Source organism: Psammomys obesus, unplaced genomic scaffold (assembly GCF_907164565.1).
Source record: "Psammomys obesus unplaced genomic scaffold, mPsaObe1.curated_primary_1811, whole genome shotgun sequence".
In the NCBI taxonomy this organism is placed as follows: domain Eukaryota; kingdom Metazoa; phylum Chordata; class Mammalia; order Rodentia; family Muridae; genus Psammomys; species Psammomys obesus.
The window spans coordinates 24464716-24536614 of NW_026596039.1; the positions used below are offsets into that span (position 1 = coordinate 24464716).

General features: G+C 43.0%; 2 protein-coding genes across 4 annotated transcripts in view; both read left to right on the plus strand.

Annotated features, from left to right (window-relative positions):
• The window catches only part of Peg3 (paternally expressed 3), a 26106-nt gene extending 3702 nt beyond the window's left edge, over window positions 1-22404 (plus strand). Inside the window, exons 1-9 of one of the 3 annotated variants that reach the window (XM_055621909.1) lie at window positions 1255-1416; window positions 2386-2516; window positions 7819-7945; window positions 8468-8557; window positions 9159-9242; window positions 10173-10276; window positions 13470-13572; window positions 14574-14666; window positions 14773-22404. In XM_055621909.1, the coding sequence (XP_055477884.1) occupies window positions 7930-7945; window positions 8468-8557; window positions 9159-9242; window positions 10173-10276; window positions 13470-13572; window positions 14574-14666; window positions 14773-18863 (4581 nt within the window). In that variant the 5' untranslated portion in view covers window positions 1255-1416; window positions 2386-2516; window positions 7819-7929 and the 3' untranslated portion in view covers window positions 18864-22404. Of the gene's footprint in view, window positions 1-1254; window positions 1417-1827; window positions 1863-2385; window positions 2517-7818; window positions 7946-8467; window positions 8558-9158; window positions 9243-10172; window positions 10277-13469; window positions 13573-14573; window positions 14667-14772 lie in introns of those variants that run through there. The other 2 variants (XM_055621908.1, XM_055621907.1) reach the window with 2 other exon arrangements.
• Window positions 22405-33814: 11410 nt separating this feature from the next.
• Window positions 33815-47604, plus strand: LOC129687496 (zinc finger protein 723-like). The gene is made up of 6 exons (XM_055621921.1): window positions 33815-34402; window positions 36140-36333; window positions 37126-37217; window positions 41745-41871; window positions 42431-42562; window positions 45908-47604. The coding sequence occupies exons 2-6, from the start codon at window positions 36282-36284 to the stop codon at window positions 47236-47238; spliced, it is 1734 nt and encodes a 577-aa protein (XP_055477896.1). The 5' UTR covers window positions 33815-34402; window positions 36140-36281; the 3' UTR covers window positions 47239-47604.
• Window positions 47605-71899: the final 24295 nt, after the last annotated feature.

A 71899-nucleotide genomic window follows, 5' to 3' on the forward strand; every position in this document is an offset into this window, starting at 1 on the left:
ACATACATACCTGTCTGGTGGGTCATGACTTTGCTAGAATTTCCCCTTTAGCCTTACTCCATCCTTTCCAGTCTCTTATCTTTTCCTTTGACACTTCAGGCTTCTTGTTTGCCTTTTATTGAATGACTGAAGAAACAGGAGAAATCTATTCACCTTCCACCTACCTTCTGTATATGTTGTGTCATTTACTAGGAATATCATCTCAACTAGGAAAGAAATTATTTTCATGTATTATGGGGGAATTAAAAATGTGTAAAATATGATTGTACAGTTTGTTGCCTTGAAAGTACATATTTGCATGGAGAGTCTAACTTAAGGTGGGAGAGGACAGACGGTGCCTCCCTGAGATTCTGGGGAACTGTAAAGCTGATCTCCGAAGAATTATAAATGGTATGTTTCATGGGGATAATAGATTGATCAGAGGGGTCAAATATGTTCCTGAGGGATGCAGAAAGAGGAGCTGAAATCCCAGGATGTCTAGAACAAGAGAAGAGACAAATGACAACTGACTGAGGTGAGAAAAGGTAAGTTGAGGGCTTCATACTGTGTGCAAGGCCTTAAAATCAATGGTAAGTATTTGGGCTTAACTAGAAATACAATGGGAAGCCATTGAAGTGTTTGAACCACAACGATGACATGACGATCACATGTACATTTATAGAAATCATCTGGTTGCAACCTACAGAGGGCAGGGTAGGCACACTTGGCGTTTGGGTGAGAGGTGGCTTGGCTTGGAGTCCCAGCACTGGAAGACGCAAAGGGGGCATTGCCAAGAAGGGAGACCTCACAGAACTTGCTCCCTTTTTTACTAGTTTGCTGACTGATTCAGACCAGACATGATGAATCACATGATGAGGAGAAGTGAGCAGAATATCCAAAGGTTGTCCATTTGTTCAATCCATCTGCAAGTGTTGATACTCAGCCTATTTGGGACAGAATCATGCCAGACTCTGGCACTCCAGAAGTGAGTGGTATAATCCCTATTGAATGAGAACTCCATTTACCTGGAAAGTAAGGAACTGTGCTTAGCAAAAATAGCTGGCTATGCTTGTGGGGGAGCGCTGCCTGGGGAGGGGCTAACATGGCAGAGAGGGCCCCTGGAAGCTGGTTTGGTGCTTTCCTGACCCACGTGAATGCCCCAGGATTCCAATTTGGTGTTCAAGCCTAGGAAGAGCTAGAGGTCTTCCTTTTCTGCAGGATTCATGTATTCAGACCCACGTTTTACAAAGTTCAGGGATTTCACTTAGAACTATACTGACATGGGAACTGAAACAAAATGCTCCTATTCCTTCAGAAATTTATGGTGGGAGAGGATTGTAGAAGGGACCCAAATACTGGAAAGTGTGTGATCAGCAAATTCTTCTCCCTGTAGGCAAACCTACATGGGAAATGAAAGCATAATGAGGAGGTTGATGGGTGAGTATGAAATCAGAACCAAAAGGTATAGAAGAACCTTGATAGCACTGGCCTTTAAGACAGCCTAGTGCAACCACCTGGTCATAGTGATGCTGTTGCTATGGCAATCAGAAGACTAGACTCCTACCTTTTGCCCCTGTTCTCCACCATCTCCATTCAGGCTAGTTCTGATTAGAGAAGATCTATTGCCTGTAGATGGTTGGATTAGCCATGCATTTTAGCTTACATTCCCATGCTCCTATCCCCTAAAATAAATACGACCAGCTGGTCATTCAAATAAGGTCAAACATGTCATGCTGGTCTAGAAGACATTTTGTTTCTCTGAAGTAGCCTTGTCTTAGTGCTGATCATGAAACTGAACTCTTAGCTATTATTTCCTCTCTCTCTGAACTTTTGGGGAAATCCCTCAAGAATGGACAACAATAAGGAGATTTGGCTGGAGTGTGGTAAGTGCTAAGCTTATACCAAGTAGAAGAAGCCAGGATGGTGTAGAAATGACCTGAAAGAGCCATTAGACCAGAGGGTAGGGCCTTGGCCTTAGTGTTAGGGGTAGAGGTCATTCATTCCTTGCTCACATTCCCATGTAGGATTACTAATCCCCTAAAATGTCCCCTTGTCTCATATATATGCACACTTAAGCTTAGGGAGGTAAGACCAGAATCTAGTTGTTAGAGACCCAGTTGCAATGCCTATGTCCTAAGGAGCCATACACTTAAGTTGTCCCACAATAAAGACAACTACCTTTGTCATAATCATCCCAGGTGACCCATCAGCATATGTGAGTTTGAGACCCCACTATTAGAAGAAATCAGGCTACAGTATGTCTCAGAGTCAGATTTCTGGTGAAAGGACAGAGACTGATGACCCTGTCAGTGTTAGAGCACTTAAACTGAGAGGTGAGGTTAGGCCTGGGACTGGGACGGCACTGGACTCCATGAACGTACTGAAGTAGAGAATGCCGGTCTGCAGAAAGAGGCAGGAGACTGGAACAAACAAGAAGAGAGGAGAAACTGCACACCATGCTGTCCCTGAGAGATGACAAGAGTAACCTCCTCGGTTCCTGACTTTAAAGTTCTCAATTCCAGCCCCCTTTAAATGAGGTAGGTAGAATGAGTTAGTGGGCTTAATGTAGGTGCGCTATGATGAGGGCACAAAGTAAGTAAGTAGAAGTGGGGTAGGAGGATATGGGGTGGAGTTTCTTTCTCCTTTGATGGGGATGGGGGAGCCCCGAGACAAAAGACTGGGAAGTCACATGATTTCTCTCTTATCACACATAGTCCCAGATCCTTTTAGCCCCTGATATGTGTCCCTGCTCATCAGAATGCTCACCCATGGTTTGTCTGAGGGGGAAAAAAATCCCACCTACTATTTTGAGTAAAAGATACCTAATGAACTCAATCTTTATTATACATTATGCTAATTTGCCTGCCCACTCTCCTCTTCTAATTTTAGAATGAGAAAGAAGTTAAGTATTATAAAATATTCAAAGATTGGCACCAACACTGCCACACTGACTATAGCGGCAATGTCATCCTCTAACAGGCAGTATCACTGATCTATGGTTTCATATATTCCAACTCATAAGTGGAATTTTATTCTCCATGCAGAAGACTATTTCATGTCTTTATGAACAGACTCTTCAAAAGTAGAAAGATAGCTAGACATCCTCTCTAGTATCCCTCTCTGCCCAGGATGGGAAGGGCATGTTCATTACTAGCCTACATCATTTGGCCCCTCTCTTTAGCTTCCCTTCATCTAGCTCAGAGTCAGGGTAATATCTGTGAGCCTCCCAGGTGCCCTTGGCCAATGTCCAACTCATGCTAAGGTTCCTGCATGAAGAGAAAGATGAGGGGGAGTGTGTAAGCCAGGGAGAGACAATAAATAAAAGAAATGTTTTGCATGGGGCCAGAATTCAATCTTGGTTTGTAAAGAGGGTGAAGTAATAGTTTGGTGGGCAGAGGTGGGATTCAGTACCTGGTAGCCAGCCCCCTTGAGCACACACTGGGGAAGCAAATGCAAATAACAGCAGGGTGCCAGGGGCAGGCTTCAAGAGATAAAAGTGAGTGAGAAAGGAGGTCTTGTCAGGAGATCCCAAGCAGAGCAGTGGGAGGGTTGATAAAGCAGACTAAACTATGTGGAAAACAACAACATTAGATTTATTTGTATGTTTTAAAATAGTTTTTTTCTATTGTGAACTTTATTATTAAAAAGTTGGAAATTTAAAAAATTCACACAGCTAATAAGCAGACACAAAGTTTAATTGTGAACTTAAGATAACACCCTAAATAGAAGTTAGGAGACGTTTCTTTTTGATTAATCTGGGTTTTGGTTGGTTGGCCGATTTTGTTGTTTTGTTTGTTTGTTTGTTTGTTTGTTTTTGTTCATTTCAGGAGTAGTAGACATGAATGTATTTGAACATTTTCTTTCAGCTTACTTTAAATATAGTTCCATACATTTAAGTACACACACAGTGTAGTTTTCATGTGAGATCAGGTCATTCATCAGACATTTCAAACTCAAACTCCTCATCTATGATTTTGTTTCCTGGTCAGCACTATAATTTTCATAGATGAGTATATTTTTAGTAAGAAAGACACATGTATGGACTTAAAAGGGTTTAGGAGGGGTTGGGGTATGGCTTAGCAGGTAGAGCACTTGTCATGCAAGCCAGAGGACATAGGTTCAGATCCCTAACACCCATGTAAAAGCTGGGTATAGTCTGTACATGGAACCATAGTGAGAGACTAAGAGGGGGGTCCTTGGGAAGGGTGGGTCTCTAGGGCTCAGTGGTCAAAACAAAATGGCCAGTAAAGTGGAGAGTAATAGAGGACTACACACAAAGTCAACCTCTGGCCTTCATAAACACAGGCATGAATATGTATGGACACAATACACACACATACATGCACATGTAATAATAATATAAAAAATTAAAATAAAAAGGTTTAGTAATAATGATAAATTTAACCAGTAAGTATGGCTTGCTGTTTCCACACTATTTTGTAGTACACAAATATATTACATTTGTAATTGGGAAATAAAGCTGTGACATTCCTTAATGTCACATATGACTCACTGATTAGGTTACAACATACTAAAAGTGTTTGTTCTCACTTCCAGTGCTTCATGAACTCAGGATGCATGCTCTCTTCTGAGTATACTGACTTAGCTCAGTCAGGTCACCCTGTGTTTCACTGGGCTTTAGTGGCTCAGTCTTCAGGGGGGTATAATTGAAGTACATCATTTCTTTAAGGAGATTTGACTCAGCACTGGTTTTTCCTAGTGCAAAAAGGCTGTCTAACCTTACAAATAAATGCTTGGGTTAACAGCTCAACTATAAAGTGATGGCTGTCCACTCTTTCTTTCTGTTGAAATTAACCTTTCATTTAGTCCAAAGAAAACTTTGCATTTAAATAACCCAACATTTTTTTTTCTGATTTAAAAGTTCTTTCTGTTTCAGAAATTAAGCCCCCATATGGTTATGTACTGCCACATAAGTGCATATATGGACTTCCTTATGCTCCTTATTTTGAACAGAACATGTTATTTTCATATTTCAGGGTCACATTACAGGCAAACAGGCCCCTGCCTTTTCTATATCTGCTTTTTCAGGCCTCTGCTGTTACCTCTGGCCATTTAATTTCTAGAAGTTGTCTTTGTGACTTTGTCAAAGTTCCTCACAAGAAAGGCTAGTGTACACAGTTCTTGTGTGTGTGCCCATGTGTGTGCTGTGTGTGCATGTATACATGCACGCGTGTGTGTGTGTATGTGTGTGAGAAATAGGGAATATATGTGACTGTGTGTTTTATATATCTCTTAATTTATTTAGGATATGTCTTATGCCTCTACATACATCTTAAAATATTTATTTAGACTTACAGGTAGTTTGTAAAGCATATTGGTGAGAACTTACTTATTTTGCTGTTAATGGGATTTTTCTATTGCTATATTTACCAGTAAGTTTTTTTCAGGTCAAAATAATACAATGTAATATACTATGTTAGATCCAGAGTAGCATTTACATCTTTCTTTTCCTTTACTTGCATTAGTCAGGGCCTCCGAGATAGTGTGGAATGCTGTTTGTGGCAGAGGGAACACCTTTCTCCCACATGTGGAGGAATACCTTTGGTATCTAATAATCTGTTTCCTTGTGTTTATTTAAGATGGAGCTTTATTATGTGCAGAAATCTCCTAGTCTTGGTTCTTGCTAAGACGTTGTAAAAAAAGGCAGTGGGAGTTTGCAAACTCTTTGAAACATGGCGTGGTACATATGGGCTCTCCCTCTCCCCTTTTATTTATTATGCATAAAGTTCACCCTAGAAGACGCCATCCTTAGATTGATAGGATGACCTTTCATGGACATAGATTTTTTTAGATTTTGCTAGACTGTGTTTATTAAATATTTTTGCATTTATGAGCAGGAAAGATTTGCTCTAAAAATAAAGCAATGAAAAAGACAAATGAGTCCATTCCCTAGAGACCAGTGGTAGGGTATACAAATGGGTACTTCAGTATTCTGTTGTGTCCAGTCATCTTCAGGTATCTCTGATCTGGTACCTTTTTTAAAGAAGAATATCTTTTATTTATTCCTTTGAAATTTCATACATGTATACAATTAATTTTTATCTTATCAATTCCTCTATTTTCTCCTTTCAATTACTCCTGGGACCCACAAACTCAGGCATTTGTATTGGTGGCCTTTCTGAGCTATTCTGGGACAGACTTCTTTCTCCATCTTAATATTTCATTTGATGCTATTAAGCATTGTAATGTTTCTATATTTTAGTGTATCAGAGATCATCTTATACCCATTTACTCGAGAGTCACTTAGTTCTTTGAAAGACAACATGATAATTCACTGTTGGATACAGTATATCTTGTCTATTACCAAGATCATTTGAATGATGATGTTCTTGGCCATATGCTGTTGAATATCTCAGGGGTTTCATAGAAGTGGAGCTGATAGGACTGAATATACACACCTCAAATTTTGATGAAATCAGCTGTTCTGCAAGCAGCAATAAGTGTTCATTACTTTGCAAGCACAAGAACAGGAATGCTGTACAACTTTGGATTATTTTGTTTCCAAGCCCCTCCCCTCTTTTTTTTTTTTTTTTTGCTAACAAATGCATTTTTTCCTGTCATCATAGGAAAGAGTACTTCTGAAGTGGGCTTTGATTGTTTTCCTTTCTTTCTCTTAAAAAATCATTTGTTTTGGGCTTGGGAGATGGCTCAATCATTAAAGTGTTGGCCTTGCAAGCATGAGGACTGAGTTTGATCCCCAGAACCCATAGTACAAATTAAATTCAGCTGTGAAGCTAGGCTTGGTGATGGTGACACATACCTTTAGTTTCAGCACTTGGGAGGCAGGCATATCTCTATGAGTTCAAGGCTAAGTGGTTTACATACTGAGTTACACACCCTGTTTCACACACACACACACACACACACACACAAACACACACAGTTGTGTTGATTGATATTTGTAATTCAAGTGTTGGTAAGGTGAAGATAGATGCATTAGTCTAAGTGGTGAGTTCCAGGCCAGTGAGAGACTATCTCAAAAGCAAAGAAAGGTTGACACCCTAGGAGCAGCACTTGAGGTTACCCTCTGCTGTGTACACGTGTGTGCATCCATGTGTACTCCTGCACATAACACACCCGTGCATGTCATGCACCACACACATACACATAAACATAAATCTTTTGTTCCTCCTTGCTCGTTTATCAAATGCTAGTCTATTGGCCTTGCCAGATAATCTTGAGCTTATTAAACAAAGATCACATTTGTTTTCCAGAGTCATGAATTTTCTAAGAAAAGCAAATCATTTTTTGGCACAGAAGTTAGAACGCTTCTCGCGATGAGCTATGTTGATCTCTTTGGAATTACTGATAATATTTACACATTAGCCACATAAGTGGCTTTCATTCACTAAATTCAATGTGCCACATGTATGTCACTATCTGGCTTTGTGTCAGATAGTGAGAACTAAATAACAGAAAAAACAAATCATTTGAGTTACCAATTTACTGCTGTGAGATAAGCAAATAAGCCCATTATTTAAGAATAATCGTGATGCATATAGCTCCTCTCAATATCCAGGACTGTGAGTGCGCTTACAGTCTGTCACATGCTTTCTGTTCACTTGTATGTTTGTTCCTCTCAATAAGAACTTTTAATTTGAGAAATTCTCACTCCATATCACTTGTCTACCACCATACCTGAGACATTCTATGGGAGCTAGAGAGTGACATGATTAAAGAGCTAGATGCCATCCTGGGAGGCGACCCCACTGGTCTGAATTCTTTCATCAGAGGTTTTGAGCCTTACAATAAGCGGAATGTGCTAGGTCTCAGAAAACCCTGCTCAGACTCTGAAAATTCTGCCTTGATTGGTTACAGGCAGACCCTCACAGCAAGAGGAGATCAGCTGACCATCCTTGAACTGCTCAAGCCCTTGGGTGTGAGCAAAACAAACTTGAAAAACTCACCATTCCACTGGAAAATTACAAGATGTACCACCAGGAAGGTGAGCTACTACAGAAGGTAGTATTAGTGGCTTAGACAGTTGGTAGTCTTGGTCCTGCCAATGACTGTTCTGGTCAGGCTATTCTCTCTCATGGGGCAACAAAATAGGCCCCACCTGGACATATCCCACTAGATTTGACACATATGTCTCCATATGTGTGTGGCCAAATGACTCTTGGACAACAAACTGTCCCCAGCTAAGACTAACCAGTGAGCCAGCAGAGGAAAAGTGGGCCATCCTCTGGGAGAAAGTCCATTAGGGAGAGAACCTTTCATTACCATCATGGTATGGTAGCTTGGGAAATGGCCTGTTGGCTGCTTTCGGGTAGTGGTATAGTAGAGATGGTTACAGACATGTTCCCCACCCAGGCTTAATGAACAGGAGTAGATAGATGCCACAACATGAGGGCTGAGATGAAGCATGAAGGACCTGATCACTGAAACTGCTACGGAGAGGGTGGCTGTGTGTGAGAACATAGGCCAGCTACCAAAAGTATTAAGTTACTGCTTGGTGTCTTCTCAGACGACACCAGCAGTGACATGACCAGTGACGACGACATGAGCCGAACTGGGAGAGAAACCCCACCACCTCGATCATCCCATTCTTTCAGCAGTGAGTACCCTACCCCACCAGATGCCATGTCATAAAAAGGCATAGGGGCATGTAATCTCCATGAAGATTACAGCCTGAGAAAGTTCAGCATCACTCAGAGACCCAAAGAGAGCAGATTAACAGAGGCATTTTCATATGAGAACAGGCACCTATAACTGAATAACATGCAGGTGTTTTTAAACAATAAAATATTTACACTATTTAACATCTACTTCAGGCTGTGCTAGCAGAATTGTTCACAGAGTGGACGCGTGTTCTGCTTTCTCAGGTTCTTTACAATAGAATGTTGTACAATTTAAAGTCACCTGGCCTATGCTAGACATAGAAGGTCTATAGTCCTTTTCCCAAATTTGGAGTTGACCACTTCGTAGCTGAGAAAACAGTTGGGATGTCTGAAGTAAAGCTAGCTTACAGACTTAGCTTTGATCCTTGCTATGAAGCAAGCCCCACTTAGGGAAAAGCTTCTAGGGTAGCTACTGAGCCTGGAAGTCTATAACCTTCCATTTTGCATCTATCTCATCAAGGGAGGCATGTGTGCACACATAAAGGAAACACAAAAATGTCAAAGCACTTCTGTTCAATAAAAAACATACCTGCCTAGGTGACCGAGACCAGGAGCGCCGGGGTAGAAGCAGAGATGTGGAGCCTCGAGACCGCTGGTCATACACCAGGAATCCCAGAAACAGTAAGTTGTCTGCTTGCCTGAGGCTCAGGACAGAGCCTGAGCGCAGAGGCCTCAGAAGGCCCTGGTGCTCAATCTCGGTTGTATTTCTGTTGCTGAAAGTGTTTGGTCCCAGGCTCTAGCTTCTGAACTTCCTCTCAGCAGAGCCATTTCATGCCACAAGCCTATTTCAGCCTATGCGGTTGTTAAGTCAATATTTCTTTTTCTAAGCAGACATATTTCATTTAAAGAAAACTATAGATATATATTTATACATATACATACATATTTGTATATATGCCCATGGCTGCTACAAAACTTTAAAAAACAATGAAGTACTACAGACAGAGGTATGATCATGAGAAACAAACACATTTTTATTATGATGACATTGCCTGTCATGGTTTCATGCAAGTATGGGGAGACACTGCATCAAAGTGCCCCACATCAGTCTTTTTAGTGACTAAAAGAGAATTAGAGTAGAACCAGTAAGAACCATGCCAATGCATTATTGGCACTCAGACCACCAGAGCCCATCTCTTGTTCTTCCTGGACTTGGGAGAGACTGTATTTATAGGATGCAGGGCATCCTATAATTGTAATGAGGAAAAGATTCTCAAGTCTATCATATTTACCAATAGATTATTTGGCGACCCTCTAGGCTTTATCTCTGATATCAGATGAGGGAACCAAAAAGGTCAGTGACCGAGAATCAGAATACACGCATCACGCTTGGACCCTCACAACTTATGGCATGACTCTGACTCTAAGATTAGGAAAGATGGATGAGGCAGGGACCTTGGGATGTTTCAAGGCTATTCTACAGAAAGCAGAGAAAACAGACACATTTTTAAACATTCATACGCTAGGTAACTTCTGACGTTGGCAGGGATACCTGAGCCCCACCATGTTGAACTAGATCTTGCAGCCCCTGACAGTTTTCTTCCATTGTAGGGCTGCCTCAACGGGATCTTTCTCTTCCTGTGATGTCAAGACCACATTTTGGACTGGAAAGAGATGATGACAGACATTCCATGGATTATGAGTCTCGCTCTCAGGTATGCTCAGGTTTCCTCTCTTTCTAGAAAAATCTATCTTCATTTCACAACAAAGATACCCTTTTCTCCCCTGACAATATGTTCATCTGTCCCTAGATGTCTACTTGTGACTGAGATCCCTCAGTCACTCTAAAGACAAGGCAAAGACCATCTCCACAGGGAATAAGTGGCCAAGGTCACTGTTGCCTGTTTTTTGTTTTTAATTGATCCACACAACAAAGGAGTGCTTGCTCCTCAGTGTGTGTGTCACTTGCTAGGGTAAGTGGCAGAGGGATTCTATACATCTTACTGCCCTCCCCCGCCGAAGTCACCAGCAGAATAGTTGTGACCCTAAAAGGCTTACTGGGCAGGGAGAACAAAGGCTCTGGAGCTGATGAGAATGGGGTACAAACTTGGCTTTGCCACCTACTGCTGTGTGGGATTGGTCACCTCAACTAAGCCGAACCTCAGTTTCCTCATCAGTAAAAATGGATGTGGTGATTGTCTCCCGGTGCCATTGTAAGGAGTCAGTGAGAATCACACACCCATGTGTGTGTTGAGTTCCTATATTGCATTATCTGGCACATGGCAGGCACACTGCATGGGGCAATATGTATTAGGGTGTTGGGTAAAGGGGAAGAGGATGTGGGATCTGAGCTGGCTCTTAACAGAGGAGAGCCTTAGCATCAATAGGCCTGAGGAAAGAGGATGGAACCCTCATTTCCTTTGAAATTAAGCATCTAAGCCCTGGGAAACACAGCTGTGGCCAAGACCGACAGGATCCCTGCTCTGAGATGCTGTTGCCAGTGGCACAAGTAAATATTCATATAAACACTACGTATGTTTGATGAATTTTCTGAATGCTCTCAAAGAAACAGAACAGCACAGTCTTGATTTCAATCAAGAAGCTGGGAGGAATGGGCCAGGCATGAGGTTGAAGGGGGTGGAATCCCAGCCTTTAGGAAGAGCATAGGCAAATGCTTTCTGATCAGAACTAAAGCCAGGCATCAAGCAAACCAAAGAAGAGCCAAGCAGATGGCTAAGGGACGCAGGGCTAGATTACTAGTGTCTGATAGTTGAACTTCATCTAGCCTTGCTGCTCAAATTCTCATCCACGACAATGTGCAAAGGATTGCTGACCAAGAACCATGCTTGCATAATGCAAAAACTCTAGACGACACTGATTCACACTCACTCTGAGTAAAAACAGAGGTGCTAGATGGTACAAATCACATTTTGAGGATGTGCAGAGCAGAACGTTCTCTTGCAGTCTCTTTAATCACATGGAAATCCCTTAATAGTTCATGTGTATAGCTCACATTGTGAAAACCTAGACTGTGCCATGTTATCATGACTCTCAGTCCTCTTCCATTCAAACTTGTTTGTAGCTTATATACATTTAGCTATCACAGTTGATGGCAAACATAAAGGCTGTAACTGCTTTAAAGCTACTTAAATTATTTTTATACAAAAGCGCCACTTTGTTTCATAGACGCAATGTCATTCACATTTTAATTTATGCAAATTAGACATAAATACTTAAAAAAATACATCTGCCATTTCCCTTGGGCGCTGTGTACCCCAGGGACAGTGACCCTTTTGCTTCTCAGGCTCCCAAACTCTTGACTCCTTTGCTCTCTGGCAACTTCATGCTGTGAGCTCTGGTTTCCTATGTTATCTTAGGCACGTGGATGTACCCTCTTGCTCTGTCTTTCATTGTAAGTAAATGTCAACCCTCCCACCCCAAACCTGGGTAGCACACAGCATGTACCTCCAGGGAGCTTCCCATATGGAAAGAGGAGGGACAACCAACAAAAAGGATGCATTTAGCATTCTTGGGTGTTAGCTCTACAAAGGTTGCAATGCTTCCTGCCTTTTTTTAGAGTTCATCTTTTGTCCTAATTTTCAGCCCTAAGTGAGAAAGATTTTCCTTCCTGAAGCTCTGCTTCTTTTCTTTGCTCTAATTTTTATTGTTGCTTGCTTCTCATTGTTTGCTGTTTAATGACTAGCTATGGGCAGTTGCATAGATGAAGCTTTTCTTCTTCAACCCTGATGCTTGTTCTTTAAATATTTTTGGCTGCTTCCCATGTTTCTATTTAAATTCAAGCCTCCTTTCAGTAACAGAACAATAATAAATTTAATATCAAAACATGAATGCTTCCTTTGCACTATTTTTCTTTCTATTTAAACAATAATCACACTGCGGAATCTTAACCCGCAGTGTTGCAATATTGTGAGTTCTCACCATTTTACAATGAAGAATCCGAGGCTCTGAAAGATTTCCATATCTGTCACACAGCTCATGAATGCTGTGGTCTGCTTCGGACCCTAAAGTTCTCTCCAGCTCCAAAGCCTATAAACTCTCACAGCACCTTCTCCATACTCAGTTCCCTTCAGGCTTCAGTACCCTCACCTTGGGTATTGCAGTTCACCAAGACGGTGAAACTCTAGTACTGTCTTCTGGTAACAAACAAAGGCCCTTTAAGCTCCTGCAAAGAAGACAGTCCTGAGTATTACAGGGGATTTTTTTATTTCTTTTTGAAAAAAATATCAAGGCAAAAGGTAGCTCTAAGTTGAGAGTTTCGGATGTGTTGACTTATTTGGAAACCATACACAATGGAAACTCTACACTGTAGCCATGCTATGCAATAGAGAGACAGGAAGGGAGCTTAAAACCATGTAGTCTGACCAGATGTTTGTAGAGAACATTTTCTTTCTGTTCCCATGAGTATACTATGCATGCTGATTATTTAGCCTGCATGGGCTTTCCCACCAGCCTGCTCCATACATAACTGTAGCTTCACCTACCACTTCAGGCACCATGGGAGGCCCTCTGTAAAACCTTTGCTCACTGTTCAGGACCACCCTGAACTGTCCCTCCAAGAAACCCATGTAGCATTTATTATCTGTATCCCAATTTACTGTTTACTGTTCTCTAATTGTTTCATGAGTCTTTTCTCTCCAACCAAATTATAAGCTGCATGAGGGCAAGGAATATGTGTCATGCGTCTTTGGGATCTGCCTCAGAGTGTAGCACAAGGTAGGTACGATGTAGGCCCCTAGTAACACTTGCCTTGGATCGCTCAGAACCCCAAATACCGTGAGCACTTCCTATATAACTTCATAATCGTAGCTCCCATGCCGCCAACATAATTCTCTCTTTGAATATCCATGGGGACAGATTCCATTGAGAGGCCTGTGTTTGATGTTTTAGGATGCTGAGTCATACCAGAATGTTGTGGAACTCAAAGAGGACAGGAAGCCTCAGAATCCAATTCAGGACAATCTGGAGAACTACAGAAAGCTGCTCTCACTGGGTGGGTACCTAACTCCCTGGCCACTTTCAATCCCATTAGCAGAGCCTTTTGTTACTGTGCTTCTCTCAAGATCTTTGAGTCCACGCTAGCATATTTGGGCCTCTAGGATAACAAGAAGGCTTTGGTGAACTTGCTCCTCTGTTGAGAAATGAATCTGTCTACTTTTGATTGAAGAATATATTTTATGAACTAGGGCTGAGCAGGAAGATGGCTTTTGTCACAGTTTTTCTATATGATCTCACATCTACATGTGGATCCCTCCAGAATCATGCAGTGAGAGTAGGCAGTTGCTGCAAAAGCACATAAAACCAAGGGGTCTATGGTGCTAGACAGTATGTAGAGAAAGACTACTGAGACTACTGAGAAGCAGGGAGAGGAGCATAATGGCACATGCCCCAAAACTTCAGCACTGTATGCTGAAACAGGAGGATCACCAGTTGAGGCAGTTGGGGCCACCTACATAGTGAGCCTTTCTGAGAAAGAATGGAGTCTCTCAAAGAAGTGATCAGGAGGTAAAAACTAAAAGAAGGTACTCTGAATTCATGCATATATGGAGTCTTCATACCATTTTCTAAGTGTGCTTACACTAAGGGAGTCAAAATGTCGCTTTCACCAGGTCAGAAAATGAATAGGAAGGAAACAAAAGACATCCTCCCCTTGAGGGGGGAGCAGCCTTACCAGGCCATGGTAGAGGACAATGCAGCCAATTTTGATGAGAACTGATAGACTAAGATCAGAAAGGAGGGGAGGACCTCCCCTATCAGTAGACTTGGGGAGTGGCATGCATGCAGAAAGGGGAGGGAGGGTGGGATCGGGAGGGGAGGAGGGAGGGGCTTATGGGGGGATACAAAATGAATAAAGTGTAATTAATAAAAAATTTAAAAAAGTATTTGAATATGAGACAGTCGATACTTAACTGTGGCGGGGGGGGGGGATCAATTTATGGTGATGGGCCTCAGTCTTCAGGTTAAATTTGAATGCCATTTTGTGTTTGTAACCAGGAGTACAGCTTGCTGAAGATGACCGACACTCTCACATGACACAAGGCCACTCATCAAGGTCCAAGAGAAGTGCCTACCCAAGCACAAGTCGAGGTGAGTGACAAGTGATCTCACATGGAGAAACTTCAACATTTCACACTTTCAAACACCACAGCACTGAGAGGCTAGGGAAGAATTACATATGGGGGTTTCTTTCCAGGTCTGAAACCCATGCCTGAAGCAAAAAAGCCAGCTCACCGCCGTGGAATCTGTGAAGATGAATCTTCTCATGGAGTGATAATGGAAAAATTCATCAAGGACGTGTCTCGAAACTCCAAATCCGGAAGAGGGAGGGAACTGACTGAGCGTCCTCCTCCGAGGTTCCCCAGGCCCAGTGACAACTGGAAGGATGGTTCATCAAACAAAAGAGAGTCAGTGATCCAGGAGAGGGGTTATGAAGGGAGCATGTTCAGGGGAGGCTTCAGGTTCAATGCAGACTTGGTTTCCAGAAGCAGAGGTCTAGAAAGGAAGAGGCGTTACCATTTTGATTCTGATGAGAAGGGTTCAGGTCATGAGCATAAGAGCTGTGTGAGGAAGAAGCCTTTTGAGTGTGGTAGTGAGATGAGACAGGCGATGAGCATGGGCAACCTGAGCTGCCCTCCCTTCTCTGAGTCACAGTCAATCGATTTTGCGGCAGATCCGTATGTGTGTGATGAGTGCGGGAGGTCGTTCAGTGTCATCTCTGAGTTTGTGGAGCACCAGATTATGCACACTAGGGAGAACCTCTATGAGTATGGAGAGTCCTTTATTCACAGCGTGGCTGTCAATGAGGTGCACAAAGGTCAGGGTGGGGGAAAACGCTTTGAGTGTAAGGAATGTGGAGAAACCTTCAGTAGGAGCGCCGCCCTGGCTGAGCATCGCCAAATCCATGCTAGAGAGTATCTTGCAGAATGTAAAGATCAGGAGGACGAGGAGACCGTCATGCCCAGTCCTACCTTTAGTGAGCTGCAGAAGATGTACGGCAAAGACAAGTTCTATGAGTGCAAGGTATGCAAGGAGACCTTTCTGCACAGTTCTGCCCTAATCGAGCACCAAAAAACCCATGGTAGAGGCAACCCCGGAGATGACAGAGATGAGCGCGAGCGCATGCGTGCACGTGCATGGGAGCAGCGGGAGCGTGAACGCGAGCGTGAGCTTGGAGAACCCTTTCTGACCTGCCCAAACTTCAATGAGTTTCGGAAGATGTATAGGAGAGATAAAATCTATGAGTGTAAGGTATGCGGAGAGAGCTTCCTTCATCTCTCATCCCTGAGGGAACATCAGAAAATCCACACTAGAGGAAATCCATTTGAAAACAAGAGCAGGATGTGCGAGGAGACCTTTGTCCCTAGCCAGGCCCTCAAAAGGCGACAGAAAACTTACCGGGAGAAGCTGTTCGACTTCAACAATGCCAGAGATGCTTTGATGGAAAGCTCAGACCCCGGTGAGCATCAGAAAAATCGTTCTTGGAAGCATTTCTTTGATGGCAGAGGATATGAAAAACCCTTTGCCGAATCTCAGAAGAGTCATACTATAACAAGACCACCTGAAAACAAAGAAGATGACAAGCCGTTCACCATTAGCACCAATCCTAATGACAAGCTGAAATTTCCCACAGTGGAAAGTGGCTGCCAGGAGAAATCCTGTGAGAGCTCTGTTATTCACATCTTGGGCCCTGCAGAAGCTCAGAAGAGTCATGGTGTACTGGGGTTCACTAAACCAAAACCAGTGGCCGAGTCTAGCACCCAGAGCTCAGGCAGTATTGGCCACCCCAAAGTCCACTCTGGAGGGAATAGCTATGAAGGAAAGGAATACAAGGGATCCAACATCCACAGCTTGCCTGCTCCTCGACCTCTGAAACGTCACAGAGCAAATGACCAGTATGATGAGGAAGGAGAATCCTCCATTTACATCTCAGATCTTAACAATAAGCGAAGGAAGATTCCTACCAGAGAAGACACTTATGAAGGAAACAGCAGCAACAACCACAAGGATTTCATCACACCAAGTCTATTGAGTGCTGAGCCTGCAAGTCTTTCTGGAGAGTCTCGTGATCCTAATCAAGATGTCACATTTTCAGTTCCCAGCTCAAGTGTTCGTGAACACCAGAAAGCTCGTGCCAAAAAGAAATACATTGAGTCCAAGAGCAATGAAGCTTCTGTTATCCACTCCCTACCTTTTGGTGACCTGCAAGCAATTCGCCGCCGTAGAGCAAAGTTCTTTGAGTGCCAGGAATGTGGGGAGATCTTTGCTCATAGATCTGACCTCATTGAGCACCAGAAGATTCACGACAGAGAAAGGCCTTCTGGAAGCCGACATTATGAGCAATCTGTCATCCGCAGCTTTGCCCCTAGTGACCCTCAGACCAGTTATGCCCAAGAACGTTTTGTTCAAGAACAAGTACGCAAATTCAGAGCATTTGGACAACGCTCTGCGACCAGCAACAACCTCAGTGTCCAGAAAATCTATGCCCAAGAGAAGTTTTATGCCGAGGAGCCCCATGATAAAGAAACTCATGGTCAAAAGATTCATGACAAAGAGCCATATGGTAAGGAGCCTCATGGTGATGAGCCCCAGGACAAGGAACCTGTTGATCAGGAGATGCACAGTGAAGAGCCCCGTGGTGATGAGCCTCATGGTCAGGAGCCTCATGGTGATGAGCCCCATGACAAGGACCCTCTTGATCAGGAAATGCACAGCGAAGAGCCCCAAGGTGAAGAGTCTCATGGTGATGAGCCCCCTGGCCAGGAGAAAGCTGAAGATACTACCATTCAGGCGTCAGGTTCCGATGAGCATCAGAAAGATGATGCTAGTGACACTATATATGAATGCCAGCACTGTGGGCTGGGCTTTGCTGATCTCACAGACCTCACAAGCCACCAGGATGTCCACAGCAGAAAGTCTCTGGTTGACAGTCGCGAATACGCACATTCTGAAGTTCATGTCCACTCCGTCAGTGAATTTGAGAAAAAATACTCTGGAGAGAAGCTGTATGAATGTCCAAAATGTGGGGAATCTTTTATTCACAGCTCATTGCTTTTTGAGCACCAGAGAGTCCACGAACAAGACCAGCTGTATGCTGTAAAGGCCTGTGATGATGGCTTCATCACTCTCTTGCCTGTGAGGCCCCGGAGAAATTGTGCTGCAGAAAGGGATCCTGCTGTCGCTGGCTCAGCCATTCGATGCCGTCAGTGTGGACAAGGCTTCATTCACAGTTCTGCCCTAAATGAGCACATGAGACAACACAGGGATGATGAAATACTGGAGCAGAGTGAGTTGGCAGAAGAGATTTTCATTCAAGGCCTAGCCCTCACTGAGTATCAGGGAAGTGAAACCGAAGAGAAGCTTTTTGAGTGCACAATCTGTGGGGAATGCTTCTTCACTGCCAAACAGCTGGGAGACCACCACACCAAAGTTCACAAGGATGAGCCCTATGAGTATGGGCCATCCTACACCCATGCCTCCTTCCTCACTGAGCCCCTCAGGAAACACATCCCACTGTACGAATGCAAAGATTGCGGGCAGCCCTTCCTAGATGACACCGTCATCACTGAGCGTATGGTGTTTCATCCTGAGCGAGAAGGAGGGTCTGAAATAGTAGCTGCCACTGCCCAAGAGGTCGAAGCCAATGTCCTCATTCCACAAGAAGTACTGCGAATCCAGGGGTCAAATGCAGAAGCTGCTGAGCCTGAAGTAGAGGCCGCCGAGCCTGAAGTGGAGGCTGCAGAGCCAGAGGTGGAGGCTGCGGAGCCTAATGGAGAAGCTGAAGGGCCAGATGGAGAAGCTGCTGAGCCAGATGGAGAGGCTGAGCAGCCCAATGGAGAAGCTGAACAGCCAAACGGTGATGCTGATGAGCCTGATGGAGCCGGGATCGAAGACCCAGAAGAGAGAGCCGATGAGCCAGAGGAAGAAGAGGTTGAAGAGCCAGAGGGAGATGCAGATGAGCCCGATGGTGCAGACATCGAAGACCCAGAAGAGGAAGGAGAAGATCAAGAGATTGAGGTTGAAGAACCGTACTACAACTGCCACGAGTGCGCAGAAACCTTCACTTCCAGCGCAGCGTTTGGAGAGCACCTGAAGAGCCACGCCAGTGTGATCATCTTTGAGCCTGCCAATGCTCCCGGAGAGTGCTCTGGCTACATCGAACAGGCCAGCACCAGTGCAGGTGGTGCCGAACAGGCTGATGACAAGTACTTCAAATGTGATGTGTGTGGGCAGCTCTTCAACGACCGCCTCTCCCTTGCCAGACATCAGAATTCTCACACTGGCTGAAGAAAAACAGAAAGAAACCAAATCTTACTCCCAGAACCAGACCCTTAAATCAAAGAGAGAGCCTACACCAACCCATAATGTCAATAAGAAATTCAACTTTCTATATACATCCTGGACTTCACATCGGATAACTGTGAATGAAAAGGGACAAAGAGATTGAATACAGAGATTCTTTCAGTCTTAGCTCTTCTCTACTGAGCATCAGTATACACTTGGGAAAGCTAGAGTTCACACCTTCCCTTTCATCCGAGTAGCTAGATTGAGGGAAAACCTGGTGACTATTCAAGACCACAGAGGTTGCCCCAATCGACTGTACATGATCCCCTTTCATACCCTATACATAAGATTCCTGCCGTGTATATAAATGAGCAAATCACAGTGAATCAGTGATACTTATATTTGGATTTAGTGTGCTATAGAATTTAAAGTTTACTCACAGAGCTACCTAGCCTGGTGCTCTGATTTTTTTTTCCTGAGGAGGAAGAGAGCAACAATTTAGCATATATTTGTAAGTGTTGTCCATCCTGCGGAAGCTTTACTGTGCATCCCTTGATCGCCATTAGTACCCTTTCCAGTAATGGAATGTTTTGTCCCCTACCTCTTAGATAGTCCTGTGAAGGTGTGAGTGTGAAAGATCTTTGAATCCTGGCTGTGTGAAAACAGACATCATTTTAGCTTCCATAGCCATTTGATGTGCACCCAACCCCCTTGAGACTGACTGTATAAACCTTTATAATATATGGATTTGTCTTTGTGACCCAAATCAACCCATCCCCATATTTTATGTACCTTATAGTGGTTTTCATGCAAAAAAAAAATGTTACATTTGAGGTGTTTTTTTAAAGTTTCGGTTTTTGTTTTCTAGCCAATTTGTGTATTCAATAGTGAATTCATGAAACCTGAAGCTTTCCCCTGTAAATCTTAGTGTCTTTGCCTTTAAAGAGTGGGTGGCGACCATCACTAGATCACAGTAGTGCCTAATGAAGGTTGGGAACCACAGGAGAGGCTCTTACATTGTAAATAAGGAAGCAGACTGACACCCTTTCATTAACTCTGCTGTGTGCTTCCTGCCTTAAGTGACAAGTGGCAGTGTCTGTCACCTGTGTGGTATTGTCTGTGCTTGCCACAAGTCACTGTGCTCCCTGGGTGCCCAGGAGCTATTATCCTTAGATCTCTGTATCTCCAAACTTAACTCCTCTGTTCTTTATGTGTCTGTCAACCCCAAGTCTAATTTGCATTAAAAAAAAAAAAAAGCAAAAACACACATTAAAAAAAAAAAAGCTTTCTTTATAGTTAATCCTAGCTTAACATGGACTCAGGTTCCCCAGCAGCCTTAATTTGTTTTTTGTTACCATTGTTCTTTCTCATTGAGCCCTCCTAAGTGTTTCTGAGCTTTCCATTTAATGTCCTGTCTGTCTTGATGTCATCAATTGTCCTCTTGATCACAAAATGACTTCCCAGCTTGAGATTTCCTGCGTCCTATATATGGACTGCCTGCGCTCCTTTTCTTCCCCTTCCCTCGCATAATGGCTATATAAAGACAATTTTTTGGCCTTCAGTTGGCTGGGGAAAAAAAAATTTAAAAATTTAAAAAATAAAAAAAAATAAGCAGATCTGTAGCTGAAAGATCAAAAGATACGTACAGATCATCTTCTAAAGCGAAGAGAGATACCTGCTGACTCTGACTCTTAATTTTCTAGATCTGTAGTCTGGAGCTCATGGGGGAGTGTGTCAAAGCCTTGCTGAATGCCAAAGTCTTCGGAGGTTGGAGAGCTAAGAGTAAGAAACAGAAATGCGTGAGCCAAAGCAGGGAGTTCCAAGATGACAGCAGATCTAGGAAGGAAATAAGACAGACTATAAAACACCAGCAGCAGGAATTGGAAGGTCAGGGTGGTAAAAACAAATTTTATGAGTGTCCTGTGTAGTTGGAAGAAAGGCCTTTCTGATGGCATGGTGTAAGTGAAGGTCAGCTGCATAGAGAGGCCCCAGGTTGGAACTGACACCAAGGAAATGGGGGGGGCAATAATGCATTGGGGGAAGCACCCTTGAAATGGAAGTCAGTGTCATAGTCATCTGGCTAAAATTGGGGATTGACAGTATACCCTATGAGACCCTTTACAGAAAGGAACTTGTCAAAAATTCAGTGTCCATTCTAACCATCACAGAGTGAGGAGAAGATTAGGATCAGTTGACATGCCAGAGTATAGACAACTAAGTCAGGGTGCCCCCGGATGCCTATGCAGTTGTGTAGAGGTGATACTCACAAAGTGTTGTGAAGCAGATATTCACAGAATATGAAGTGGAGGAAGCAGGACACAAAATTATATTTATACTACAATTACAACTGTTTTAAAATGTATGCTTATAATCAAAAGCTATTGTGTTGTCGTAGTTATAGTTGAGCATTATTTTCTTAAATTTTTAGAATATTCTTTATAGTAGTTTACTCAAAAGTTAAGGATCATATTTCCATCATGAACATAATTGAATTCATTATGAAGAACTTGGAAAATAACAGAAAAGTGGAGGAAAGATAATCCATGTCCCCACCATCCAAAGATAGATATACTCTTTAATATCTTGTTTATTCTTGTTGCTGTGCACAGGTTTATATATTATAACTGTGTCAAAACGTGTATTCAAGATAGTTGTTCTAGTATTCCTGTAAAATTACAGTAAAATACTTTGATCTGAAGTTTTCCCTAAGCTCCTTGTAATAGTCACCTGATAATAAAGTTTGGTATGTTATGTCACCATTATAAGCATACTATCTATGTACCCAGTGAAAATTGGAAAATACAGTAAAATTGAAAAGAAAAATCTGCCCACATTCCCCACATTCAACAACTGTTAAATCTTCATCTGTGCCCTCCATCTTGTGTCATCGCACAAACTTGTGATTGAAACAGTGTTAAATAGTCTAAAGCAAAAAAGAAATGTGGGAAACAATTAAAAATAGTGTTTGGGGGGGGTCATGATTAAATATTTTGTTCCAAATTTCTTGAATAATCTTCTGGTGTTTGGGTAACAAACTTTAAGTAATGTACTCTGCATCACAAATATAAGATATACTCAAAGAAAACTGGGAAACTGTGGTGAAGTAGAAAAAAATTGTATTTCCAACAAACTCGTGGTAACACCTGGATCTGTGCACCACATGTGTGATTATTAGGGTGTCCATGATAGTGTCAACAGCAGGAAGAAGTGTGGAGAAGTGTGGAATGGAATCGTGGGGTAGCTGTGGTGAGATTCCAGTGAAGTGTGTTTTCTCAGTTTCTTTGAGGGTCTTTAATCATAGCGTTCTAGTAGGCTGCCCTTTTGCTTATATTTCCATTATATATGCAGTATGTGCCCATTCTAGTAACCTTGAAGATGTGGAAACGTAGAGAGAAACTCACCCATATTTTCATCACCCAAAGACTGTGTTAACACCTATATTTTCTTTGTCTTGTTTCTGTGCACAGGCTTTTGGTTTGTTAATATGGTTGTAGTTGTTCTATCTTGTAATAGTGTCAACAATAAAAAATAAAGTTAAAAATCAGATACTTTTCAGTCTCATCTTTTGTGTGTTTGTTGTTGGTGACTTTGTAGGGACTTGTTGCTGTTAGTAAAGTTCTAACTTCAAAATGGCCTCTTGGCCCACAAAGTGTGAGTTACAGATCTACTCTTAAAATTAAAAAAGAGTGTACACATGTGGATGGGTATCTGTGTGTGAGCATCAGCTGACACGCTCGTGTCCCAGTGTGGGATTAAAGGTCAAACAACAGCCTCAGGTGTCAGCCCCGACCTTCTGTTTGACAAAGGTCTCTTTTTGTTCACCACTATGCACCCCAGAATGGATGGCTGAAAGGTTCTAGAGATTCTCTTGTCCCAGGTTCCAAGATTGCTGTAAGAGTTCTGAGATTGCAGATGCATGCAACAGCTGTGGGCTTTATGCAGGTTTTGGAGATATAAATTTTAATGATTTTGTTATAAGTGCTTTGCCCATGAAGCCATCTCTTCACTTTGTCTTAGATATATTTTTAAGGATTGTATATTTCAACAATTACTTTTCAGGGGTCTGTGGATTCTACTTGAGTCTGTGTCTTTAACTGCACCTCTAAGACCTAATCATATACAATATTAAATCATAACCACTCAGTAATGGTTTTAGATTTTATTATAATCACTAATAAATTTTGGTTAGATGCTGGGGTATTTTTAATTGGAAATATGAAGTTCTATATAATAAGGGTTAATGAATCCTTAACATAAGAATAGTAATATTAGGGTTTAACATCACAAGGAGGCGTTTATTCCTAACTTTTGCAGAAGATTAAAAAATGTTTATTTAAATTCATTATACTTTATCCTTGATTCACCATCAGGAACATAACAGTTCAGATGGTTATTCTAATTAATATCTGGGAGGTTGTGTGTGTGTGTGTGTGTGTGTGTGTGTGTGTGTGTGTGTGTGTATGGGGGCACACATGGATGTCAAACCTTAACATTGGGTATGTCATTCCTCCGGCACAAATGTTTTCTTTTGTTTTGTTTTGTTTTTTAAAAAGGGTCTCTCATTTGTCTGGACCTCCCTGAGTTAGCCAGGCAGGCTGGCAGTGGTCCTCAGGATTCTTTTTGCTCCCCCAACCAACAACAGCCAGCTTTTTGGATTGCAAGTGTGTGCCAACACACCTGGGCTTTTATTTATTTTTTTTTTTGAATTTTATTTTTTTCTTATCAGTTACATTTTATTAACTCTGTATCCCAGCCGTGTTCCGATCCCTCATTCCCTCCCAGTCCCTCCCTCCCTCATCTCCACCGTGCCCCTTTCCAAGTCCACTGATAGAGGGGACCTCCTCCCCATTCATCTGATCCTGTTTTATCAGGTATCTTCAGGACTGGCTGCAAAGCTCTCCTCTGTGGCCTAACAGGACTGCTCCTCCCTTGGGGGGTGGGGAGGTCAAAGAGCCAGTCATTGAGTTCCTGTTAGAAATAGTCCTTGTTCCCCTCACTATGGGAAACCAATTGGTTACTGAGCTACCACAGGTTACATCCGAGCAGAGGTTCTAGGTTATATCCATACATGGTCCTTGGTTGAATGTCAGTCTCAGAAAAGACCCTGTGCCCAGATATATTTGGTCCTTGTGGAGCTCCTATCCTTTCCCCATCAGACTAACTCCCCTTCTTTCTTATGATTCCCTGTACTCTGCCAAAGGTTTGGTCATGAGTCTTTGCTTTGAAAACACTGCTAGTTAGAGTCTTTCAAATGTGCTCAGTAGACTCCTGTCATACGTTCAATGCACATCCCATCTGTCTTTCTAAACGAGGATTGATCATCTTACCCCATGTCCGCTCTCTTGATTATCTTTTTTAGGTGTATAGATTTCATTATGTTTATCACATCTTATAGGTCTATATAAGTGAGTATATACCGTGTTTGTCTTTCTCCTTTTGGGATATTTCACTCAGGATGATCTTTTCTAGATCCCACCATTTGCCTACAAATATCATGATTTCCTCCTTTTTGATTGCTGAGTAGTATTCCATTGTGTAAAAATACCACAATTTCTGTACCCATTCCTCCGTTGATGGACATCTGGGTTGTTTCCAGGTTCTGGCTATTGCAAATAAAGCTGCTATAAACATGGTTGAGCAAATATCCCTTTTGTGTACTTGAGCAAACTTTGGGTATATACCTAGCAGTGGTATAGCTGGGCTTTTGGATGAGTTCTGGGTATTAAACCCAGTGCCTGGGGGGCTGGAGAGATGGCTCAGCAGTTAAGAACACTGGCTGCTCTTCCAGAGGATATTTGTTCAATTCCCAGCATACACATGGCAGCTCACAACTGTCTATAACTCAAGTTCCAGTGGATCTGAGTCTCTCACACAGATAGTCATATAGACAAAACACAAAATGTACATAAAAATAAAAATAAATTATTGTGATTAGTTAAAAAAGATAAAAAAAAAACAGTGCCTCATGTTTGAATGGCAAGTACTATGCCAACTGGTCCATCCCCCACAGCCCTTTAAGAGATGATTATTAACCATGATTGTAGCTTCATAACTGAATAGGAAAAAAAAAGCAGCATAAAGGGGAAGGACAAGACTGCTTCTAGGCATAGCAGAGGAGAAAGATTATTATAGATATTTGGGCAAGCATAGCCAGAGGCAGGGACATCTGGAAGAGTCCAGAGTAGACATGACCCTGAGCCATGTGAGGAGAAGGGGAGGGGAAGAGAGAGGGAAGTGAGGAGGACCAAAGAGAGTATACAAAAAGGACAAGGTAACCAAAATGGTTGGATTATATAAAAAAAGGGAAACTCTGATGAAGGGAAGATCAGCCCCTGGGCTGGAGAAGTTTAGGGTAGAGGGCAAGGCATGCCAGCTGGGAGGGCCCTGTAATAGGTAGGGACTGAGGGATGCTGGGAGAATGTGGTGGCCAGCATCCACTTTGATATGTTAAATAGACACCTCAACCATTGGCCCCCGAGTTTGAAACCTAAGCATGACCAGACATTTTAAGCCTGGTAGCTAACTGGATCCCTGTTGGTGACCACAGTGGAAACACCACATGAAATCCATGGTGCTGCATCTCTGATTCCATAACTCAAAGGTGATGGCCAAATCACTTCATGTTTTCTGCTTACCCTCCACAGCCCATGATTAGGCTTTGCTCTTAAGATAGAAGAGTGTAAATAAAGATAGAAGAGTGTAAATATCTCTAAATTCTGGTCACTCTGGCCAAGAGAAACAAACTTTCCCAGAATTACTGAATGTTGAATGAAAAACCAATACTAATCCAAGTGTGGGGATGTTGTAAAGCAGAGAACAATTACAATCTGTTATCAGCAATGGCAAGCAAACCAGTTTCCTCCCCTGGAAGGCAAGAAAGAAGCCAAGACTGGTACTCTACCTAGCTCCAGTCAGACATCTGGTGGCATGATGGCTGGTCACATTAAAGTCACTTTTACTACAGAGAGGGCAATGTTGCACCCTTAGTCGAGCAGAGACTTCTACATCTAGATTTACCCCCCCCACATGCCAACCTCATATATTCATGAACTTATGGTACACCTCATATACCATTCACATTTCATGTAGTAGTTAACTATAGTTATAATAATAAGGCATAGGGTGACTCACAACTCCTAAATCCAGTTCTAGGGAATTCAACATCCTCTTATGGTCTCCACAGGCTCCTGTACATGTGGTGCATATGAATAAACTCAGACACACATACACATAAAAACAAAACAAAACAGAAACTTTAAACCATAGCTCTTCCTCACTGGGCATGGTACTGTGCACCTTTAATTTCAGCACTCAAGAGGCAGGTGGATCTCTGAGGCGAGCCAGAGCTACATAGAGAGACCCTGTCTCAAAACAACAACAAATCTTTTCAAAGACACACAAATGCTTCTTGTTCATGACTCTAGGATAAGCTAACGATGGGTTAGGTGATACTGCTTATGTTGATTGACCAGGCCTGCTCTTATGTCTGGTGCTGACTGGCTGTGAGCTAACCTAAGCGTTTCCATCTTAGTTCCCCCTCCTGTTGCTGCGATAAAATAGTCTGACCAAAACAACTTAAGAGAGAAAGAGTTTATTTTATATTGAAATTCAAGCTATCATGGGAAAAGAGGGTGGAGAGTTCAAGCAGCAGGAGCCTGAGGCAGCTGGTCATTTCACATCCACAAATTTGGATGCAGAGAGTGATGGCTGCATTCTGTTCCTCAGTTCACTTTCTCCTTTTTATACAGTCCAAGATGGCCTGAACTGAGACTGGTCCCACCCACAGTTAAGATGGGTCTTCCCACATCTAACATAATCAAGACAATCTCCCCCCACCCCCAGATGGGTGGCCCATCTCACAACTGATTCTACATCCTGACAAGTTGACAACACCAACCATTACACTGAGGGTGGGAGGTTATTATTTCTATTACTATTTATTGTGGATATGTGTGCCCCTGTGGAGGTCAGAGGACAATCTGTAGAAGTCAGTTCTCTCCTTCCACAGTTGTGGGTCCTGGGATTGACTCCATGCCTTAGTTATGGTTTCCATTGCTGTGAAGGAACGCCATGACTTCAGCAACTCTTATAAAGGCAAACATTTAATTGAGGTTGGGTTACAGTTTCAGAGGTTTAGTCCACTGTCATCATGGTAGGAAGCATGGCAGTGTGCAGGCAGACATGGAGCTGAAGAAAGGCACTGAGAGTTTATCTGGATCAGCAGGCAGCAGGAAGAGACAGTGAGCCACTAGGCCTGGCTTGAGCTTATGAGACCTCAAAGCCTGGCCTCAGTGACACTGTTCCTCCAACAAGGCCATCCCTACTCCAGCATGACCACACCTCCTAATAGTTTCACTCCCTATGAGCCTAGGGGTGCCATTTTCATTCAAACTACCACACCCCAGGTTATCCAACTTGGGGGCTGTCACCTTTTATCCACTGATCTCTCTTACCCATGGTCATTCATTCATTCCGGCAGAAGTGTAGGAGAATCAGTGAACCAGCCCGTTGATACTTGGAATTATTGCTATCCACTTCATTCTGTTAGCTATAGCAAGCTTCCTGGAATAAAGAAGTTTATATTCCATCTTCAGGAGAGAAATTTCATACCCTGCGGCACAGAGTGTGACTATGAAGAAGCATTAATGGTATATCTGCAGGAAGAGTGAATACATTTTCCTCTCCCAGACATACATCCTCCACACGCTATAATCCCTATACAACAATGGGAAGTTCGGCCCTGATCGGCAAGAACAGATAGCACTTGTAGAAGCCAAGGAGTTTCTCTACCAGCTGGGAAGTACGTCCCAAGTCTATGCTATGGTCATGATGGTAAGGTAGGTCCAGAAGCAAAGAAGTGAAAAGAGAAGCAGACTGGTGACTCACCGCAGTAATCCCAACACTTGGGGGGCTAAGGCTAGAGGATCATGAAGTTAAGGTCAGCCTGGTCTACATAGTGAAACCCTGTCCCAAACCAAACCATTTTTCCCCAGTGTGTCATTACGTAGTCTGAAAAATATTTTCTTTTCCTACAATCAGCCTCTATCAATTTAGAAATTTTGCTACCGAAGAAAAAATTTCCAGCAGGAGACGCAACAGCTCAACAGCTCTAGAATCGGAGCCTCAGAGGGGCAGAGCCTCTGTTGAGCGCTTGTAGCGCGCAGTGTCTTACTGGGGACTACATTTCCCATAAGGCTCAGCGTGCTGTGCCCGGGCTCGGCGTACTTCATAGCCGCGAAGCCGCGAGCTACACCACGCATGAGGTTCTGGGACATGTAGTCCGGTGGGCGGTGCCTACGAGCGGGGGACTTGGGTTTGAAAGTCTTCCCGCCGGCAGTCCACTCCGGGTGACCGCGGGCTGCGGTGCCTGGAGCGAGTGAGGCTGGACAACCGACCGCGGGAATGAGAGGCAAGGACACGGGAGAGGACTGAGAAGCCAGGGTGTCTGCATGCTGATTGGGTCTCCACCTTGGCACAGCTCTGTTGAGGACAGTGGTATGGGTAGCGGGTGCTCGAGGAAAAAGTGTGGCAAACCTCTCAGACAGTTGTGCCACTTTATAGAGATTTGTGTAACTCTGATTTCGAGGGTCTGAACCCTGCGATGGGCGGCTTAGTTTGTCTCGCCTCTGTGTTTGTAGTTGGTGCCAGCTGGGTTGTGTGACTGTACGCTCACATTCTCTCCTTGTGAGGGTTTGTGTGAACTTGTGTACTTTGTAACCATTATCTGTTTTTTGTACACGTATGAGCTGCGTTTGTGAGTTTTGCCCAACCCAACTGTGCCTATGTGGCCAAGTGTTGACTGTATGAGTTTGTATATGTGTCTGCAGTTGAGCCTGACTACACGTCTTATTCTGTGGGTCTACTAATGTGTGGCATTGTGAGTGTGAATTTTTTATGCTGTTTATTTATTTATTTAACTTATTTACCTTTGTGTGTTTGTGTGCGTGTGTAGGTCTTTGGACAACTTGCAGGAGTCATTTCTCTCCTACCATGTGAGTCCCGGCGATGGAACTCAGGTTGTCAGGCTTGGCAACAATCGCCTTTACCAGCTGAGCCACCTAGCTGGTCCCAGATTGTGAGTTCACAGTGTGCCTGGAAGAGGGTGTTTGTGTAGATTTTAGGATGTATTTCTATCTGTGGTATGGTTCGGATGTGTAGGTATGGTTGAAGGAGTGGGGGCTCAACTGTGGAAATATACATGCTCTGGGTTTGTGAATAGTGAGTTGCATCTTGCTGATTTGTATGCAAACTGATTCTGTAACATTGGATGCATCTGTATGCATTTGAGTGTTTGCTTATATGTAGGTTAGGGTGACAGTTTGTGCATATAGGAGCTGCTCTATGTAATCAATAAGTTTGGTCACTAGCACATTGGTGCACTATCTGGATGTCTATTAGCTAAACCTGTGGGCACTCGTGGCAAGGTTGCACTAGGCAAGTCATTTCTCCCCTACCTAGTGGCCTGTGCCCAGCATGAAACCTTGGATAATTTCAACCCAAGCCCGGACGACAGTCCCAGTTCAGCCGGAATGAACTGTTTCAGGACTGGGGCATCAGAGTGGCTACAACACAGTGGAAGAGACCAGATAGAGGTGTCTTTCCTACTTCCTAGAATGTGCCTGCTGGCTTCGGGGCACAAGGAAGATTACAGGGCCTGGGGAAGGGTAAGCAGGGCTGCAGATTGGGAATTTTCTGAGCCACAGAACCAGCAAATTCCTGTATGTCTCTAGACACCATGAGGAGAGGAGAAAACACAAAAGTAGAGTAAACTAGAGTTGGCTCAGAGGAGATCATCGTGGTTCACTCTTCAGGGCACACACCCAGGCTTTATGAAGAAGGATCTAGAAGCCCTTGAGGCATCTTAGTCTAATGGACCAGGAGGAAATGAGAGGAGGCTTCCTACACTCTAGAATGGTCAGTTGGGAACTAGAGAAACCACTTGATTTGATTTTTAGTCACTTGATTTGTTGGGTCTTCCTGCGATGATTTTAGAGAGAGGCCCTTTGGGGGTTAGGCTAACTATGGAACAATGGGGGAGTTCAGGAGGTATTTGGGGTTGTACATAGGACATGTATGAAGATTCCTGGGAGAGAAGGATGCTTGGGAAAGATTTTGAACATCCACAGCAAGTAAGTATGCATTGGTGCCAGTTGTGGTGGAGGGCAGGGAGCATCACTGCTGGGGTGGATACCACTGGACCCCAAGTGAGACTGAGGTCAGCCTTAGAGTCAGTCGGAGAGGTCTCTGTCAGAAGGGTGACCAGGAGTTCTAGAAATTCTTCTATAGATGGTGTGTGTGTCTGTCCACACCCAAGTACGCCTGGTGAGGTCTCAGCATTTACAGATAGCCTGATGGGCAGATTCCTCCATTTCAGTGGCATGTAGCTGTGCAGATAAATTTGTGTCTGTGTGCTGAGGTGTCCTGAGTTTTTCTCTGAAAAATGTGTTCCTGACAGCTAAAATGTGGTTGAATTTTTCCCAAGTTTGAAGTTATATCAGCATGAGAATCTGCCATGATTTTTAGTGTCTTAAAAAAAAAAAAACAAATCTGCATAGCAGAGGATATGTTTGTCGATTCCATTTTTATTGTTGCTGTTATTGCTACTACTACTATTGTTAGTTGTGTTTATTCTTTGATATTCTCACAGATGTCTATAATGCATGTTTATTCCCGCTCCCCATCTTCTTCTGTCTCTCCCACCCCTGCATCCACCATCCCCACCCCAAAACAGATCATTTTCCCACATTTAGGCCTTTTTGTTTTGTGACCCACTGATTTTAACCAGTGTCAACTATGTGGCTGCAGGTTGGAAACAATTTACTGGAGCCTGGTGGACTTACCCATTTGGTACGCAACTGAAGGCAATGACTGTTTCTCCCTCAGAATCCATCAGTTGCAGTAGTTCAGTAAGGATGGATGGGAGCCCACGAACGTCACCCTAACCCAGGAGGGCTACTGGCAACCCCACTCTTGTGTGGTGGCTACAAATTCTCAAAAGAGCATCATTATGAAAACAACAAAGTATGTCATTCTGAGTAGCAAAGTGCATGGCAGTCTGTAAAGGGGATCACATGTTAGGGGACAATGTGTGCCTGGCAAAGCCTGGCCCCTGCTGCCCAGCCACAGGCCATGCGTACTGAGCCCTTTATGTTTCTTCTGTGGCCCACAGATGTTCTTCTTCAGTTTGCTTTTTCCTGGAGGTTGCACTCACAGGGAAGGAATGCTAGGGGAAGAGTGTAGCCACACGTGTACCTGTTGAAGACCTTGAACATAGGTACATAGTGCAGGGGAAACTGAGAAGGGAGAAATCCCTGGACCTTGAGGCTCTAGTAGCACTAAAATTGAAACCAGTGCACGAGAAGCATCTACTCCCTCTTGGGCACTGTTCAAACATTACTTGATGTTTATGAAGCAGTAGATCTTTGTATTTTAAAAAAGCATTTATTTTTTACTTTTAAATGATGTGTATATGTGTGTGAGGGGGGAGGTCTGTGCATATATGAGTACAAGCATTCACACATGTCAGATCTCCCTAGAACTGTAGTTATGGGCAGTTGTGAGCCATTCAACGTGGATACTGGGAACAAACTCGGGACCTCTGCAAGAGCGGTAGTTGCCATTAACCACAGCCTTCTGCCCAGTTCTTAAATCTTCATAGTTAATCATTTAAAAATATTTATTTATTTGTGTGTTTGATTGTGTGTGTGTGCGCGCACATGCACCCAGGTGCCCAAATGGACACTTGTACGTGAGCGTATGTGTGTAAGGGCCTGCACATTCTGTGTCACTCATGTGGAGGTTGGAGGAGGACACTTCAGGTGTCCTCTTCACTCTCCATCCTGTTTTGGAGACAGCCTCTTTTGCCGGCTGCCCTGTGTGTCCTAAGCAGCCGGACTTGGGTCTTCCTGGAGTCTCCCTGACTCTGTCTTTCCTCTCACTCTTGGAATGTTGGGAAAACAGACTGGAGCCGCTTATGCCAACCTTTTTACCTGCCTTGTGGGATCTAAGCTCAGGTTATCAGGCTTCCATGGCAAGCCCTTTTACGCTATCAGTGCCATTTCCCTGACCTCCTCAATCCATTTTTTTTCTTGTGTTTTGTCTGTTTGTTTTGTCTTTGAGTGAAAAATATGAAAAGGCTGAACAACATATGAGAGAGAGAGAGAGCTAGTTATTAAATACATCTAGAAAATAGTTCTTTGGGGCTGGGGCATAACGCAGGCAATAGAGAGCCTGCCATGCAAATGAGAATCTGAGTTCTACCCACATAAAATGCCAGGCATGTAACCCCAACCCTAGAGAGGAGTAGCTGAGAGGGTCCCCGCTACTTATTCCTTGGCCAGCAAGTCTAGCTCAGTAAGTGGATGCTAGATTGCAGTAAGAGACCCTATGTCAAAAAACACGGTGGACTTGCTCCTGAGGAATGACACTTGAGGTAGACCTCTGGCTTCTGCATGCACATGCATACACATGTGATGGCTCCCCTCACCTGCCACACACACACACACACACATACACACACACACACACACACACACACACACACACACACACACACACACACACATATATTTGGATAGGCATGCCCCAGGTAGTATTTGAGATGTTCCTATAGCTGAAAATTATTCTTTGCTTATCTGAAAGTTATTTGTACTGTGTTCCACATATTTTTATTTATCAGTCCTGGCAACCTAGTCCCTAATGTCTCACAGCTAAGAATGGTTAGATGAAAATCCCCCTTCATCCCTGGAAAAAGGACTTGCATACACAGCTCACCGTGGTGTCTTCTGGCTTGCAATACTTGGGGGAGAGTGGGAGCTCAAAGCATAGACATTTTTTTGACCACCCTTACTTTTACAGAGCTGGCTTCTCCATGTGCCGTGTGTTGAGGGGTACATGGAACCAGCTATCTTCAGAGGGGTCCTGTAAAGCAGGTATAGCACCCCTATTCAGAGTCTACAGAATCTAGGAAGAATGGTCATTTGCCCAAAGTCCAGGTGCATAAATATTTCTCCTTTCTGCTATTGCATGCAGGCTGGGGTGTAGCTCGGCTGGGAGAGCGCTTGCCTACCATCCAGGAAGCTAGTACTGAATAAATCGAGCATGGTGGAGCGTGCTTACATTCCCAGCTCAAGGGCAGTGACGGCAAGAGAATCAGAAATTCAAGGTCATCTTGGGATATAGATCTAATTCAAGGCCAAGCTGCCATACATGAGATTCTGTCTTACAGAAAAAAAAAAAAAAAAAAAAGAGTTAATGTGTGTATGCGTGTGCGTGTTTGGAGGGATGGAGGTGTGGCATCAGAGAGTTACTGGGGAAATAGTCAAGCAGGTAAGTCACTTGCTGTGTAAACATGAGGATTTGAATTCAGAGCCTCTGAGCCCACATAAAGGCAAGGTGCAGTAGGGTGGCCTACCTCTAATCCCCATGCAAGGGAAGAGGAGACAAAATCCTTGGAGAAAACTGGCTAGCCTGACTAGGGGTTACTGAAAGCCCCAGCTTCAATACATTAGGTAGAGAAGAATCCAGGAAGATGCCTGATATCAACCTTAGGGCTCCGTACACAAATATAGGCACATGGACTCCCTCCGTGTGCAGCTACCCCACCATGCATGCACATACACAAGCAAAAAGGAAAAACACCCTAAATACTCTATAAATAAAGGACCATTGAACTCACAAGTTCGGAGTCTAAAAGTAAAAAATATATACATTGTCAGGCCCTCAGCAAGGTCCTGCTTGGCTGCACTGCCTCCTGGTGGGAATGTGTGTGCAGTCTCTCTCCCTCTTCTTGCATGAGCTAGCAAAATGGCTCAGTGGATAAAGGTGTGATGGCCTGAGTTCAATCCCTGAGACCCACATGGTAAAAGGAGAGAACCAACTCCTCACTCAGTGGACACACACACACACCTCCCACACAAAGTAAACAAACAAACAAATAAATATTACCAAAAAAAACGGAGAAAGGATTACACGGTGGGGGCACTACTAAAATCGAATCATTCCCCTGGAGGCCCCATGTTAAACACTGTGGGCAGATTAAGTTTCTACTCTCTTGATACCATTAACGCAGCATGTTGTCCATTAAGTCCCTGTGTGGGTCTGGGGAGGGCTGGGGACAGAGCTGGTATATGGACCTGGGCTTTTGAATTCCTCACTTTAGAACAGGATTAAAACAGTGTGAGAATTGGATACTTATAAGATCTGTCTTTACTGAGCGCTGGCTGTATGCTAGGCACTAGAGGTAGGATGTGATTTATAGCTGAGATTTTTCCCTCAGCACTTTTACACTCATAATGATCACTCTCAGAAGCAATCTGAGAGAATCCCTAAGGAGAGATGCTATTTCTGTGAGAATGCAACCTGCCGAGGTAAATTCTGGGCATGTTCAAGGCTGAGGTAAAAGGAAAAACAGGAGAGATTGGGGGGCTGAGAGAAGGCTCATCAGTTAAGAGTACTTTCTTCTCTTGCAGAGGATCTTTCCCTGTTCCCACAAATGGGAGCATCACAAATGCCTGTGACTCCAGCTCCATGGAATACCGTTGGTGGGTATTGCATGTACATGAACACAGACACACACAGACAGAGAGAGACAAGGAGAGACAGGGAGACAAAGACAGACAGACAGGACAGAGGGACACAGAGGGAGAGAAAAGGGAGAAATTGATGGATGCTGCTTGCACACAGAACTCAATGGTTTTGAGACCTGAAGGAGCAATTGGCATCAGCTCCTTGGTGGGAAGTTGCTGTAGAAAAGTATTCCATCAGAGCATGTCAGTATGCTGAAGGTAGAATTCCTTACACAAACGTGCACAGATGCAAGGCGTGTGAAGCCTGAGGTGGGGAGGTGTGTAGGTCAAGAAGGAATTTCTCATGAGGCTTCAGAAAATCATCTGGAAAGTGCTCACCCCAGCCATCAGCCATGTATTCTTGCTTTTAAAATGTATTTGTTCCTTTATGTGCATAAGTAGCTGTGCCTGCATGTGTGTATGTGTATCACACGCATACCGCACCTGTGTAGACCGGAAGGGGCCTCAGCTCTGCCAGGGCTACTGTGTGGGTTGTGGGAACTGAATTCAGGTCCTCTGGATGAGTAAATGGCTGCTAAGCCATGTCTCCAGCCCCCAGTTCTCCCTCTCTTATAACTTCCTGGCTCTCGTGTTGGCTAGGTGTGATGAAAGATTTCATGTTGGTAGCAGCAGATTTCACACAACTTTTTCTGCCCTTTAATGTGACCCAGGCAGGCCTTGAACCTGGGATCCTCTTGTTTCTGCCTCCCCACTAGCTAAGAGCTGCACCACCAGGCTTCCACCTTTCTCTATCTCTTTTTCTCTTCAACATTTATTTATTTGTTTGTGGTGTGTGTGTGCGTGTGCACACACCCACGCACACTCCTTTACACGAAGGGGTTAGAGTGCACCTTGCAGGAGTCAGTTCTTTCTCACCACATAAGCTCCTGGTATGAATCTTATGTCTTCAAGCTTGGTGCCATGAGCTTTTACCTTCCGAGCCAGCTCACTAGTCCCCTTCCACTTTTTCTTAAAAAGGACCCTCATAGGACCATCAGGATGGCTTGGTGGGTAGAGTCATTTGCTGCCAAGCCTGACCTAAGTCCCAGGACACTGACTCCACATGAGTGCTGTGGCTCCCCTCAAAAAAAAAAAAAAAAAAAAAAAAAAAAAAAAAAACAGATGCTTAAACTTTATTGATGTTCTTATGGGAGGAGCTGCTCTAAATCCATTGGCTGCCTTTGGGACCCTTTACCCTTATTGGGTTGCCTTGTCTATCCTTAATAGAAGAGAATGTGCCTAGTCTTACTGCAATTTGGTTTATCATGGCTGGTTGATAGCTATCAAGGCCAGCCCTTTTCTGAAGAAACAAGGGGGAGGAGTGGATGAGGGAGGAGTTGTGTGTGTATGGGTGTGTGTGTGTATGGGTGTGTGTGTGTATGGGTGGGTGGGTGGGTGGGTGAGTGGGTGTGTGTGTGTATGTGTGTGTGTATGGGTGTGTGTGTGTGTGTATATGTGTGTGTGGGTGTGGGGGTGTGTGTGAAGGGCTGAGAGGAGAGGAGGGAGGAGAAACTGCAGTTGGGATGTAAAATAAATAAAATTAAGATAAAATTTTAAAAGATACTTTAAAAAGAAATACGACCACACCTGAGCTCCAGATCCCATGGCCCATGGCTTCACCCTTGTCAAGCTTGACAGATAGCGGGCCTTCTCTACTGATCATCTCATTGACCTTCTGAGAGAGAAGCTTCACTGACATTGCTTTCCTATTAGGGACATGGAGCCTGATGACATCACATCCCCTGCCCGAGGCCTCCAAGCTGCAGAGCTAAGAATTTAAACCCAGACCACCTGGCTCCACATCCCTCTCCTAGTAATCCTACCTATATTTCACACAGTACTTTATTCTCTCACCATGAAGAGAAAGAGGAACCCAGAGGAGAAGAGTAAAACTCCAGTTAGTGAAGGTAAGAGACACAACAGTTTAGGAAAATGTAGGTTTGGGTAGGAGGGAACCTCCTAGGCCTGGCTTTAGACTTGAGACCCCCTCTTCCCACAAATATTAGTGCTAGAATCCTCTTGGGGTACTACTTTGGTTGTCTATTGCTGTGATAAAACACCTTGACAAAGACAACTTGTAGATTTATGTGAATAGGTGTTTTTTGGGTAATTCTTCGGTGCATCTCTGAATTGGCAGAGCACTTTCAGAGCCAAATGTTTGGGATCAACAGGTACAAACTTTCTTAACTTTTTTTTCTTAACTTTTTTTTTTTTAATGTATCCATCATGTATATGAATGATGGAGGTCAGAGGATGACTTTCTGAATTCACTTCTGTCCTTTCACCATGTGGGCCCCAGGCTTAGAAGCAGATGCCTCTTACCTTCTATGCCATCCTGTTGGCCTGGCACAACAGTGTCTAATGTACAGAAGACGTCACAATTAAAAGTAGTATTACCTCTCCTTCCTCAGCAACCTGTGTTTTCCCTGGACTAGTGCTATCCGGAAAGTGTTACATTCATAACCAACTATTTGTGTATTCATTACTATGTATCTATGCACACTTTTCCACACATGTGGTCGCCCACAGGTACCACTCAGGGGTTTCTCTGAACAATCAGATGCCTGCCTGGGATGGAGTACAGTGTGCAGCACATGGCAGTGCTTGTCAGTTGTGCCCCTCATGGAGCATTTATTATGAATGGGTTTCCCTACTCTTAAAAGCCTGAATGGCCTCATGACTCCTTCCTCTTCCACCAGCCTCACCTTCACCAAATCCTGATCAGACACAAAACCAGCTCTCTGAAAAGAAGCAAAGAATCCCAACCACATCGCTGCCAACTTGGTACAAGGTAAGTTGCTGGTTTTTCCCTTTGACCAGAAACTAGGTTGGTCTGGAGAAGGTAAGGGCATCCCCCCCTTTTTACCCCATACATTGTACTTTCAAAGGACCACCCCATTGGGGATTTTTCTAAGAGATGCTCCCCCTTTCTCAGTTCCCATCTCTGATAGGATGACGCCAACTTCACAATTTTCTTCCTTCTCTTTCCTTAAGATTATTTTAATTATGTGTATGTGTGTATATATATGTGCATTTGAATGCAATGCCCTGGAAGCCAGAAGAGGGCGCCAGACCACCTCGAGCTTGAGTTACAGGTGGTTGTGAGCTGCTAGGCATTAGTATTGGGAATTGAACTCTGATTATCTGCAAGAGCAGGGAGCACTCTTAATCACCTAGTTATCTCTCCAGCCCTTGCTTCATTTTCTTTAGAGCTGTCATTGCCATCTATCACTTTATTATATTTTTAACTTGTTCATCAACTGTCTGCTCTTGTGCATCTGCGAGGACAGGGACGATGCCTTCTATTGACTGGCTGACATATCCCCTGTGCCCAGGGTTAGGGTTAGGGTTAGGGTTAGGGTTACTAAATACTAAAGTGTATTGTCCTTTGGAGGTAAAAGGTTTATTCGCACTGTGGATAGATAGATAGCAGCATGGCAGGGCCTCTGAGAAGGTTCAGACCTGAGAGGCAGAGTAGAGAAGTTATTCTGCATGAGCCTGCATCCATGTGGCAGCGGAAGAGAAGGGAGCTCTGAGGAGGAATGTGGGACTACTAGAATGTGAGCCAACAGGGCGCGTGCAGTAGATTTGTATCTGTTATACTCATAGCCTTCTGATGTGGCTTTCGTTAGTCTGGCAGCCTGAGACCTATGAACTTCCTTGGGGACATAAGAACGATACCTGCCGTTCTCCTGGAATCTGGGCACCTGGAGACATTCTGGGCACTTGGTTAGACATTCACAGACAGGCACCCCCTCAGTGGGGGCTTGCTCTTTCCTTTACAGAAGAAAGAGGCCATTGTAGGCCCACCTAGCCTGAGCAGCAGTCTGGTCTGGATTTTAACAAGCACTTTATATCTATGGGCTGTATGAGTGAATGAACAATGAATGAGCACATGGATGAAGGAATGAATTAGTGAATGGCTCTTCTGAGACATTCAAGCCTTGGAATAGTCCACTTAGAATCCATACCTCCTTCTTATGCTGGCATTTCAAATTTCTATTTGGGGATGCCTTGTCTTTGAATCACCTTGGGTAAAGCTGATATTTTCTTTCAATTCTTTTAAGTTAATGACGTTAATTATGTTTTCCAATTCTTTAATGTAACATCATTTTCTGTGACAAGTTCACACATGTATAGAGTGTATCATGAGCCTATCCACACACACACACACACACACACACACACACACACACCCATTGTCTTCTCTCACCCCTCTCCCATTCCTACTCCTTCGTCTAGAACCTTCCTTCCTTCTATTTTTCTGTCTTTCTTTTTTGGCCCATGAATGTAATTAAGGTTGTTTGCTTTAGCATGGGTGTGGGATTATTTACTGGACTGTGGGAAATTTAGCAGTGGTTACACTACTGAAGAAAATGGCATTCCCCTCCCCTGGCAAACATTAGCCACCAATAGTTCCTAAGAGACAGGTGGGGCCTCATGATCCCCTCCCCCCTGTAATTATGGGATGTTGATGGACCTACTCTTGCGCAGGTACCCACAGCTGCTGTGTGTTCATGAGTGCATCGACCATGTCATGTCCAGAAGACAGCATTTCACAGCACTCCTCTTCATCCTCCAGCTCTTACATTCTTTCCACCTCCCTCTTCTACAGTGTTCCCTGGGCCTTGGACAGGGTGATGTAGGGAGAGGTTGGTCTTTACCTCGCCCCACTTCCAGGCTTGCTCAGGGCCATAGCGATTGATTCAAAGCTGGGCGTGTGACTCAGTCCTAACCAGTGAGAACTGGTCTTGAAACTTTTGTTGACCTCAGGGTTGCTTAAAGTGCTGGGACAGAATCCTGGAGGGGCACTGTGGCAAATGAGAGTTCCAGAGGAGAGATGGGGAGAGATGGGCAGCCATCAGCAAGTCTGAAGTGCCTGGAGGCTCACATGGGCTTCCACTCAGCAACTGGAGGACTGGACCGTCTTTTCTATTAGCAACAGCAGCAACACACACACACAATGCACATACAGAGACACACACACATGTACACACATACATATATACATACATATATATACACACCCACATATATATACACGTACATATATACACCCACATACACACACATGCACACATACACACCATATATACACACATATACATCACACACATATACAGTCATAGATACATATCCACTATATACATACATATACACATACAACACACACACAGAGATTATACACATATACACATATACATACACACTATACACATACACACAAACACTATACGCATACCCACATACACATATATGCACATATATATACACATACCCCAATACATATATACACACACACATACATGAATACACATACTACACATTCACACACACACATACATACACATATCCAGACTACACTCATACGTATACATACACTTATACATTGGACACATACGTAAGCACATACGAGTACTCACTATACACACATACACACATAGCCACCGTGCATACATACGCATTTACTACACAAGAATACATACCTACATATATATACACCACATACACATATCCTCCGTACACATACACCACACAGACATATCACACAGATGCGCACACATGCACAGAGACCATCATTTAAAAGGTAGTTTACTGACATTTCTCCCATTGCCCCCCTCTCTGCATACTTATTCTCAAAGCCATTGAGCACAGAGCGCCCGCCTCTTAATACTCCACTCTGTGTTTCTTAAGGACAATAATGATTTTTAGTGCTGGAGACTGAACTGTACTGTCAGTCAGTCTTCGCATCTCACAGATGTGGAATCAGAGGCATGGGAAGTCACTCACTTGAGGACCCCCAGCTCTTTGGTGGTTAGGGGACCTCAAGCCCAAGGCCCTGGCCCTGACTCCACATACCTCAGCCCTGGAACTGTACAGTGCTCACTCTAACACAGTGCTAAACTTCTCCATTTCCTTCTCTGTTCTTTCCTCTTGAAGCTGTTTTCCTTCGGTGTTCACCCCGAGTGACCTGCTCTGCTCTGCCTTCTCTGCCTTCTCCTCAGCACTGGAGCTCCAACTGTTATCTACTCTTTCAAGCACATGGAAAGGTCTCCTGGGCATGATGCTCTCCTAGCACCCATCATGCCTCATTGGGATGCTCCCGAGGCCATGTCCAGGCCCCTCCTCCCTGCTCTGCCCTGGGTGCTCTCAAATGACATACATTTGGCTGTGGCCATGTGAGGTGTTTGAGTAGAATGTTGCTGCTGTCCTTATGTGTTAGTCTGTGTGTGAGCATTAGTGGGCTGGCCAAACCAAGGACCTTTGATCTTGTTCTTTCTTAGGAAGCTGAGGTGGGTTCACCCCAGTGCAATTCACAATCTGAACCAAAGGAAATGGAGTCTAAGAAAGAAAGGTCCTTTTCTTTGGTCCTTCTAAAAGCAAATACGGGGCCAGCAAGATGGCTCATTGAGTAAGGGTGCTTTCCAGTACCCGCTCTTAATCAAGAAGCCGTCTCTCCAGCCCCTGATTATTGAACATTTTAATGCTTTTTCTTACCTCACGGGTTTCCAATATCCCATCAGCCAAGCCTGGGTTCAGAATAGGAACACAATGCATGGTCACACATTCCTAGTTCCAACTCTATTGATAAAAGAAGGGGAGGCTTTACTTGGCTTATAGTTCCAGGTCACAGTCTACTGCTGTGGGGAAGTCAGGGCACCCACAGTCAAGAGCAGAGACAGGAATGCACCTGTGCTGCCTGCTTGCTTAGCACTCAGCTAGATTTCTCTCCTCTTACACTGTCCAGAGCCAAAACTATGAAATGCTACACCTATGATCAGGCTGCATCTTCTGGTCCTAATGGACTCAATTAAGATAACCCTTTCCCACACAGACTGACCTGATCTAGACAGTTCCTCACTGAGACTCTCTCTGTGGGTGATTCTAATCCTTGCCAAGTTAACAATTAAAACAAATGGTCATCAGTTAAGACCACTTGCTTCTCTTGAAGAGGACCTGAATTTGGTTCCCTGCACATACATTAGACAGCTCACAATGGCCTATGACTCCAGTTCCAGGAGATCTGACATCCTTTTCTGGCCTTTGCAAGCACCTGCACACACATGACACAAACCACATAGACATACACATTACACACATACACATTAAAACACATACACACAAACATACACACAAACACACACAAATGGTATGGACCTAATGCAAAGTGAGGAGGTACCAGGGCCATCTTCGAAGTCTGCAACGTTGGTATAGAATTCTGAATACAGCCCAAACTCCCACCTCTTTGCATCTCCTTTCCTGGGCCAAGGGAAAGACGAGGCCTCGTATGAGCGGGAGTGGGACTTTGGTGTTATAGGAACCAGTGATCTTCAAAGATGTAGCTGTGTACTTCAGCCAGAAAGAGTGGCAGCTACTGGAGCCCGCTCAGAAGGACCTGTACAAGGATGTGATGCTGGAGAACTACGGGAACCTGATCTCTGTAGGTAAGGATGATCTCCTTACTCTTTGTTCTGGTCTCATGAGAGCCTGTGGGTCTCACTTTTGAGAGGCTGTGGTTCATATGCATGAACTCTTGCCAGAAGACTAAATTCAGACACTGCAAATTGGATGCCATTGGCATCATCCTAAGACTGGCACTTTCAACAACCATCCCTCCTCCACTTCAGAAGCTTAGTTTTTAACTCATACCCAGGGAAAAAATGGTGGAATGTGTTAGGAATGGATGGGCCCCTCTTCTCACTCATTTCCTCACCTTCTTTGACTGGTCTGGCTGAAGTCACAGGAGCCCAGTTAAGACAACAGGGTTCCAGAATGGGCTCGTTGGCTACTACGGTTGTGAGCTCAGTTTCTTGGATTAGCATGATGGGGAGGTAGTAGTGGAACAAGGCTAAGGATGTGATTGCCTCCAAATTCCAGTTGGCTGTTCTTTGAAAAAAATTTCTTAGCTCTTTCCTTCCTATGCAAACATTTGTTTTGATAAGGGATTCCTGGGAGCTATGCAAAAGTTTTTTTCCTTGTTGTTGTTCTTCTTCTGTGGAACAGAATATTATATTTTCAAGCCAAAGCTGATCACCAGGTTGGAACAAGGAGTTGACCTTTTTTCCAAAGAGAATGATGTTCCTGGAGAGCCCCAGCAAGGTGCGGCAGGAGTCAGCAGAAGTGACACCGCTGCAGGTGAGTCACAGGGACATTGCAATATCTCTGTGAGCTATCATTCCTGTCCTCCATCATTGGGGGGGGCGGTGACAGGGTGACTGCAGAGCTTGATTCATTTGAGGCAAAGTTCATCTTTCTGCCAACACCAGAGATATTTGCACTCACCAGTGTAGCACTGTACTTCCTCCCTCTCCCATGTTCCCTGCGGTTGCAGGTGACAGAGACAACCTGACTTGAGACCTTTATTCTGGACCTCTTGTCCTCAAATGACAATTCTCCACTGTTTTTCAGTTATTGCTCCTACCGGAACATTTTGCTTTTTATTTGTGTGTATGTGTTGCCCACATGAGGATCTGGGTACACGTGGAGGCTAGAACAAGATATCAGATGTCTTCCTCCATGTCTCTCCATCTTTTTTTTCTAAGACAAAGTCTCTTACTGAACCAGAAACTAATCTTTTTGGCTAGGCTACTCAGCTAGTGAATTCTTAGAATCCATCTGGCTTTACTCACTAATGATAGGATTATAGACATATAGCTATGCCTGGATTTTTAGTGGGTGCTGAGGATTTGAACTCAGTTCCTCATGCTTGCAGATGAAGTACTCTTTCCCAGTGAGATATCTCCCCAACCCCTAACTTTCCTCTTTGTCTGTAGTTCAGTGTCTTAATTGTTTAAAGGATGTTAATAGCATTGTTTTTGAGAAGATTGGTTTCTACCTGACCTTAATCTTTTAAAATATCATTGCTAATTCACAGCCCTCTGTTGACTTACAAAAATAACAGTACTTTTCTGAATCACATAATCATTACTCACCATGTTCTGACCTCAAGAATTCAGATAGATGGTTTTTATTAAGATAATATATACAATTAGGATGAGGATGAGATAAAGCTTGCTATGTATCCTAGCCTGGACTTATTCTTGGAATCCTCCTGCCCCAGATCTAAGTGCTGGGATTATAGGCATATTATGTCATCCTCAGTTAATGTATGCATTTATGAAGAAATTCATTTTGTAATAAGTGGTGTTCATTAAAAATAGCAATCTGGAGATGGTGAGATGGCTCAGTGGGTAAAGGTGCTTGCTTCCAAGACTGATGTCCTGAGTGCAATCTCTGAAACTCACATGGTGAAAGGGAATAACTATCAACAAGTTGTCCTCTGACCTCCATGGTTGTGTAGAGGCATACACATGCCCATATCCACACTCAAATAATAAATGTAATTTTAAAAATAACAATCCTTGTGCATGCCTTTAATCCCACTTGGGAAGCAGAGGCAGGCAGATGATCTCCATGAGATGGAGACCAGCCTAGTCAGGATAGCCAGAGCCACACAACGTGAGATCCTGTCTGAAAGCAAACCACCAATACCCTTTCTTAGTCTAGCTTCCACTTCCCTATCCTAGTGTTTTCATTTGTTTTTAAATTTGCATACAAAGTGACAGGCTTCGTTGTGGCATTTTCTGACATAATTCTTCTTGTCAATTGTCCTACCCCATTTCCCTTGTTCCTCCCTGCAGCTTCACTTCTGCATTTATGGCCCCATGTTTCCTATCACCTTCCTTTCTCCCCTCCCCTCCCTTGCAACCTTCCTCCACTCTTGTCTTCTTTCTAGTTTCATGTCCCACGTTTGTCCACTTCTAAATATGTGTACACATGTACATGAAAATTGAAATATAGGATCTCCAAATGAGAGAAAATATCTTATTTTTGTCTTTCAAGTCTGCCTTTTCTTTTTGGTTGTTTTTCAAGACAGTTTTTCTGTCCTGAACACACTTTGTAGATCAGGCTGGCCTCCAACTCACAGAGATCCAACTGCTTCTGCCCCTTTTTTTTCTTTTTTATATTCATCACCTAATCTCCCTTATGTATCATTTTTAAGAAAAATTGTGATTTACAGTGATTTTAGCACCTGTCTACTAAAATAATTGAAATATGAAATAGGAACATTATGGGAATGTTGTCTTAGGCTTTGTTAGGACAAAAAAGGTCCAAGTGACTTATAAAGAACATACATGTATCTTTGTAGTTCTAAAGTCCAGGTTTTGGGTACAAGCCCAACTGATCCCTACAGAGAACATTCTTTTGGACTGTAGGCTTCACACCCTTCTTTGTGTGCTTACATTATATAAATATATCTAGAAAGATCTCTGGCCCTTTATTAAAACAATGCTCTCATCCATGAGGGGTTCATTCTCATGGAGTAAATAACATCTTAGTGCCCCCACTTTTAGGGATTAGCAGCATGATAGTAGGGATTGAGCAGGATGACACAGCATTCAGTTATTAAGAGATAGAACATCAAGAACTCCCACAGACATCTGGTGGAAATGCTGATTGGTAGAGGTCTTTAGGAGAAAATAACCATTAGACAGTACCTACCAGAACTGTACAAATATAATATGAGTATCTCAACAACTATAGTCCCAGATATAGACATAATAGAAATGTGTGCTCTATTCAATGTGCCTCAAACTGAGGTCTAGGCAAATGCCAATTAGTGAAAAAATAGTGAAATATATTTCAATGTTTATATAAAGAAATATTATAAATAAAGCAAATGAGAGAAAACCATGATACAGAATAGTGCGGGTGAATCTCACACAAATAAGTACAAAAAGGCCAGGTACTAAAGAGTACATATTGTAGCTGCATTTAAGATATCTAAGAGCAGACAAAACTAATTTATACTGTTAGAAGCCAAAGTTGGGGCAGGGAGATGGCTCAGCAAGTAAGGGCACTTGCCACCAAGCCTGACAGTCTGCCTTGGTTGGATGCTAGAACCCCTAAAGTGAAAGGAGAGAGCCAGCTTATACAAGGTGGCCGCTAACTTCCATATGCAAACTGTGGCACACCTTGTACCTCCCTCATTCCATAAGTTCCAAGAATGTGAAGACAATGACTAGAAAGAAAATGAGAGAGAGCTGAGGTAGAAATGATTGCTTACATGGCCTCTTATCTTAACCTTGGTACAATAGGCACTAATATGTTCAATCTGTGAACACCAGACAAATTAATATTTTATATTTTAAACTTTCTGTACATGTTAATTATTAGTAAATATTTTTTATTAAAATAAAACCATACACGAAACAGAAGTTTCTGTTCTAAATCTGGAGCTGGAGAAATGGCTCAGTGGTTAAGAGTGTTTATTGTTCTTGCAAGGACCGGGAATCAGCTCTCAGGATCCATGTCACACAGCTCAACTGCCTGTAACTCTAGATCCAGGACATCTGATGCCCTCTAGTGGCCTGCACAGGCATCTGCACTCACATGCATGTACTCATATACACATATATATACACACACACATATACACAATTTTTTTTTTTATAATTTAAATCTTTAAATCTTCTTCAGGGAAGAAGACAGGGAATAACTCAAAGACAGAAATCTGGAAGCCAGACAATTCTAAGACAACATCACTGGAGAAGCCAAAGAAAACAGATAAAGGGGGTGTTTCCCAGAGTTTGAGGGCAGAAAAGAACTCAAAGTGTGATGACAGACCATCTCAGAATAAAGAGAAAGGTGGTTCAACTTCAACTACAGAAGCAGGCAAAACAACCACTCCTGGCCATAAGAAGCATGAATCTGTGACCCCGGGAACATCTTCGAGTCAAACATCAGCAACCACAACACCACAGAGTACCCCTCAAGAAAAGTTGACTTTGGGGAAAGACTCTCACGAGAAAACACAGAATGTCAGCAGCTCCTCAAACCCAAAGCGCAAGCCTGCCCGACAAGGTAAGAACCACTTTAAATGTAAGGAATGTGGGAAGACCTTCAACCAGACCCTCCACCTTGTGGAGCATGAGAGAATTCACACAGGGGAGAAACCACACAAGTGTGACACATGCGGCAAATCTTTCAGGCATCTCTCGTACTTTCTTACACACTACCGAATTCACACAGGAGTGAGACCCTACAAGTGTAAGGAGTGTGGCAAAGCCTTCAACAGCAGCTCCACTCTCAACAACCACTGCAGGATCCACTCAGGAGAGAAACCTTTCAAATGTGAGGAGTGTGGGAAAACCTTCAAGCAGAGCACAAAGCTCACTCGTCATCAGCGGATTCACACAGGGGAGAAACCCTACAAGTGTGGAGAATGTAACAAGTGCTTTGGCCGCAGCTCATCCCTGAGGGAGCACAAGAGGATCCACACTGGAGAGAAGCCATACCGCTGTCAGGTATGTGGGAAATCCTTCAGGGTCAACTCACATCTTTCGGAACATCAGCGGCTCCATTTAAAGGTGAAGCCTTACAAGTGTGATAAGTGTGGGAAGCACTTCCGAAACAGCTCTTACTTGTCAGAACACAAGCAGATCCATGTGCCTGGGGCCCGAGTGGACTGCTCAGAATGTGGAAAAGTCTTCGCTTGCAAAATAGCCCTTCTGAAGCACCAGAAGAGACATGAGGCAGACTCCAGGTATCGGTGCAAGGGATGTGACAAGACTTTTAGATGTAAGTCAAGCATCCAAAGGCATGAGAGGCTACACGCTGGAGAGAAGCCTTTTGTGTGTACTAAGTGTGACAAAGGTTTCACTGACAAAACTACACTGAATAATCACTTGAAAATCCACTCTGGAGATAGGCCAGATCCATGTGCCCAGTGTGGGAGAACCTTTAAAAAACTGGCTACCCTGCTGCTTCACCAGAAAAAGCATGTTAAAAAGAAACCTGAAGATGTATAAAAGACCTTTATCCAGAACTCATATTTGGGTCTTTGGAACAAAGTCAAAATGAGAGAGACTATGTAAGCGAACAGTCATTTCATTTCTTAGTTGTTTTCTAAAAGACTGATTTGAACCTTTCCCCCACTTGGAGCATTTGTGCAATATAAAGGGACATTTGTTGTTGTTACTTTTTCAACAGGTGCTACTATCAACTGCATCTATGGATGGAGGCAAAGGATGATGTCAAACATCCTACAATGTACTAAACAGACTTTCTTGCCTTCCGATAACTCAGAATGATCTGGCCTCTCTCAAACAAAAGCCCTTTGGGCATTTGAATTTGAGAAAGAATTCAGGTAGAATTTTCTCTGCCAGCCGCTACAGTAACCACTAACTAGGCACAGTTGCTTAAATGTCAAGGAATCAACATGAAAAAAAAACATTTAAATGTAATCTATTGGCTGTGTCATCAACAGCACCAACATTTCAACAATTAGCGTGTCTATGGGGCATCATCAACAGCTACCATTTTCAACACAATGGAAGACTCCATTCAGAGATGATCTTAATGACAAACAATTCTTTTATGGGATGACCTTGAGAAAATAGGACAAAGCTTTGTGACACTGAATTTGTGCTTTTTTTTTTTTTTTTTTTTTTTTTTTTTTTTTTTTTTTTTTTTTTTTCTAATAGCAGAATGTAGCATTTTGTAAGTTTTGTGAATGTGTTGGAGCCTGTGATATTTGGAGCACTTTCATATCTCCAATTGGCCAGTGGTCCACCCACAGGACTCCTACCTCCATCTGTTCAGTGGGTTACTGATGACATCACTAATAACTGTGAGCATCTGTTGATCATTATCTACCTAACAAGTGTGGTGCTGAACTCTTTATGTGGATTAGCAGATCTAATTCTCATCTGAGTCCTATGAAATAAGAACTGTTATGTACCTAGTTTTCTGTTAATCAAGGCTTTCTTTAAGAGTGTTGTTGTTCTCCTCTCCTTCTCCTACTCTTCTTCTTCTGATTTTTCTGATTTTATTATTCTTCTTATTCTTCCCAGAGGACTCCTACCTCCACTGTGCCTTGGGCAGAATGATCAGTAGGTTACTAACAGCATTACTGAGGCATTTCCGTGTTTGTTGATGTCTTTCTACCTGTCAAATATGGTGCTGAAATCTTTACATGAACTGCATCACTTAATCGATCCTACCAATAATATGAAATAAGGAGGATTATGTACATAACTTTATTTTATTTTACTTTTTTTTTGAGGCAGTTCTCACCATGTAGCCCTGACTATCCTCAAGCTTGTGACAGTCTTTCTGCCCCAGCTTTTCTGGTGCTGGGATGGCACATGTGAGCCACCATGCCCAGCTGAGCTGCTTTGTAAGGAAGGTTTATTTCCAATATTGCACTTAAAGCAAGACTGCATTGCTATTTTTATATTGCACTCTTTCAAATAGATAAGATTTTTATATGTTAGCATAAAATGTGTGTGTGTGCTTGCGTGCATGTGTGTGTGTGTGTGTGTGTGTGTGTGTGTGTGTGTGTGTGCTTGCATTTCTGTGTAAACAGCTCCTGATAGCAAAAAGCAGGAGCTGGGACTGAGGTCAGTAAATCATGAAGTGTACAGACATAGGTGGGTCTAGCTACAGCCAGTTGGAAGGTTTTGGTACATACCACACGAAATCATTTATGAATTTTCTGTCCAGTGATTGTTTGTAGGCATACAAAGATGGTATCAAGTTACTGGGACAGAGACTCAGCATCTCATGAATCTGAAAGTATTTTTCTCTGTGACCCTTCATGGGAAACATTGGCTGGCAACCTCTGAATGGCAGATGAGCTGGCGTGGATTGAGACTCCTACCGCCGTTGTGCCGAGGGCAGAATGCTTCATGGGTTACTAATGAGATCACTGATAACTGTGAGCATCTGTTGATCGCATTCTACTTATCAAGTGTGGTGCTGAACTCTGTGTGTGGATTAGCAGAGCTAATTCTCATCAGAGTCCTATGGAATAAGAACTGTTTGTACCAAATTTTCCATTTTGAATATCAAGGCTTTTCTTTGAGAGTATCTATCTCCTCTCTCTTCTCCTTTCCTTTATTATTATTATTATTGTTATTTTTTATTTACAGGACTCCTACCTCCACTGTGCCTTGGGCAGAATGATCAGTAGGTTACTAACAGCATTACTGAGGCATTTCCGTGTTTGCTGATGTCTTTCTACCTGTCAAATATGGTGCTGAAATCTTTACATAAACTATAATAATCAATCCTACCAGTAATATGAAATAAGTATTATGTACCTTTTTTTTTTTTTTTTTTTTTTTTTTTTTGAGGCAGAGTCTCACTGTGTAGCCCAGACTAGCCTTAAACTTGTGACAGGCTCCCTGCCCCAGCTTTTCTGGTGCTGGGATGGCAGATGTGAGCCACCATGCCTGGCTGAGCTGCTTTGTAAGGATAGATTATTTCCAATTTTGCACTTAAAGCAAGACTGCATTGCTATTTTTATATTGCACTTTTTCAAATAGGTAAGATTTGTTATATATTTGTATAAAATGTGCCTTAAAGTTTTGTATATTATACACATATATGTAATATATATGTGCTTGTATTTCTGCTGTCCCCTGACAACAGAAAGCAGGAGCTGAGACAGAGCTCAGTAAATCATGGAGTGTACTGACCTAGGTGGATCCAGCCACAGTCCGCTGGAAAAGTGTTTTGGTACACACCACATAAACCTGTTTATGGATCATCATCTATCCAATGGCTGCTTTGGGGCTTGCAAAGACGGAGTCAATTTACTAGAACAAAGAGCCAGCATCTGATGAAGCTGTAAAGACTCTGGCCAGTGGAAAGTTGGCTAGCCCACCTCTGAATGGCTGATGAACTGGAATGAGATAGGGAGGAAGCGATTCAGAAAAAGCAAAGGCTGATGTTAAGGCAGCCCCACTGGAACTTTTGTGCCACATCTCTCAGTATTGAAGATGTTGCAATCTACCACAGACCACCCGTGTGTGTTTGTGTGTGTAGCCACATGTCTGCATATTAGAAGACAAGTTTTGGAGCCATGGAAATGGTTCAGTGGTTAAAGCCCTCGAAAATGTGAAGACCCAAGTTCGGGTCCCCAGAATACATGTAAATATCAAGTGGGTGTGGCACCCTCCCGTGATTCCAGGCTCAGAAGGACATGAGCTCTCCAGAGCAAGCTTTCTAGAAGAACTAGCCACATGGAAGAATTCTGGGTTTTTATTGAGAGACTGCTCTCTGTTTGCACTCTCTCCCACTTGTGTGTGTGTGTGTGCATATGTAGACACCCATGCACACATGCACACAGCACTCACACATATACACATATGTGTATGAAAGTGGAAAAAGCACAAATTAAATTAAAAAGACAAGTGCCATAAATAGGACCTGCCAGTATTAGATATAGGTTCTAACCTGCTCTCACTTAAATGTGCCAGGGACAACACTCAACATTGATTTTGTTCAGATTGTAGAAACTTGTCACTCACAGTTTGCAAAGCTCTGGCACATATCGGGGCAGCAGGTGAGAAGACCAGAATCTTCTACTGCCTTCTTCACCAGACCCTCAGCCATGCTTGAAGGACTTCTCAGAAGACATATATGGTGGCTAGTCCCACAATACCAACTGATGCAGCCTGTGTGTTCCAGACGCAGCCAATGGAGTTGGGAGCCAGGGTATAGCAATGTTCCTAGGCTTCCTAGATTGTCTTTATATCTTATTTGGATATATACATTTTCTTTCCACCCTTTGCTCTGAGAGAGTTAGAGGGCACACAGATCTCTTAAAGTAAAAGTAGGGAAGCCACAAATGAAGAAATCCCAGGACTCTGGTTGGAGCTATGTGATGTGGACCTAACTCTCAAAAGGATCACAGGAGTGGGACCAATATGTGATGTGAGGAGGTGACTCCATGTGTCCTTTTTATAATAACTCCATGTGTTATTTTTATAGTGGTTGTTTATGACTGTGAAACATTTGCATGTGAATGGGACTGGCTATGTGGGGTATCTTCCCCTAGCAAGAGAAAAAAGAGACTATGTTTACTCTGATCCCTTTGGTTGCAAACAAGAAGCCAACTCACACTAGCTGAAATGAAAACCAAAGCAACAAAAGGAAATTGTGAACATGTGTACCTGGGAGGGCTCCGTGCATGAAGGGTTCATTGTTGACAGCTGTGAACCTCGATTAGAATCAAGAACTTGATACAGCCAAGGCATCCCTTATCTCAGAAGCTCTGTGTATTTACATCGTCCTTCTTTCATAAGACTGGAGCATTCTCCATGACGAGGAAAGATGAATGCCTCATGTGCCGATGCTTTTCAAACTTAGAAGAAACAGTGTCTCTCTCCCAGATAAGTCCCAAAGAAGATCCCAGCGAGGCTGCTGCAATTGGGAAGTGGTCAAAGGACTGGTTGGGCCTTTTTATCTTTGAGTAACTGCAGTGAGAATGCAGCAGTTTTGTAATTTTTAAAAAAGATGATCTCTACAGGGAGATACCAGAAAGATAGGACCAATCTCCCCCTCCCCGCAGTAGCATGAACAGAGACAGCAGTTAGAGAGAACCTGATTGAAGTATTGCCAGCAATAGCTTCCTCTGTCTTAAACACACTCTATCTCAAAGCATGGCTGGTGTTTTGTTTTGAGACAGGGTTTCTCTCTGTAGCACTGGCTGTCCTGGAACTTATTATGTAGACCAGGCTGGCCTTGAACTCACAGAAATCCACCTGTCTCTGCCTCCCAAGTGCTGGTATTAAAGGTATCACTGCCTGGCTTTTTTTATTTTTTGGTTTGGCTTTGTTTTGTTTTTCATGATACAGTTATATTCCTAGACTGGCAAGAAGATTAAGCCAGTAAAGGTACATATTACTAAGCCTGACGACATGAGTTCAATCCCAGGGTTTTACACAATGGAAGGAGAAAACAGACTCTGGCAGGCTGTTCTCTGATATCCATATGGACACCCTGGCTTGCACACAAACACAAACATATACACGCAATGAACAAATGTAATAAAAAATGTCTTCTTTGATTTCTAATACATCCCTGGTTATTATTCAAAGTTTAGTCAAAAGGTATGTAAGAAGGTTCATTCTGACATTTATCTTAAAGAATGAATACACAGCAAATATTCAACAATGAAACATATATTATACTTTTTTCTTTTTTGAGACAGGGTCTTTCTATGACATCCTGGCTGACCTGGAATGTAGATCAGGCTGACCTTGAACTCATAAAGATCCTCCTGTCTCTGCCTTCTAAGTGCTGGAAGTAAAGGCATGTACCACCACACCCAGCTATATATGTATTTTAGTGCATGTACAAGAAAAATAAAAATAGACTATTGTCTTATTTTTTGTGTTTGTTTTCTCTGACTATAAGCAACCTTTTGATAATACTTTACATTTATGCTTTGAAAAGTACTTTTCATACATGTATGAATACAATATATTTTGATCATATCTACCTTCCAATTCTCCCTGGAACATCCCTCTACACACATGCACACACACACACACATACCACATTTCTCTCCCAATTAAATAGCCCTTTTCCCCCCTAAAGCCAATGAGTCCAGTTAGTGTTGCCCATATGCTCATGGGTGTTGGGCCGTCTGCTGGGGAACAGACAACCTTCCAGTGGTCCCTCACGTTCAGCAATATATTGAATATTGAAATCAATGATACTCTCAAAGAAAAGTGACTCTACCTTCTCCAGTGGCCATCAACTGCCAACAGCATAACAGGAGACTTTCCTGCACCCATACTTAATTATTTAGCAAGTTTCCCCCCTGTGCAGGACTTGTATAAGTGACCACACAGCTGTTGTGAGTTCTTACGGCCGTGTCAAATGCACAAGAAACCGCCTTACAGCACCCTCCTCATCTTCTGGTGCTCATGCTCTTTCCACTCTGCACCACTATCTCCTTTCAGCCCACAGCAGTCAGGTTGATACAAACTGCTCATCTATTGATGAGCACTCAAAGTGGCTTACTCTCAGTACTCTGGACAATTGTGAAGCTCTGTGTCAGGACCAAGTGGAGAAATGAACAAATCAGAGGCAGGAGACTCCATGGGCCAGGAGCCTTGAGCGGGCTTCCAGGGCTCAGGCATGTTTCAATCCCCTGAACTGTGGAAGTGAGGCAGGAGGAATACTTCCTGGACTAGTCTGAGGCAGTTTCATGTGCCAAATTGTACAGAATGGGTTTGAAGTCAGTCCGGGCTACATAGCAAGGTTCTATTAAAAAAAAAATAAATAAATAAAGGAAGCTGGAGAGACTGATCAGCAGTTAAGAGCACTGGATGTTCTTCCAGAAGACCAGGGTTTAATTCCCAGCACACACAAGGCAGTTCATAACTGTTATAACTCTAGTTCCAGGTTTGTGACACCCTCACACAGACATACATACAGGAAAAACACCAGTGCAGATAAAATAATTAAACACATAAATAAGTTTTTTCAAAAGCCTTAAAATTAATAATAAGGAAAGGGAAGGTGAAAAGCCTGCAAAGGAGAGGGGAGGGGAAAGGAAACAGTTAAAACATTGAACAATGAGTGATTAGAAGTGGGATGTTCATTCTTGTAAAAATCAGAATAATTAATTTATCATATGTATATGTAAGAGAGTACATGTGGAGTCAGAACAATTTGAGGGAGTCAGTTCTCTCCTTCCACTGTGAAAAGATGGTGGAGCCAAGCTGCAAGCTCCTTTTCAATAGAGCCTTCTCCCAGCCCAGTGAACTGTTGGCTCTGCCAGTCTGTGGTCGCATCACAGAGCTTCACAGGATGTTACAAGGGTGCACTTTTGGCCCTCCCTCTAACGTCAAAAGTCACTCATTCACACATGCCTATGTAAACAATAAAAGCACAATTTTGTTTTCTGAGTAGCAGACTGGTAGATTTTATAATCCAAAGGGTACACCAGATGGTAAAAGCCAATGAGAGACAATGGTATGCTTTTCCATTGCCTGACCTGCACAATGACAGATTTTTAACGTCAATTAAAGCAAGGTTTGTTGAAATTTTCCTTCCAGTTTCCTCTAAGGGAGGGGATACCATGAAAGATATTTTCAAAGCCATCCAAATGAGTACCTGTATAATTGTGTGGGGATGTGAAAATTTGGGCTCAAGTAATGCAAAGACAATTTCACTGTAAACTTAATGTTCAACGATTTGAAAGTATGAAGTAACTCTTCAGTAAATTAATACATTAATTTGAGAGCCACAGAGCATTGTTTGCACTGGGACTGCCTCTGGGTCGCCAACTGTGTTCTTATCATCTTCCTCACCGACCCCTCCCAGCACGTGACCCTTCTCATTCTAAGATCCTACCCAGTGCCAAGAACTGGCCTTTCCTAGGCACTGAGTGGAGTTGCCTAAGTGCGCATGTGTGAACCTGTGCTGCGCATGCGGGAAAGATTTTAGAAATTGAGTCTAGAACCTTCGGAGAGCTGGGTGAGTGTTCTAGTGTTTGGGAAGATTGAGACAATGGGCCTGCAGGGGCAGTAGGAGACACAAGGCCGAGGGTGGCAACAAACAGGCAGCACGGGGTCCATACTGGGTTTTGCCATGGTGGGCTTTGGTGGGCATGCTGTGGAAAAGTGACTGCATAGTGAGTGAAAAGTAGAGCCGGCCTCTAGGGAGAGGCCTGACGTTGGAGGCTGGATTTGAAGAGTCATGTCTAGGCCACATTTAGGAGCCCAAGAAAACTGGCATGTGTAGGTAGCCTTCCTGGCCCATTATTGCCCTGTGCATCCAGAGACTGCCATTTTCCTGCCCATGCCTGCATCGGGGCCACATTCCTCCGAAGTCCTAGAATTTGGTGTTTTGTGGGATTACCCAGCAACAGCCTCAGTGCTTCTCCTCCTATAGCTCAGCCCTACCCCTCTTCTCACTGTGCCTCCTCCTTTACACCTCTTCCTCCAGTCTGTCCATCCTCCTCAACCCTACTCCTTCCCTCACCCTGGACCTTCTCAGCTGTATCCCACTTCTTTAAACCCTGTCCTTCCCTTCCTCCTACCTGAGCCATGTCCCTTCTCAGCTGTACTCCATCACCCCACTTAGCCCTGGACATCCTCGTCAGCTATACCACCCTGTCACTCCTCCTACTTGACAACCTACTTCCTCATCCATATTCTTTTTCTCAGCCCTGTCCCTTATCCTCCGTTATACCCCAACTCTTGTCTCAGCTCCAGCCCTCCTCAGCAACATTCCACCTCCTCCCTCCTCCAGGTTCCTCCTCTTCCACCTCAGTCTCAATACATTGTCCCTCACCAGCTCTGCCCTTCCCTCCTTACCTGCACTGCTCACTTCCCCAGCCCTGTCCATCCACCCTCAGGCTCTTTCGCAGTCTTTCCTCCTTAAGGAAGTCTTTTCCCAGACTTCTTCCATAAGCCCTGTCAATAGTTAACCACACTCACATTTTGGGTCTATTTTTTTATATAAGTGCTCTCATATCACACTGGAGGCTTGTTGAGCCTCTTGTCTTTCATTTAATAGCAAGATGCCCATTTTCTCAGTTACAATTAGAATTTCAGTGTATCTTGTGTGACTGCATGTGTTTCTCAGCACTTATTGCCTGATTTCCTCACTTTGGGCATCCTAAAAGGTATAGAGTTGCCTTTGGGTTTCTATTGCTGTGAAGAGACATCATGACCACAGCAACTCTCATAAAGGAAAGCATTCAATTGTGGCTGGCTTACAGTTGACAGGTTAGGCTATTATGGTCCTGGTCAGAAGCATAACGCCTCACTATGGGGGAAGCACAGTGGCATGCAGGCAGACATGGCACTGGAGAGTTAGCTGAGAGTTCTACATCAAGGCAGCAGGGAGAGAGAATAAGCCATAATCCTCAAAATCGACCCCCCCCACACACACACATACTTTACCCAACAAAGCCAAACTTACTCCAATAAGGCCTCATTGCCAAATAGTGTCACTTCCAGCTGAACAAGTATTCAAATGCATGTGCCTATTGGGCCATTTCTATTCAAGCCACTGCAATAGCACTAGCTCATTGTGGTTTTAAGTTGGGCATCACTGATACCTTGGCTATTTATGTATGTATGTGTGTATGTATTTGTTTGTCTGTTTGTTTGTTTGTTTTGAGAAGAGTCTAATGTGTCCCAGGTTGGTCTCCAGTACTCTGTGTAGTAGAAGATGCCCATATAAAAGAATCCTCTCGCCTCCGCCAGAGTACTGGGATTATAGGTGTAATCTACCATGTGTGGTTTATGCAGTGCTGAGGATTGAATCCATAGCTTCATGCATGCCTCAAAAGCACTGCACCCACAAAGCTATATATAAACCCAGCATTTATGATGAAAATGTTTTCTTGTCAAGTGAGTTCACTGCAGCTTGAAATGCCAGTCTTTTCCCTCCAGTACCATTTGTGATGTAGTTCTGCCCTCCTATGTATTTCCACTCACAGACAATACTCTGTGTGTGCCCCATCACTGTGAATTTGTTTGAAATGTGTTACTCCCCTCTGCTTGAGACCATCTCTACCATTTTCGCAATTTCAGTTATACAGGCATTTGTAAGCCTCTTATGGCTGCAGGTAACTACGGTCTTGTTATCCTTTTTTCTTATATAGCCCTCCCTGCTGTCTTCCAAAATAAGTTGTTCAGGGACAGCTTACCTTCCACAGTATCTCCATCCTGTAAAGGCCAAGCTGTAAAAATCCTACACATGAAAGAAGTTTTGGATCTCAAGAAAGATGCCTACATCTTTCACCAGTGTGGTAAAGGAGAGAATCCAGAACCCATCCATATAAGAAGCCCAGAGGCTGTGAAAGCTTCCCTTCAAGTGAGTAGGACTTGGATATCCCCAAGCGATGAGCTATATCTAGCTTTGCAAGCAACAAATGATATACCAAGAGGATAAAAAAAATCCGGAATCATAGTATTTCTAGAAGGAGGTGTCAGGGCATGTCACAGAAAGTATGTGGTAGGATTAAGGTGTGCCTCACCTTTTGACATGGAAACATGACAAACTTTATGATCCAGAGCCATGCAATTGAGTTACAAAAGAATTACAAAATTGGATCAAAGTTTCCAGTTGTTTACAGCTTTGTGTTTGAGTTGCTTCTCTGCCAGCCTCAGCTGCTTCAAGCCTGTGAGCTATATGCTTGCTGGGTGTACATTGGGAATACTCAAGCTCAGGGATTGCATAGAAAACTCACAGACCTTAATTATACTTACAAATGTAAATGAATGAATTCTAAACAAATATGAGTATTTCCACATAGCTCCTTGCTGTTAAAAGTGTATGAACTAAATACTATGGTCAATTCGCTGGTATATATCTGCATTTCTTACTTTTTAAATTCTTTTTAAAACTTTCATATACTGTCTCTTGATCGTGTCCATATCTCACCCCCATTATACTCTCTCCATCACATCTCCCTCCCAACTTCATGTTCTTCATTTTTATCGTTATTTATTTGTTGAATCCAATTATCACTGTCCCTATGTACATGGGTGTGGGTCATCAAAAGAGTAAGGCATGTTTGTATGTGTATGTGTGTCTGTAGAACATGTCCACAGAGGCCAGAAGAGGTCGTTGGATCTCTTGGAGCTGGAGTCGCAGGTGTTTCTGACCCACCCAGTGTTGTCCCTCTGATATAGCAGGAAGCTCCCTCAACTGCTAACCCATCTACGGAACCCCAGCACCTTCCATGCCCACCTTCTCTCTCCATGATGGTGATGAACCAACCATGCTCCAGGGAATGGCCATATACCCAAGAGGATATGCGCTGTTATTATTTTTAAAAATGATGCACATAACAGGTATTATATGAAAGAGGTTTATTGAATGAAGATGGAGAGAGAAAAGGAAAGAGAGACAGAGACACATGGTGGGAGAAGGGAGGTGGGCTGCCCCAACAGAGGAAGAGGAGAGAGCAAGACAGCAAGGTAAGAGGCACAGGTCCTTTTTATCCTGGGCCCCTGTGACAGCAGCCAATTATTGCTTATCACAGGTGCCTAAGCAATCAGAGAGTGGGCTAATGCAGTGACTCGTGAACTGACATGGGCAGCATGTGTTGGACTTGATTGGTTTTAAAAACAAAATTGTGCGGGTGAGGATAGGGACTTGATCTGGGACAAATTGGAAAAGAGGAGTGAATATGATCACAATATCTTGTAGGAAATTCTCAAAGAACTAATAAAAATGAGAGAAAAGGGGGAAGTAATGAAAGGGTTAGACTAACTTTGTGACCTGTATGTCTTCTAAAGCCTATAGTTTTGAGTTTTAGGTCCAGGTTAAGCTAAAGCCTCTTAGTACCTTTCCAGAGAATGGAGAAATGTGACCCTATCTGTGAGGACAGACATAAAAAAAAAAGCGAGCAAGCAATGACCTTCACTCAGCAAAAAGAATGACCAGACCCTTGTCTTCGAGATAATGTTTCTTAGCAACCAACCCAGACGGCCTCAATCCTTCTTCTGGGTAGCTCCTGACCTCCAGCCAAAAGCCCGCAGCTCTGATCTTCAAGGATGAGCTAACCACCCCCACCTTCAATTGCAGCTGCATTCACACTTGGCAGGACTGGCCAAGCTTGAGCACCTAAGACTAACCAATTATCCTACTTTATGTCTTCCTCATCCAATCCTAAATTGCCAAACTGCAACTTCAAATTTCCCGCAGTTTTTCTTTTAAAAACCTAAGGCCTTTGTCTCCCGGTGCCACTCTTTGCTGACCGGCAGGGGTGACCCCATTGCGCAATGGTTAAATTAAACCTCTTGCTTTTGCATGGAGTCGGGGTCTGTGGGAGTTTCTGGGAAGGGCGCGATCTTGAACTCCTGAGCTGTGAGACCCCAGGTCTTACAGTAACACAGTGTATTACTGAAGGTGGTTTGGTATATATTAATGCTCTTGATTCTGTTAGGTAGCAGCTTTTCAAGAGTTCCTACTGCCTTTTGTTTTATAGGCACAGAATTGAGTGATTTTGTCTATGCTTATGATTCCACAGTATTTTTTTTTATTAATTACAGTTTATTCACTTTGTATCCCCCCATAAGCCCCTCCCTCCTCCCCTCCTAGCCTCACCCTCCCTCCCCCTTCTTCTCGATTGCCCCTCCCAAGTCCACTGATAGGGCAGGTCCTCCTCTCCTTCCTTCTGATCTTAGTCTATCAGATCCCATCAGGAGTGGCTGCATTGTCATCTTCTGTGGCCTGGTAAGGCTGCTCTCCCCTCAAGGGGAGGTGATCAAAGAACAGGCCTATCAGATTATGTCAGAGGCAGTCCCTCTTGCCATTACTATGGAACCCACTTGGATACTACGCTGTCATGGGCTACATCTGTGCAGGGGTTCTAGGCTATCTCCATGTATGTTCCTTGGTTGGAATATGAGTATTCCACAGTATTTTAAAATAATTTTATTGTGTGACCAAAGCAGGCCTTGAACTCTCAGCAATCCTCCTATGTCATTTTCTGAGTGCTGGCATCACAAGTGCTACCACACAGAGGTTCCACAATTTTTAACTGGCCATCAGGTTCTAGACCTGCAGACTGCTTCCTGGTTTGTATTTTTCCCTTTGATTTTTAAATTGTTCTCAGAGAATTTCATATAGTGCATTTTGGTTAAATTGTTCCCTGTGCCCTAACTCCTCCCAGGTCTATCCCTTTCCCTTATGTACCTATCTCTCTTTTTGAAAGCAACCCCCCTTCCACGGTCCTGTGTTCTTAACCATGTTATACTGCTTTATGTGGACATAGTGGGTAATGCCCTAGAGGTTAAAATCAACCCAAGGAACAGAGATCAAAGCTGAGGATAAGGAGAGGAATGAGGGATGGTGCGTAGGGTCTGAGGAATAAATAAGAACTTACTGAGAAAAACCCCTGGAAAAGAGGGCTCTAAAGTCTAGGCTTCTGGGGTAAGGTGGCCTTCTGTTCTAGATTACTGAGTGAAGGTATAGGAAGGGGTCGATAAAGGTTGCCTTTCAAATTACACCTACCTACACAAGCCCTTCGAATGTAGACATTATCATTTCTGATTTGCTGTTGAGAAGTTGAAGGTACCTGAATTTTAATTTTGTGTGTGTGTGTGTGTGTGTGTGTGTGTGTGTGTATGTGTGTTGTAGCTATCTGAATATATGTAATGTACCACCTGCTTGCAGGAGCCTGTGGCGGTCGGAAAATGTGATGGATCTCCTGGAATTGGACTTATAGATGGTTGTGAGCTGCCATGTAGTGTTATGCCTAGATGTGGAGACTCTTAAAGAGACCACCAGGAACATGAGTCTGATGCAAACACACGAAGGCTTTATTCAAGCTTAAGTTAAGCTCAGTCTGTCAATCACCCCTGAACCAGTAGGTCAGAAAGAGTGGCCTCGAGTTTCAGGAGGGCAGAGTTTTAAAGGGAAAAACTATAAGCGGGGAATTCCAAGCCTTGGTGTTATAGGGTTGGGTAAGATTGGGTGGTGGGGTTTCAGCAAGTGAGGTGAACTTTAGGCTGAGCCACCTGGTTAAACCACAAGATATCTGTATGATAGCCTGCTGGGTGAAGGACCCATTAACACATTCTGTGGTATTTATGACAACCTGCGGGGTGGAGGCCTGATTATAGTTATCTATTAACATTCTGTGGTATTCACAGCAACCTGCGTGGTGGAGGGCCTGATGGTTTTTCTCTGAGCCCAAAGGGGGGAGCCAAGTCACTCTAAGGACAGTCAACTTAAGATAGAGTCTGAGAAACAAAATGGAGTCAACCCTGGTTGTATTGGTGGAGTTATTCAGAGAATTTGTAGACTGACTCAATATTAGTTTTTGTCAGGCCAGGTTTGTTGATAGAGTAATAGCACTTTTCTTCCAAGAACATGCAGGTGCCTCCCTTTTCTGCCATGAGAAAGTCCAATATTTTTTGGTTGTGCGTGGCCACCTGTGGCCTAACCATTTTGGAGCTAGCAGATTTTGGATGCAGATTTTGAGGAAACACCTGAACTTGTCACGGTCCTGGTAGTTGGGGGAAGGAGGACCAAAACCAGGGAAAGGGTAAGGGATCCCACCATCAGGAACAGGCAGGTGTTGATTGACAGTGTTTATTTGGAGTCCATTTGACCTGTGAAAGGTAGATTCAAGTATTAAAATCCACATGATAGAAAAGGCAATAGACTGGAAGGAGAGGAGGACCTCTCCTATCAGTGGACTTGGAAGGGGGCAGGGAGGAAATGAGGGAGGGAGGGGAGGATTGGGAGAGAAAAAGGGAGGGGGCTACAGCTGGGATACAAGTGAATATATAAAATTATTTAAAAATTTTAAAAAAAGATGAAAAAAAAAAAAAAAGAAAAGGCAATAGACACTTGCACCTTGGTGCCATAGAAGAAGGTTGGGAAATGATTTTGGGTTAAAAGCATGAACATTCTTTAGTATGACTACAGACTGTAAGAAAGAGGAGCTTCTTTCCTCTGTCTAGAAGAGTGGACATATTTAAATTTATCACAGTAAGAAGCATTTTTAAGTTTATACTTAAAAGACAACCAAAGGAAATTTAAAATCCTGAGCTGTGGCTATGATATTAGCAGAACTCCTTGATCAATGTAGCACAGCATGGGAAAGGAATCTGAAGCATTTGTTATTTCTCTTATATATACTTTAAGTCATTTCCTTATCGTCAGTTAAGCTTTCAAGTCCTTAAATCTTCATAAATTACCTTTACCAACCTTACACTTTTTTCTATCCAGTTATCATAAGACACAGGTGGTTGATTATTGGGAGTAGTTACTATAAAGTGAGTTCCTTTAGATAAAGGAATAGTAAACATTTACTTTGAAATCTGCTTTCTGAGTCTGGTAACAGGGTTAAATGTGTCTAGACCTGGAAGTGGCAATATCAGGTTTATCAGGTGCTGGGATAGCAAAGTCACCCAAGGTTCTTCTGTGGTCAGTGTGGCATCAGTCAGCTGTCAAGAAAAACTTTCTTGTGAAGCAGGAATTTTGAAGGACTGACCTACCTGGTGTTGGCAAAGTTGGGCAGTCAACTTTACATCGTCCTGCTTTGCTACTGTTTGGGCAGTATGCTGTCAGCAGTCAAGGCAAAGGGCCAGTGTTCAGCTTTGCCACATTTAGAGCAAGATTCCAGGTAGAGGTTCTTCTGTGCCCATCTTTGGAGGAGATTAGGGTTATTGTCAGCAGCTGGCATCTCTATCAAGAAAAACATTTTAAATGCTGTCCATATTCTGTAGGCCCCTGAGTGTTTTATACCAAATGTCTGTCTGAAGTATATTTGAATGGACAAACTTTGCATGTTTCTAGTTCCCTGCCCTAGGATTAACCTTGAAAACATATACAGGAGGCTAAATAAGGCTTATTCCTGTAATTAATTGTATCAGTTCTTGGCATGACTACAAATACATTCCTGAACACATTAAGTAATATGATCATTTATAAGGGGGATAACTGCCAACTTGCATTTCTTAATTATCCTTAGCAGTTTGAAATAATTTATTAGCTTCTGATACTAGGACTCTGCATTCTGTTGCTGTTAGGTTTGAGCCTTAAAAAATCACTATTTTGGATTGAAGCTCTTGCAGTATCAAAATAAAATGTTTAATCATAGTTACAGTCCATAGAGATGAGCAACTTCACCACACCATTATACGCCATTGTAGTTTTCTTTGTGTCCTAGTTTATCCAGTCAACTAAAGCTTAAAATATAGAGAGGTTAAATAAACACTATTGTGAAACTCGTTAGACCGTAGAAGTTTATTGGGTCTTGATTTATTAAATATATATTATTTATAAAACATTTGTTGTTACTTATCTGCATTTTCCAACATCTTGTGTTGAGCAATTAGTAAATATATAAGTAGTTATTTTAAATTTGCTTTTATTAATTTGAACAGATCATTATAACCTTAAAGCGTATTTTTTTAATTTTATTTTTTTTATTAGTTACATTTTGTTAACTCTGTGTCCCAGCTGTATCCCGCTCCCTTATTCCCTCCCCAACCCCACACTCCCTCCCTGGTCTCCTCCCTGCCCCTTTCCAAGTCCACTGATAGGAGAGGACCTCCTCCCCATTCATTTGACCCTGTTTTATCAGGTATCTTCAGGGCTGGCTGCAAAGTCCTCCTCTGTGGCCTAACAGGACTGCTCCTCCCCTGGGGGCGGGGGGAGGTCCAAGAGCCTGCCCTTGAGATCCTGTTAGAAATAGCCCTTGTTCCTCTTACTTTGGAAAACTACTTGGTTACTGGGCCACATCCGAGCAGAAGTTCTAGGTTATATCCATAGATGGTCCTTGGTTGAGTGTCAGTCTCAGAAAAGACCCTGTGCGCGGATATATTTGGTCCTTGTAGAGCTCCTGTCCTTTCCATATCATACTAACTCCCCTTCTCTCATATGATTCCCTGCACTCTGCCGAGGGTTTGGTTATGAGTTTTAGTGTCTTCTTTGAAACACTGCTAGGTAGAGTCTTTCAAATGCCTTTTGCGGTAGACTCCTGTCATACGTTCAATGCACATCCCATTTGTCTTTCTAAGTGAGGATTGATCATCTTCTCCTGTGTCTGCTTTCTTGATTATCTTTAGGTGTGTAGATTATGTTTATCATATCTTGTAGGTCTGTATAAGCGAGTATATACCATGTTTGTCTTTCTCCTTCTGAGATACTTCACTCAGAATGATCTTTTCTAGATCCCATTATTTGCCTGCAAATTTCATGATTTCCTCCTTTTTGATTGCTGAGTAGTATTCCATTGTGTAAAAATACCACAATTTCTGTATCCATTCCTCCTTTGATGGACATCTGGGTTGTTTTCCAGGTTCTGGCTATTACAAATAAAGCTGCTACAAAAATGGTTGAACAAATGTCTTTGTTGTGTACTTGAGCAAATTTTGGGTATATACCTAGGAGTGGTATAGCTGGGTCTTCAGGTAGCACTACTCCTAGTTGTCTGAGAAAGCGCCAGATTGACTTCCAAAGTGGTTGTACCAGTTTACATTCCCACCAGCAATGGAGGAGAGTTCCCCTTTCACCACAACCTCTCCAGCATGTGTTGTCACTTGAGTTTTTGATCTTGGCCATTCTGATGCCATTTGATGTTCCTCTATCGAGAATTCTCTGTTTAGCTCCATTCCCCATTTTTTAATTGGATTACTTGGTTTGTTGCTTTTCTGCTTCTTTAGTTCTTTATATATACTGGATATTAGCCCTCTGTCAAATAAAGGGTTGGTGAAGATTCTTTCCCAACTGTAGGCAGTCATTTTGTTTTGATGATGGTGTCTTTTGCTTTACAGAAGCTTTTCGGTTTCATGAGGTCCCATTTATTGAATGTTGCTCTTAGAGCCTGTGCTGTTGGTGTTCTGTTCAGGATGTTGTCTCCTGTGCCAATGAGTTCTAGGCTGTTCCCCACTTTTTTATTTTCCAACTGATTTAGAGTATCTGGTTTTATGTTGAGGTCCTTGATCCACCTGGACTTTAGTTTTGTGCACGGTGATAAATATGGATCTATTTTCATTTTTCTGCATGTAGACATCCAGTTGGTCCAGCACCATTTGTTGAAGATGCTGTCTTTTTTCCATTGAATGGATTTGGCTTCTTTGTCAAATATCGAGTATTCATAGGTGTGTGGGTTTATTTCTGGGTCTTCTATGCGGTTCTATTGATCCTCCTTTCTGTTTCTATGCCAATACCATGAAGTTTTTATTACTGTTGCCCTGTAGTACAGCTTGAGATCGGGGATGGAGATACCTCCAGATGATCTGTTGTTGTACAGGATTGTTTTGGAGATTCTGGGTTTTTTGTTTCTCCATATGAAGCTGAGAATCTTTTTTTCAAGGTCTGTAAAGAATTGAGTTGGTATTTTGATGGGAATTGCATTGAATCTGTAGATTGCTTTTGGCAGAATGGCCATTTTCACAATGTTAATCCTACCAATCCATGAGGACGTGAGATCTTTCCATCTTCTGATATCTTCTTCGATTTCTTTCTTCAGAGACTTGAAGTTTTTCTCAAACAGGTCTTTCACTTGCTTGGTTAGAGTCACACCAAGGTACTTTATGTTATTAGTGGCTATTGTGGAGGGTGTTGTTTCCCTAATTTCTTTCTCAGCCTTTTTGTCTTTGGTATACAGGAGGGCTTCTGATTTTTTTTTGAGTTGATTTTTTTATCCTGCCACTTTGCTGAAGGTGTTTATCAGCTGAAGGAGTTCTCTGGTTGAATTTTTGGGGTCGCTCATGTATACTATCATATCATCTGCAAATAGTGACACTTTGACCTCTTCCTTTTCGATTTGTATCCCCTTGATCTCCTTTAGTTGTCTTATTGCTCTGGCTAGGACTTCAAGTACTATGTTGAAGAGATATGGAGACAATGGGCAGCCTTGTCTTGTCCCTGATTTCAGTGGGATTGATTTAAGTTTCTGTCCATTGAGTTTGATGTTGGCTATAGGCTTGCTGTATATTGCCTTTACTATCTTTAGGTATGTGCCTTGTATCCCTGATCTCTACAAGACTTTAAACATGAATGGGTGTTGGACTTTGTCAAATGCTTTTTCAGCATCTAAGGAGATGATCATGTGGTTTTTCTCCTTCAGTTTGTTTATGTGGTGGATTACATTGATGGATTTCCATATGTTGAACCACCCTTGCATGCCTGGGTTGAAGCCTACTTGGTCATGGTGGATGATATCTTTGATGTGATCTTGGATTCGGTTTGCAAGTATTTTATTGAGTATATTTGCATCAATGTTCATAAGAGAGATAGGTCTGAAGTTCTCTTTTTGTTGGATCTTTGTTTGGTTTAGGTATCAAGGTGACTGTGGCTTCATAGAATGAGTTTGGTAATGTTCCTTCTGTTTCTATTTTGTGGAATAGTTTGAGGAGAATTAGTGTTAGCACTTCTTTGAAGGTCTTGTAGAATTCTGCGCTGAAGCCATCTGGTCCAGGGCTTTTTTGGAGGGGAGAATGTTAATGACTGCTTCAATTTCCTTGGGGGATATAGGGCTATTCAGTCTTTCTACCTGATCTTGACTTAATTTTGGTAGATGGAATCTGTCAAGAAAATTATCCATTTCATTTAGATTTTCAAATTTTGTGGCATATAGGCTTTTGTAGTATGACCTAATAATTGTTTGGATTTCCTCATTGTCTGTAGTTATGTCCCCATTTTCATTTCTGATTTTGCTGATTTGGATAGTTTCTCTCTGGTTTTTAGTTAGTTTGGCTAAGGGTTTGTCTATCTTGTGGATTTTCTCAATGAACCAGCTTTTTGTTTCATTGATTCTTTGAATAGTTTTATTTGTTTCTAATTGATTGATTTCAGCCCTGAGTTTGATTATTTCCAGCCTTCTGCTCCTCTTGGGTGTATCTGCTTCTTTTTTTTCTAGGGTTTTCAGTTGGGCCATTAAGTTGTTTGTATGTGATGTTACAAATATCTTCTTGCTGGCACTTACTGCTATAAATTTTCCTCTGAGCACTGCTTTCAATGTATCCCATAAATTTGGGTATGTTGTGCCTTCATTTTCATTGAATTCTAGGAAGTCTTAATTTCTTTCTTTATTTTTTCCTTAACCCAGCTGTCATTGAGTAGTAAGTTGTTCAGTTTCCATGTGCGTGTCGGCTTTTTGTTGTTTCTGTTGTTGTTGATGTCCAGCTTTAGTCCATGGTGGTCAGATAGTATACAAGGGATTATTTCAATCCTTTTGTATCTGTTGAAGCTTGCTTTGTGACCCACTATATGGTCTATTTTGGAGAAGGTTCCATGCAGTGCTGAAAAGAAGGTGTACTCTTTTGAGTTTGGGTGAAAAGATCTGTAGACGTCTATTAGGTCCATTTGATTTAGGGATTCTGTGAGTGCTTTTATTTCCCTATTTGGTGTCTGTCTAGTTGATCTGTCCCTTGATGAGAGTGGGGTGTTGAAGTCTCCCACTATTAAGGTATTAGGATCAATGTATGATTTAAGCTTTAATAATGTTTCATTTACGAATGTAGGTGCTCTTGTATTTGGGGCATAGATATTCAAGATTGTGATATCCTCTTGGTGGATTTTTCCTTTGATGAGAATATAGTGGCCCTCCTTATCTTTTTTTATTAACTTTGGATGAAAGTCTATTTTATTAGATATTAGGATGGCTACTCCAGCTTGTTTTCTGGAACCATTTGCTTGAAAAACATTATTCCAGCCCTTTACTCTGAGGTAGTGTTTATCTTTGTTGCATAGGTGTGTTTCTTGGATGCAACAGAATGGTGGATCCTGTTTCTGCAACCATTGTTAGCCTGTGTCTTTTTATTGGCGTGTTGAGTCCATTGATATTGATAGATAATAGTGACCAATGCATGTTAGTTCCTTTTGTAATGGAGTCGGTGATCTTACCCTGTTTCATTGCTTGTTTTATTTTCATTTTTGTTGGGATATTATCTGTATGCCCTGTTTTCTTGGGTGAAGTTGTTTTCGTTGGATTGGAGTTTTCCTTCTAGTATCTTCTGTAGGGTTGGTTTGCTGTGTAGATATTGCATAAATTTAGTTTTGTCATGGAATATTTTGTTTTCTCCATCTATGCTGATTAAAAGCTTTGCAGGGTATAGTAGTCTGGGTTGACATTTTTGATCTCTTAGAGTCTCCATGATACTTGCCCAGGCCCTTCTGGCTTTCAAAGTTTCTGATGAGAAGTCTGGTGTGATTCTGATAGGTCTACCTTCATATGTTACTTGGCCTTTTTCCCTTGCTGCTTTTAATATCTTTTCTTTGTTCTGTAGATTTAGTGTTTTGACTATGATGTGACGTGATGTGTTTCTTTTCTGGTCTAGTCTATTTGGTGTTCTGTAGGCCTCTTGTATATTTATGGACATCTCTTTCTTTAAGTTGGGAAAATTTTCTTCTATGATTTTCTTGAAAATATTTTCTGGACCTTGGAGCCCTAAATCTTCTTTTTCATCAATTCCTATTATTTTTAGATTTTGTCTTTTCAAAGCATCCTTGATTTCTTGGATATTTTGTGATTGGAACTTTCTGATTTTACTTTTTCTTTGAGAGAATTATCAATTTCTGCAAGTGTGTCTTCAGCTCCAGAGATCCTCTCTTCCATCTCTTGAATTCTGTTGGTGATGCTTACTTTTGTGGTTCCTGATCTTTTCTCCAAGTTCTCCAGCTCAAGGGTTTTCTCAGTTTGTGTTTTCTTTATTGATTCTAATTCTGTTTTCATGCCTTGCACCATTTTTTTCATCTGTTTGAATTTGGATTCCTGTCTCTCTACGATGGTCTCTATTTCTTTGTTCATTTCCTTTTTATATGCCACTAATTTTATCTCTACTTGTGCCTCTATTTGTTTGGCTGTGTTTGCCTGTGTTTCTTTAAGGATTTTGTCTATTTCTTCTTTCTTTACCTCCAATTGACTGGCCAACTCTTTGAAAGATTTGTTCATTTCCTCCTTATGAGCCTCAAATAATTGGGTAAGCATGGCTTTAAAGTCATTTTCCTGTGCTTCTGATGAATTGGAGTATCCATCAATTTTGGGTTTTGCTGGTGAAGTCATGATGTCCTGATTTATGGTGGAAGTGTTCTTTTGCCTACCCCTCACCATTGGCTTATCTGAAACCTTCCCTGTTTGTTTTTGGATTCTGCAGATCAGACTGGTACTGTCTCTCTCTCTGGCGTCTGGAGAGTTCTTCAGGAAGCTGAGAGAGGTCCCGTGTCTTCAGCATGTGCTGAGGACTAGCTGTACCTATGGGAGAAAAGTACGCAGGCGCAAACGGGGCAAATGTAGGCGTGCGTGTGTGTGTGTGTGTGTGTGTGTGTGTGTGTGTGTGTGTGTGTGTGTAAGTGTGCATGGACGTGTGTCTCGAGGGACAGAGTGATGGATAATGTTGTACCCTTGAGTGTGTGGGAGGGGCTCTGCACTGTATATGTCCAGGCGCTAGTGATGATCGCAGCGCAATTTCTGGCATTAACTGCCTCAACTCCTCAATTAGACCCACAGAGCAGGAATTTCAATGTCCCAAGTGCCCCTCTGTTTCCCAAAGTGGGTATATGGGTGGGAGGGAGTTCGATGCCTGGCTTCTGTTTTAGAAGGACCCAGGATCTGGGGATCTGCAGATTCTCAAGGGTGCACTCCCTTACAGGCAGGTCACTTGGCAGAGATCGGGGTATCCGAGCTCTCTGCTCTCTGGTTTGGCCCTGCTTCTTTGATGTGCTCCGCCAGCTCCGTGCTGCTGTCACTGCCAGGTTATGAGGTCTTGCTGCAGCTGGAGACTTCAAGGTGGTCAAATCAGTAGGGATCAGGGTAACTAGGCTCTTGGCCCCGGTTAGTCTTAAACTGGAGGGCTGATGTGGCCCACAAGCTCAGAGCTGCTCCGCCACCAGATTAGGAAGTTCCACTGTAACTGGAGACTGGGTTGCTGGTCCAGATGCTTTCTGGGAAGTCCTGGGGTCTCTTCACTGTGCTCTCCAAGCTTGGGAGGCCCAGTGCCTGGTGTGCCTAGCTTGTATGGCATTTCTGCCTTGTTTTGGTGAGTATATAGCGTATTCTCTGTCACTGTGGGATTGGGCGGGCCATACCGTCAGTGATCGAGATCCTGCAGAGCTAGTATGGAGTCTAGCAGACTCAGGCCCTGGGAGGATGGTGCAGCCTCCGAGAGAAGCTGGGACTCCGAGATGGGTACTGCTGGCATTTGCTGCTAAAGGGCTTGGAGCTCCGCCTCAGCCTCAGCGGCTGCAGACCCCAGGCAGTTAGGTCTGCGCTGAGAAAGATGAGTCAGCTGTGCCGAGGAGGAGGGAGGTCTGGGGGAGGGGAGTGCCAGGAGATCAAAGGATCGTTTCTCACCTTCCCCAAACAAGTCCCCGGGTGACCCCGAGACCAAAGTTTTCACCTCCTGCGATGTTCCCTGTTGTTTAGAAAGCCTCACCATTGTTTTCCTGGGTTAGAGGTCCTTCCACTCACCAACTCAGACGTTTAGCTCTTCCACAGCTCAGAAACTGTGTGAGCTAGTCACCATATTGGCTCCGCCCCCTCTAAAGTGTATTTTAAATTAGAGTTGAATCACACATACAGTATGTTGTCGCAAATATAATTCTGGATTGTTATCATCATCATATAAAAATCCAGACCAACTTAAAATATTTTACACAGTTTTCTTAGTCTAAAAGGGATACATTAATAATCAAAGTTCATTCTGACTAAGGAGTTTTACAATTGTTGCTTTATACCATGTGGTCATCTTAAGATGGTGAAGTCACATGGCATGTTGCCAGCCATGTGGCCATTTCCATCCTCATGCAGTCGCCAGTCATGATGAAGGAGGACCATATGGTTGTTACTTAAACGAATTCGTTTTTATTGAATTCTAGAAAGTCTTTAATTCCTTTATTTCTTCCCTGACTCACTGACCCTTGATTAGAGATTCATTCAGTTTCTACAAGTTTGTAAGCTTTCTGTTGTTAATGTTGTTGAAGACCAGCTTTAGTCTATGGTGGACTGATAAGATAAAAGGAGTTATTTCAATTTTCTTGTATCTGTTGATTTACTTCGTGACTGCCTAGATGGGTCCATGAAGTGCTTAAAAGAATGTATTTTTTATGTTTGGGTGAAATGTTCTATAGATGTCTGTTAGGTCCGTTTAATTCATAATGTTGGTTAGCTTTATTATTTCTCTGTTGAATTTCTGCCTCGATGACCTGCCTGTTGGTGAGAGTGTGGTATTAAAGCCATGTACTCTTAATGTGTGGGGTTTGATGTGTGATTTACATTTTAGTAGTGTTTCTTTTATGAGTGAGTGTGCCCTTGCATTTGAGGAATAGATGTTCAGAACTAGGATACTATCTTGGTAGATTTTTTTCCTTTGGTGAGTATGAAATGTCCTTCCCCATCTCTTTTGATTAGTTTTAGAAATTAGAGTGCCACTCCAGCTTGCTTCTTGGGTTTCTTTGCTTGGAAAACTTTTTTTCAGCCCTTTACTCTGAAGCAATTTCTATCATTGTTGTTGAGGTGTATATCTTGTCTCAGTAGAATGATGGATTCTGTTTACACATCCATTCCATTAGTCTGTGTCTTTTTAGCAGAGAGTTGAGTCCATTGATGTTGAGAGATATTAATGATTAATGGTTGCTAATTTCTGCTATTTTTACATTGTTGATGGTAGGTCATTTGCGTGCTTGTGTTGTTCCTCCTCTGAAGGGTCCAGCCTATGGGTGAAGGCAGGGGTGTTCAGGCTAAGGGAGCAAGCAGCATGAAGTCATCACACAGACACTGGGAGTCGGTGAAAGCAAACCAAGGGAAAGAGGCTGCAGACTCATTTATTCAGGAAGAGACAGCAAGTTATATAGCTTTGGGCAACCAATCATGTTCCTCCACACCATCTCCAAGCTAGCCAATGGATTGTTTGTCTCTGGGAAGACTCTCCAAAGTCAGGTCATGTACTTTCCACCCAACTACTTCCATAGACACCTCTGCAGAAGTTGCCCCAGTCTACAAGTGCTAATGGCCCTTTGCCAGGAATGCCCTCATAACCTCCATTTTGTTTTATTTATTGTGACCTTGGGAGATCCTTTGCCCCACCATTGTAGACCCCAAGGCTAGGGGGCTCACCTCAAGCAATGGTGCCTATCTTAGGTTACCCCAACTCTTGGGGTCTTACCTGCCATTGGCTATCCATCTTCCTGGTGAGTACGCCCTGAAGGTTGCTCTGTCACATAGGAGGTTTTTCAAGGGCATGC

What these genes read in the sequence shown, in the direction of transcription:
- LOC129687496 (XM_055621921.1), top strand. Translation starts at nt 36,282, where the DNA reads ATGAAGAGAAAGAGGAACCCAGAGGAGAAGAGTAAAACTCCAGTTAGT. An exon ending in CGCTGCCAACTTGGTACAAG is followed by an intron (nt 37,218 to 41,744) that starts GTAAGTTGCTGG and finishes TTGGTGTTATAG; the next exon opens with GAACCAGTGATCTTCAAAGA. An exon ending in CAGAAGTGACACCGCTGCAG is followed by an intron (nt 42,563 to 45,907) that starts GTGAGTCACAGG and finishes AATCTTCTTCAG; the next exon opens with GGAAGAAGACAGGGAATAAC.